Source organism: Cheilinus undulatus, linkage group 24 (genome assembly GCF_018320785.1).
Source record: "Cheilinus undulatus linkage group 24, ASM1832078v1, whole genome shotgun sequence".
Classification (NCBI taxonomy): domain Eukaryota; kingdom Metazoa; phylum Chordata; class Actinopteri; order Labriformes; family Labridae; genus Cheilinus; species Cheilinus undulatus.
Window position 1 is genome coordinate 1,975,824 of NC_054888.1, and position 70,526 is coordinate 2,046,349.

Genomic DNA, 70,526 nt, shown 5'->3' on the forward strand with positions numbered 1-70,526 from the left:
CAAAGCCAGAATTCTGAGATCAAAGTCATAATTTGAAAATCAAAGCCAGAATTCTGAGATTAAAGTCATAATTTGGAAATCAAAGCCAGAATTCTGAGATCAAAGTCAGAATTTTAAGATCAAAGTTAAAATTCTGACATCAAAGCCAGAATTCTAAGATCAAAGTCAGAATTCTGAGATCAAAGTCAGAATTCTGAGATCAAAGACAAAATTCTAAAATAACAGCCAGAATTCTGACATCAAAGTCATAATTTGGAAATCAAAGCCAGAATTCTTAGATCAAAGTCATAATTTGGAAATCAAAGCCAGAATTCTTAGATCAAAGTCCTAATTTGGAAATCAAAGCCAGAATTCTGAGATCAAAGTCATGATTTGGAAATCAAAGCCAGAATTCTGAGATTAAAGTCATAATTTGGAAATCAAAGCCAGAATTCTTAGATCAAAGTCATAATTTGGAAATCAAAGCCAGAATTCTGAGATCAAAGTCATAATTTGGAAATCAAAGCCAGAATTCTGAGATTAAAGTCATAATTTGGAAATCAAAGCCAGAATTCTGAGATCAAAGCCAGAATTTTTGAATCACAGCCAGAATTCAGAGATCACAGCCAGATTTCTGAGATCGGTGAGAATTCTGAGATCAAAGTCAGAATTCTAAGATCAAAGTCAGAATTATGAAATCAAAGTCAGAATTTTATGATCAAAGTCAGAATTTGGATATCAAAGTCAGAATTTGGAGATCAAACCAAGATTTCTGAGATCAAAGTCAGAATTCTTAGATCAAAGTCAGAATTTGAAGAGAAAAGTTATAATTAAATTAAGTCAGAATTATGAGATCAGTCTGTATTTTGTGGACCACATGTTCCCCTGGATAATTTCCCAATATATTATTTCAATGATTTTTTTTTTCAAACAGTAAAATAATGAGCTACTGTGATGAAGTTTGTCTGCTCTTTGAAAGCCATCTTCACCTACACCATGTTGAGGACATAAATCTGAGAATATTTTATAACGATAAAGCCTCTTCTGCTGAATATGATTGTAAAGTAAAGGTATATAAAGCAACAGTTACATCTACAATAGTGTCTTTGTAAAGTCAGGTATGTCAGATGTCGGGTACATCATAGGAATGTATATGTCGAAACCACTGCACCAATCTGCTGAGTCAACAGAAAAATAGAGATTAAAGCAGCAGTTTATTTTACTTTTCCTGCCTTTAACCCTGAACACAACACAAGCAGACATCCATAAAGTTGGTAATAAGAAATTTATTTTCAACAATAACAAAGAAGAAAATATTTCAAAAGCATATTCATATGTTACATCAACTGTACAGGGATCAGATGGCGTGTGCTTTACTCTAAATGAATCTGAAACAAGAGCTAACAAAAAGAAGAAAGAAAACTAGGAATATTTTAGTACTTTGATGAAAAAATATGAAATATTCCATGTCTAGGTACAAAATAGAAAAGAGATTAAGCAGATAATGGAGTGATATTATACCCTGATACAGTGTTTAGGCCTCTTTAACCTCACATTTACAACAACACAAACACGACGGCATCGCCATCGTTCAATAGCTAAACCTGGTGGCCTCTTTGGTTCCATGATTAGGTATAATACAGAGCTCAATTATGTTTCTATAAAAATAACTTTTATTTCAATGGCAGTTTCTATTCTTTTTTATGACTCGTCACGCAGCTCCTCAGTGCAAATATTCTAACAAGAGTTTCGCCTCCAAGAACAAGCGATAGGTTTCAGCGGCAGCAGGTTGGAGGTCAGGGGTTGGGCAGAAGGCGGACAGGTGCCAAACGTGTACCTGCTGCGGTTAAACCAGAACGTAGAGAAACAACGGGACACCGCCACATCTGACCTGAAAATATCAAAGTGATGTCAATGTGACGGAGACCTCAAACTGTCTCGAAGTGTGTTTCGGTGCCAAACAGGCCGGGAACTCCAGCGGGACCTGTTCATTAAGACAGCAACACTACTGTTAGAGCATCCCATCTGGGTCAAAGTTAGCCCCAGTTAGCCTTCTTTATACTCCAGAGGATCCGACTGATGATCGTACGGAGACGAACAACCAGCCTTTGTTCAAATCAAACAGGAACACCGACCAAATCTCAGTTATACAGTATGGAAATATCCCATCCTCTGCACAGGAAACACGATTTTTGCACAAACTTTTCCTCACCAATGTCAGATTTCCTCTTTTGTAGGATTTTGTAAACCCTGAACAGTAGATCCAGCACATTATTGGCTTGTAACCCCCTAAAACAAAGACCCTGTTTACACCTCATATTAACATCAGTGCTAAGTAATCAGATACCCCAATGCTAGGTGTGGACACACCTCAGTGCATACTGAGAACAGCCTGATACCCAGTGGTTCAGGCAGCATTCAAAGGGGGTCTGGAATGACAGAAGGGGATGGCAACTTTTGGAAAAGTTGGTGGAACTGTCAAGGAGATAGGCTTGCCAACTATGGTCTACTGTTTGGCAAAAAGGTAGGGGAAAGCCCAGGTTCACCAACATTCCATCTTGTGCCTTTGAAGAGGATGTCATCACAGCTTTAAAAATATCTTGCCTTTGAAGATGATGTCATCAAAGCTTTAAAAATATCTTGCCTTTGAAGATGATGTCAGCAGAGCTTTAAAAATATCTTGCCTTTGAAGATGATGTCATCAAAGCTTTAAAAATATCTTGCCTTTGAAGATGATGTCAGCAGAGCTTATTAAACATCTTGCCTTTGAAGATGATGTCATCACAGCTTTAAAAATATCTTGCCTTTGAAGATGATGTCATCAAAGCTTTAAAAATATCTTGCCTTTGAAGATGATGTCAGCAGAGCTTATTAAACATCTTGCCTTTGAAGATGATGTCATCAAAGCTTTAAAAATATCTTGCCTTTGAAGGTGATATCAGCAGAGCTTATTAAACATCTTGCCTTTGAAGATGATGTCATCAAAGCTTTAAAAATATCTTGCTTTGAAGATCATTTCAGCAGAGCTTATAAAATATTCCATCCTTGCCCAGTCTAGGCCCAGTCGAAGATCCCGCATGGCAAGGATCTCCTTGGTCCTCATTCAAAGTTGCCATCTCTGGCCTACAATTTGGCAAAAAGGAGGGAAAAAACTTCAAACATCCCCATCTTCACCAATATTCCGTACTCTGATGATGTCATCCTTTGAAGTCTTAATTGGCTTTAGAGAGATGATGTCACCCTCCAAAACATTCCATCCCAACTTTGATGAAAATGGCTTTAAAGAATGATGTCATTAAAGCTTTAAAAACATTCCATCCCAGCTTTGATGTCAAAGGCTTTTAAAGGATGATGTCATTAAAGATTTTAAAACATTCTGTATCAGCTATGAGGTCAAATGCTTCAAAGGATGACGTCATCAAAGATTTTAAAACATTCTGTATCAGCTATGAGGTCAAATGCTTCAAAGGATGACGTCATCAAAGATTTTAAAACATTCCGTACCAGCTTTGATGTCAAAGGCTTTAAAGGATGAGGTCATCAAAGATTTTAAAACAGTCCATCCCAGCTTTGTTGTCAAAGGCTTTTAAAGGATGATGTCATCAAAGATTTTAAAACATTCTGTATCAGCTATGAGGTCAAATGCTTCAAAGGATGACATCATCAAAGATTTTAAAACATTCCGTACCAGCTTTGATGTCAAAGGCTTTAAAGGATGAGGTCATCAAAGATTTTAAAACAGTCCGTCCCAGCTTTGTTGTCAAAGGCTTTAAAGGATGATGTTATTAAAGCTTTTTAAATATTCCGTATCAGCTTTGATGTCAAAGGCTTTTAAAGGATGATGTCATCAAAGATTTTAAAACATTCTATACAAGCTCTGATGTCAAAGGCTTTAAAGAATGACATCATCAAAGATTATAAAACATTTCATCCCAGCCTTGTTGTCAAAGGCTTCAAAGGATGACGTCATCAAAGATTTTAAAACATTCCATCCAGCTCTGATGTCAAAGGCTTCAAAGGATGACCTCATCAAAGATTTTAAAACATTTCATCCAGCTCTTATGTCAAAGGCTTCAAAGGATGAGGTCATCAAAGATTTTAAAACATTCCGTACCAGCTTTGATGTCAAAGGCTTTAAAGGATGAGGTCATCAAAGATTTTAAAACATTCCGTACCAGCTTTGATGTCAAAGGCTTTAAAAGATGATGTCATCAAAGATTTTAAAACATTCCGTACCAGCTTTGATGTCAAAGGCTTTAAAGGATGAGGTCATCAATGATTTTAAAACATTCCATCCAGCTCTGATGTCAAAGGCTTCAAAGGATGATGTCATCAAAGATTTTAAAACATTCCATCCTTGCTTTTTAGATACAGGCCAGTCTCTACTGCCAGTTTTTTTTGTCTGCCCAGTACACTCACAAGATTTAATGCTTTTAAATGCAAAGTGTAAACAGTGTCAAAGACATGCCTGCTAGCCACTTCTTTAGATTTTACAGCCATCATTAATTCAACTTTTACCCAGTTTATGTGTTTTTATAACAATACAATGTACAAAGACATGTGCCACTCTTCCTACCACCTTCATTTAGAAGAAAACTGTATAAAAATCAACATTTCTGTGCAGAGGACTCATCCATCCTTAACTGTTATGATTTCTAACAAATTCCCAGCTGCACATCTGCTCCAAAGGAACCACTCAGCCTCTGATCTTCATCATTTTTACGACAATTCTTGGAGAGATGTTCAAAGGCTGGAAAAGTGAGGGCGATCCAGGGAGCTGTAACTTTTCTTTCAGAATATATACAGAAAACTTTTAGGTCATAAATAATCCAAACTTTTAGGAGCTGGGTGAGTTTTCATAGGAAGAGAGGGAGCTGGTTTGGTAAATCACTCCAGATATGACTTCTATTTACGTTGAGTTGAGGTTAAATCAAGAGGGTTTATGACATTTCCAATCAGCCAGGACTCCTCCGCCCCCTGGACAAAGCCCGACCTGCCCCTGCACGCCGTTCTCGCGTTTCAAGTATTGGTGATCGTTTGTCAGAAGAGCTTCAGTTCTGCTTGTTTCTCCTAAATACTATACATTGCATAGCTCATGCGGCACTTATTTCTTTTTTTTTTCTTTTTTTTGAAGGACTGTGGGCGATGCTGTGCCACATTGGGCTAATTAAAGGCATTTCAATCTGCAAGTGCTGTCAAAGTGTGATCCAAAACTGCACCATCTCTAAACCGAGCAATATGGCAACCTTTAACCCCCACCAGCTGAGATGAGACACAAGTCTTTAACCAGAGGGCAGTTCATGTTTGAAGGAACAGCTGAAGTGATGTTTGCAGGTGAGATTTGACAAATGTGGGGCCATTCCTGAAATTCATCACACATCCATATAAGCTCCATAGATTATTTAACAACCGCTTTTATACATGAAAAATGGCCTGATTCTTTAAAAACAGGACTTTAGTAAACAACTTTATCAATAAAAGGATGAATGAGGATTGGTGAAGGCCAGAGTAGTTTCCTGGTAGGACTTTAGATGAACTTTGGGTGGATTTATGGTGCTCACTGACAATCCCAAAGATGGATCGAATTTGGTGCATTCTTCCAAACAAAGGCCAAATTTTGATGGCTGAAGATCATCCCTTCTTGTGTTTTGTGGTGGGAACGTGCCTTCACGTTCCAGTTGATGTGTCATAAATTTTGCTTATATCCTTGGGGACTGATTAATTATGTCAGACTTTGAAGGAACTGGTTTATTTTCAGGCTGTGAAAACTGAGGAAGTGAAAGAGTGATTTAGACGGCATGAGTACAAGATCGAAGGGTGGATTTTTGGTTGAGAATGGTCATAAATCATCCGCTGGTCTTCAACATTGTAACTTCAACTGTTTCGTAACGTGCACATTTGTGCTTGTACACAGTTTGATACAGAAGGTGGCATGTGCGAATGGTTTGCGAATCCACCAAGATTAAAGACTTGAAGGGGGGACAAACATGGCAACCATTCAGGTCAACATTTCATTTTTTTATCAGTCTTAGTTTTTGCCAGTCTATTAAACAGCAAAACAGCTCTTAAACAGGAGCCAGCTCCCATCATTCACAAAAGGAGCCAGCTCTTAGGACCACCTTTTCAACTTCCTAAAGTCTGTTAAACCACAACAAAACAGACGGATTGGAAACCATCTTAAACGGGAGCCAGCTCCCACCATTCACAAGAGGCGCCAGCTCTTAGAACCGGCTCATAAGTGATAGACACATCATAACTGGCATGTAAGTTGCTTACTTGAATTGACTTGTCAATTCAGTCTATTTTTAACGTTTGTTAAACATCTCGCAACCATCTCCCAAATGAGAGACGGTTCCGGTTAGAACCAGGAACATTACAATTGGCTTGCAACTTGTTGCCTTCAATTGAGTTGTCATTTTAATCAGACCACTTTTTTCAACTTCTGTTATGCCTGTTGACAACAAAAATAGACATAACAGAAATGATCTCTCAAATGGGAGTCTGTTCTATCATTCACAAAAGAAGCCAGCTCTCAGAACCAGCTCGGCCGTGAACGACACAGCCGGCTCTTAACTAGTTGTCTTTAATTGGGTTGCAATTTTAATCTAACCACTTCTTCATCTCTGTAATTATTCAAACACATGTACAACCAATAATCTTTCCCTTGTGTTCACTGTCCTTTTTTGGCAACTTTGGGAAAAGTGGGTGGAACTTGTGAGGGCTAACTATGGCCTACTATAGGCAAAAATGGAGGGAAAAAGCCCCAACTTCACAAACATTCCATCCTCTGCCTTTGGTGATATCATCCTTTTAAGTCTTTAATAGACCTTAGAAAAGTGATGTCATCAAAGTCTAGAAAACATTCCATCCTTGCTGGATTTTGACAAAAGAGACAATTAGATTTGACTTTACAATCCTGCTTGGGCACGGTTGCGTCTCCCCAGTCCATGTTCATGGTTAATGGTGCCTTGGATCCCCTTTAATGGTACGCTGTGTTCATGCTGACCAGTGGAAGTAGAATTTGGGGTCAAGTGAACTCAGATCCAGGCCTGGGTCCTCAGTGATAAACCACCCTTAGTCACACCCTTATTTATGAATGATTAAAGGTTAAATTACTTATACTTTTGGAGTTGTAATTCCTGACAACAACATAGATGATTGAATTTCAGGAGTGATACCTCATATTTGAAAACCTGCCCTCTAGTAGACTCTTAGCAGCCAGTTTGGAGGATCATTTAAAGGAAAAAGTGTCTACGGTTATGATTTTTGTGTTTGTGTCCACTTCTGGACGTTAGCCAATCTTTAAACAAGCCTGAAGCTGGTTCAACAGTGGAACAGTTTCTCTAAATGTGGTGTGAATGGCCTGAAGTGCTGTACGTTGGTGATGGGTGTATTAACATTTATAGTGCTCACCCCACGTGTTTGCACACACTGCTCTAAAAGAGGCATCATTGAATCAACCGTCTCTGTGACTCATGTAAGGCTCCTCTGGAGACGCTATTCTCCTCATCTACAACCTTTTTTTTTTCTACACATGAAGAGTTTAATTCCAAACGCTTTACTCATTTCTAAACAAGTGATTCATACTCTAACAGTGTGACTGAAAGTCACAATCCAATGATGCTGCTGTAGGGAGGCGAGTGGCTCACTTTATTGAGCTAAATAAGGCTGGCTACACAGGAGAAGGTCTTCAAATCGATTAGAATGGGAGAATGTGGACAAAAGGACAGTTTTACCTGTTTTCTAACATTATAAATGACCCCAAATTGTCCTGAAATAAGTAATGACTACAAAGTACCTATAAAGTTCGATCAGCATCAACCTCTGGCCTTCTTTGATTTGGTTTTGCAGCAAAAAAGAACAAGATAATGGTGGAAATGCTAGCTGAGAAGACGGTACAGTTTCTGTAGAAACGTAGTCCGATCTGGAATTGTAGATATCAAACATTACGATTCAAGATAAAGGTCAGCCATAACTATTATAACTGTCATAACTGTAGACATAATATAAGTAGATGTTGCATTGACTGTGTTTGCCCACTGCCAGGATACATCTGTGATGTTCAAAGTGGCAAGTTCATCCCATCAGCATATGCAAGAATGAACGGGTACAATGGATAACTTTGGGAAAAGTTGGTGAAAAAAGCCCCCAAAATCCCCAGATTCACCAACATTCCAGCCTCTGACTTTGAAGATGTCATCAAAGCTTATCAAACATTCTGTCCTCTGCCTTTGAAGATGACATCATCAAAGCTTATCAAACATTCCATCATCTGCCTTTAAAGATGAGGTCTTAAAAGCTTATCAAACATTCCATCATCTGCCTTTAGAAATGAGGTTCTTAAAGCTTATCAAACATTCCATCATCTGCCTTTAAAGATGAGGTCTTAAAAGCTTATCAAACATTCCATCATCTGCCTTTGAAGCTTATCAAACACTCATATATTCTTTGTCTGTACAGACCTACAAAGCAGACCTGCCACCACCAAAATTGCATTATTGGGACCATATGTAAAACAAAAACTCGGCCTACATGGTAGTTTTGAAGCCTGAGTTGTATTAGTTGTGAAGGCTAATCTTAAACAAAAAGCCATGATGCCTGAGAGAGAGAGATTCATCTTCCCAGTATTCCTTGCAGCACTTCACACTGAGGTGTGAAAAAGACAAACTACAAATCCCAACACCATCAACGTCAACATATGTCCCGGCTTGTCAATGCATATAATATTATGTCTATGGTTACAGCCCTTGAACTGGGCCACACCTTCCCAATCTTGTCCACTACATTGGTTCCCTACCTGAGGTCCTGGCCCCTCTAGGAGACCTCAGGGGGACCCTGGGCTCTGTGTGCTCTAAGGTTATAAAGATTATATTTTCATATTTTTTGAAAATCATCGTTATGGGTTCTTTAAATCTAGATCATTTGGAAAAAATGAGTGTAGGCCTTTACTGTTGGGATTTTATCTTGGGATGGGCGGGACTAGCCGGCTTAAAGGTTAAGTTTGGATCCCTTTGTTGTCACCAGAAAAATTATGAGTTGGTGATACTGATGTTTTAAGGTTTTTTCAAATCAGTTTAGGCCCATAATCCTGGCCAAAAGCTCATTCTAAACTTGTATTCACTGTAGTTTTTCTTAATGACTACTGCTTCGCCTCCACAGTCCTTTATAATCTGAAGTAAACTGCTAGGTGCTTTAGCACTGATAGCACGTCATGGAAACAGTGAAGTTTAGCGCTGTTGTTGCCGCAAAAATAGGGATTAAAGTAAAACTTGCATACAAGAGAAACATTCAGCGATGATATCTAGTTCAGAAATGTGGACATAAATCTGAAACTAGGATCGAATGCTAGCGGTGATAGCACTGTTAATGTAATCCAGGTTCTGTATACAAACCTTTTGGAAATAATACCCTTTAAACATTCCTAGTTTTATCCATGAAAACAAGTAGGTTTTATCTTTATTTGTCCTGTGTGAGTCCCTGGGGGTCTTAGCTGTTCTTAGGTACGAGTAGGGGGCGGTAGAATGGTCTAATGTGTAACCAGCCTTAGAGATATCTGATGAAGAACCTCAGAGATTTTTAAAGGTTTGGAAGAGAACTCTTCATGTCTGTCTGATGGAAGCAGAAACAGTCTTCCTCCAGAGAAAAAACAGCAAAAATATATCAACAAACATAAATATATATACAGGTTTTGTGCAGGCATACATGACGTTGTGTGTAGATATGTGTGGATGAGGTTGTGTGCACGCATGTTTCCTCCATGGTCCATAAATATTCTGTTTCTATATTCATTTTTCGCTGTAATATCGTGAATCTGTTCCTCTTCAGTTCCACATTAAATAAACTCAAGCACAGCCACACTCCTCCACGATCATGTTCGGAACGTCCCTCTTCACGATGTTGTACTCGTCGTCGAAGTAGAGCATGGACATGGTGCTGAGCTTGGTGGGGATACAGCAGGAGTTCATGGAGCCCGGGCTCATCCCACGTATGCGGTATTGGTTCACCACCGCCGTGTGGAACGACGAGGCGGAGCCGGGGACGCCGGCCATGTAGGCGGGACAGTTCCCCTCGCAATAGTTCCCAAAGTAACCGGACGGTGCGATGATCCAGTCGTTCCAGCCGATGAGCCTGAAGTCTATGTAGAACTGCTGCCGACAGCACAGGCTGCTGCTGCCATCGCACTCCAGCCCCCGCTTACGGATGCGGTGCTTGTTGTCGGCCTGTCGGGCCTGAACCACCAGGAAGGGCCGGTGGGACTCGTCGTTGTGGTTCAGCAGGACGGGCACGACGCCGTCCGTCTCGCAGCCCTCGCATCGCACGTCCAGGTTCTGCCGCCGGTCGCCCTTCTCGAACACCAGCCGCACGGCGTCGGTCAGTATGAAGGTGTGCCAGCCGCTGCGCTTCAGCTCCACCCGCTTCTCCACCAGGTTCCACTTACTGCTGAGACCCGGCTCCTGGTAGTACACCTTCACCGTCACCTTCCGCCTCGGGCGGACCTCCAGAGGAGACGGCAGCAGCTTGAAGTAGAGCCAGAGGGTAGCCTGGGTCACGTACAGGTTCTGGTTCCCCTCGTTGGAGATCTGGAAGAATAGGCTGGATTTGGACGTCACCAGATCATCTAAAGGAGGGAAAACATAGGAGAGGGATTGATTATTGATCAGAAGACAAAATTTCTGCCACTTTTAACCTATCTCCATTGGTTTTGCTGACCTCCATGACCCCTCATTTGGCAAGGCTGTAGAAAGCTCTGCCCTTTATCCCCCCTAACGGGCAGCCTTGACAGTACTACTTAATACCAACACACATAGGTTTAGTGCTGATAAAAGGGCCTTTGGTGCTCAGTTACACTTTTTGTCAACACCTTGTTTAAGAAGAGAACACTGACCAAACCCTGAACGCTTGAGGACTTTAAAACTAGGGTGCACAGCCAGGTCAGAGCTCCTAAAGTCTAGTTTCAAAGAAGGAGCAGGGAGTCCATGTGTTTGGTAAACTCTGGATCAGTTCAGAGTAAGACTCCAGCCTCCCTCCGCTCAGGGTGGCAGTACACATCCTGCAGACTGTGACAGGAAGGCGTTGGGCGCAGGGCCACTTGGCCTCCGGCTCAGCCCAAATATGAGGCAGGGAGGGGTCTTAAGAGTGCGGTACACAAAGGTTCAAAGGTTTTATGTTGAATGCTGCCTGAAAATGAGATCTTATGGAGCCTAACTGTCCCCACAATGAGGCCTGAGAGCCAAGCACATGGCCAGTAGCCGCAGCGGCAAACTGGAAGAGGAACAACACAGGAAAAAAACATTTACATGACATTAGCTGGAGCTGGAGGCTTTGGACGCTCCTGCAGCAGACTGCAAATGGTCTGAGCTCTTTTATTTAAGGCTATCAACTCAGTTAAAGGACAAGTAAGAGGTTTGGGAGGAAAACAGCAGGACTCAAGACCCCTGGAGCAAAAACCAGAGTCTGAAAATCATGCAACATTTTAACAAGTTTTTATACATTGTGTTGACTTAGGTCAGCTTTTGTTTTCATTTTCTATATTTATTGAGCTAAATAGCATTTGAAAAACTCTCGCCAGAATCTCTCCTCGTTTTCCTAAGTTATTTTTTTAAACAGCAATTGTTGGTGCTAATTCCGTTGTTGGTGCTAGTTCTGTTTTTACCAAAAACAGAGAAAGCACTGTCTGAATTGCACAAATACGTTGACAAAAGAATTTGCAAAAATGGGTGGAACTGATAAGGACCAAAGGAAAACCCTTGCCTATCACCAGTTCAACCCGTTCTTGCAAACATTGCAAACTATGGCCTACTATTTGTCAACAATGGAGGGAAAAAGCCCACAACATCCCCAGCTTCACCAACATTCCAACAGTCTTCTGTCTTTGAAGATGATGTCATCAAAGCTTATAAAACATTCCATCCTATGCCTTTAAGGATTATGTCATTAAAGCTTATAAACCATTCCATCCTCTGCCTTTGAAGATGATGTCATCAAAGCTGTTTAAACATTCCACCCTCTGCCTTTGAAAATGATGTCATCAAAGCTTATAAAACATTCCACCCTCTGCCTTTGAAGATGATGTTATCAAAGCTTATAAAACATTCCATCCTCTGCCTTTGAAGATGATGTCATCAAAGCTTATAAAACATTCCATCCTCTGCCTTTGAAAATGATGTCATCAAAGCTTATAAAACATTCCACCCTCTGCCTTTGAAGATGATGTTATCAAAGCTTATAAAACATTCCATCCTCTGCCTTTAAGGATGATGTCATCAAAGCTTATAAAACATTCCTTCCTCTGCCTTTGAAGATGATGTCATCAAAGCTTATAAAACATTCCATCCTCTGCCTTTGAAGATGATGTCATCAAAGCTTATAAACATTCCACCCTCTGCCTTTGAAGATGATGTCATCAAAGCTTATAAAACATTCCTTCCTCTGCCTTTTAAGATGATGTCATCAAAGATTAAAAACATTTCATCCTCTGCCTTTAAGGATGATGTCATCAAAGCTTATAAACATTCCACCCTCTGCCTTTGAAGATGATGTCATCAAAGCTTATAAAACATTCCTTCCTCTGCCTTTGAAGATGATGTCATCAAAGCTTAAAAACATTCCATCCTCTGCCTTTAAGGATGATGTCATCAAAGCTTATAAAACATTCCATCCTCTGCCTTTGAAGATGATGTCATCAAAGCTCATAAAATATTCTGCCATCTGCCTTTGAAGATGATGTCATCAAAGCTTATAAAATATTCTGCCCTCTGCCTTTGAAGATGATGTCATCAAAACTGATAAAACATTCCATCCTCTGCCTTTGAAGATGATGTCATCAAAGCTTATTTGGAACATTTGGAACATGTTGAACAATGTTGTCCTGAGGTCTGAAATAATAGGAACTTCCTGATATTGAGTGAAGTCTTGAACTAGTCATTAGTTGGGTCAAACAGGCCCCTCCTTCTTATAATTAACCCTCCAATGACTGCTCTCCATTTGTCCCCATAACAACGGCAGCGTTCAGAGAGGTGACAGGAGCACATGGAGGGGCTGATTGAAGGCTGTCAGCTGAAGAAGATTAGAGCCTTCATCAGGCGTAAACCTCCTGAACCCTGAGAGAAGCCGACATGAAGAAAACAAGATAGACAGTTTGTAGGACACAGAAGCACAGGAGGAAACGCTGAGCAGACTGACACGAGAATTTAAGACCAGAGAGAAAGGATCCGGTACTGGAGGGAATAAACAATAGTTCTATTAATCAGAAACATGACCAGCCCTAACCTCCAGACCTCCACCTGCTGATACAGAGTCAGAAAGTCTATCTAGAGCTCTGGAGGCAGCAGACGTCGTTGTCTACCTTCAAAGCGAGCCTCTCCATGAGTTTCCTCATCCATCAGGAGACGAGATAATCTCCCAGTCATTACTCAGATGTTAGCCAGGCTCTAATCTGGTCTTTATGATCCGACACCTAGCAGAGATAAAATCAAGAACGAGAACTTTAAGTGGCTCTAAATGAAAACAAAGCCTCAGCAGGGCTGCAGGTGTAGGTCTCACAGGTGGAACACGTTCATCTGTCACCACACATTCAATCAAACGCCTGAGACGTCGACACGGCGGCTCTCCTCGTCTGAACTGTACGCATCAAAGAGGCCAGGATGTAAACAGACGCCCTGGAGGACCATGAGGGAGTGTCGGCCCCTTAGTGAGCCCGATGGTTAGGGGTGGGTGATTGTCATTTGAGAGAGACTCCATTTGTCACAGACGACCAGCTGCATTGTGGGAAACGGTAATGAGGAGATGTTGATTCCTCTCATGAACTTCAGGAAACAATGGCAATGGAATACATTCCCTGGGAACAATAAAAGCAGTCGTCGATGGAAAAACATGTCACATTTTTATGAGTATTTACGATAAGAGCATGGAAGACAGAGCAGTCTGACGTTTTCTCACACAGATGTGGATCTGATTGAACTTTTAGGGACTAACTGCAACAAGACCAAAAGCCATTCTGACCACAGATGAGTCTCCGTCTCCCTCGTCTTCATGCCTTTTCACTGATAAATCCGTTCAGAAAATGCGTTGAGCCCATTGTGACTTTGTATCTATGGCCCGTCCTATTTACTGGAGTACTGATCTATGTTTACATTCCCTAAGAATGTTAGTGACTATTCCAGGTATTAGTCAGGTTCTCAGGCGTTGCTTGGGAAAAAGAAATGCTGCTTCAGTAAAACTTTATATTTTGATTGTAAAATGTATGAAATGAATGATGAGTGGTTTACTCCGTCTTTTCTTTGGCAGGTGACCATGGCATAAGCGGGTATAAATGCACTTTTTATGCTTCACAGCAAACTGATAATATTGCTCCATGTTCTAGAGAAACTCGATTTAAATCAGCAAAAGTGTTGAATGTCCTCGGGTTTTAGGGTTGGCTGTACCAAAATAAAGAGGAAGTTTTTCTAGCGATGAAATTCCTTTAAAACTGGCGTCAGATATGACTCATGTTTCTTCCCATTTCATTACTGAGGATTTGTTTCTGTGGTTCATCACAGCGTGAAAAAGACTACCGACAAAGACACTACAAAGCTTCCTCTTTATTCTTCCCTGTGTTTTATTAGTGATCGCACTTCATCATCTCAGACACGCGTGAGAAAAATGCTTTCAGGCTAGAAAAGATCCAGAGTTTCTAATCCAATTTTAATTCTCAAATGAAATGAAAACAATGAATTGTAGTGGGATGTTATTGTCAGTGATTTTTTTGATAAATGCCTCTAAAGTGTCCTGGAACGATCTGTTAAGTCTGCTATTAATTCTAGAAAAATAAAAACAATATGCTTTAAGCGCTGAGGTTGGGCTTAGGTAATCTGCAGAGGAATGTGCCTCAAAGAACGGTTTCATTTTACTAAACAATTGCAGAGAAAATAATGGCCTCTGCTCATTTTTAAACAACTGTCAGCAGTTTATTAACCTGGTTAGAAGCCTGAAAGATGCTGAAGTAAAAATACACAGCCAGTAGAGTTTGATCTAGAAAACTGTAGATTAGAGGATCATAGTTAACGCTTAATGAGTGATCTTAGTTTAATAAAGGGGCTCCTAATGACTAAAACCTGGAGAGGGCCTTAACTGGGCAGCATTACAAGGCAAGGACAGAATGTTTTATATGTTTCAGTGACACCAACTTTAAAGACAAAAACAGAATGTTTCATAAGTTTTGGCGACATCAACTTTGAAGAAAAGAATGAAATGTTTGATGAGCTTTTGTGACACTATCAATAAAGACAAAAGACATCCCCTGCTTCACAAACATTCTGTCCTCTCTCTTCATTGTTTATGTCAATATAGCTGATAAAACATTCCATCCTCTGCCTTTGAGAAGATTTCATCAAAGCTCATTAAACATTCCATCCTTCCTTTGAAGATGATTTCATCAAAGCTGATAAAACATTCCATCCTCTGCCTTTGAGAAGATTTCATAAAAGCTCATAAAAAATTCCATCCTCTGCCTTTGAGAAGATTTCATCAAACTCATAAAACATTCCATCCTTCCTTTGAAGATGATTTCATCAAAGCTGATAAAACATTCCATCCTCTGCCTTTGAAAATGATTTCAGCAAAGCTGATAAAACATTCCATCCTCTGTCTTTAATGATGATTACATCAAAGCTGATAAAAAATTCCATCCTCTGCCTTTGAAGATGATTTCATCAAAGCTGATAAAACATTCCATCCTCTGCCTATGAAGATGATTTCCTCAAAGCTGATAAAACATTCCATCCTCTGCCTTTGAAGTAATTCATCAAAGCTGATAAAACATTCCATCCTCTGCCTTTGAAAATGATTACATCAAAGCTGATTAAACATTCCATCCTCTGCCTTTATCAATAATTACATCAAAGCTGATGAAACATTCCATCCTCTGCCTTGGAAGATGATTTCCTCAAAGCTGATAAAACATTCCATCCTCTGCCTTTTAAGTAATTCATCAAAGCTGTTAAAACATTCCATCCTCTGCCTTTGAAAATGATTACATCAAAGCTGATTAAACATTCCATCCTCTGCCTTTAACAATAATTACATCAAAGCTGATGAAACATTCCATCCTCTGCCTTGGAAGATGATTTCATCAAATATTAATGCGAGTTTTTATAGTTCTGTCCTTGAAGTTGATAAAGTTGCTGATCTGGACAACAAACTGATGCAGTTGTGGAACAAATAAACAAACCCACACTCTGTGAATTGTAATGTGGTGCCAAGCAGCAGAGTTTCAGCCCGTCAATCTGCATTCAGGCCGCGGGACGGCCGACACAAAAGCTCTGACCTTATACTGAGGGGACTCACTTCACACATGCACACTAGGGCCGGGCAATATGTGGAGGTTTAGAGACATACCAGTGTATGTTATAAATGAGATCTAGTGGCAATCAGCATCACTGATGTTGGTACGGTTATATTCTTTTTAAAAAAAATACAGGCCAATATTTTTGTTCCATTTCATTTAGAAGCAGTTACATATATGATTCTAGAAAAATCAACACATAATTAAACCTGTTTAAGAAAAGTAGAAGTCCTTGGCATCCAATATTGGTAACTCTAATGTTGAAAAATTGGCAGACTCCTGCCCACAGCCTTGATTGCAGAAGAAGGTTGGCAACACTGAGAAGTGAGGGATTCCTTCCAGTATTTGACTATGTGGAAAATGTTCACTAATGCTCCTGGACACCAGTGCTATCTCTCTTTTCCTTAGAAATGTCCAAATGTTACCAGAAAACATTTGTGATGTTGAGACAACATTTTCAAAGGAGGGCAATTTTTACAGAACCGAAAGATTGTCCAGAAGTTGCCAATGTTTCTGGCAACACTTTAACAATATTTTAAACAAAAATAAAGAAAGAGAAGCCCAGTTATTATCATTAATCGTCAATTGTTCATTTCAAAGTCAAGGATGGAATGTAGAGCAACAAGGGTTTCTTTCAGATGAAAAAAAGTTGGCAACATTTGTTTGCAACTTTTCTGTTTGATAATGAAAGTTCTCTGTTGGTTAAAAATGTTGCCACCAACATTTGTAACATTTGGACAACATTCGAAAAAGCAGGTGGAGCTGGTTGCCACCATTTTTTTCAAGCTGTTGCCAACTTATTTGCGCAATTCGGAAAGTGGTGTCTCTGAGTGAAAATCATGAAGTCAGTGATGGTTCTTGACAACATTTGTTCAATATTTGGAAAAGTGCCGGTGCCAGTCCCACACTCTTTTTAAAATGTTGCCAACGTGTTTGTGCAATTCAGACAGTGCCTCTCACTCTCTGGTTATACGAACATCAGGATGTCACTTTTTAAAATTTTAGGAAAAGTTCTTATATTGGCCAAAAGTTTTTAATTTTTTTGGCAACATTTTGACAGCAATTTAAAGTAAAAGGTGCCCAGATTGGGCAATTTATTGTTGTTAATTGTCAAAATGTTGGCAACATTTGGAAAGATGGGTAGAACATCATCTTCAAAGTCAAGGATGGAATGTTTTAAATGCTTTGATGACATCATCTATAGAGGCAAGGATGGAATGTACATTTCGATGACATCATCTTCAAAGGCAGAAGATAAAATGTTGGTGAAGCTGGGGGTGTTGGGTACTTTTTCCTTCCTTTTTTGCCAAAAAGTTGGAAACGGTTGGAAAATTGGGTGGAACTGGCGAGGAGCTAGGAGCTAGTTTCACCCACCTTTCCAAAAGTCACCAATTTTTCCGTGAGAATCAGACGTTGCTTTCTTTGTTAGTTTGAAAGTCTGACAGGAGACCATGATGTTTCTGTACTTTTTGATGCCAGCAAACATTAAATTCTAGGTATTTGATAGTTTGATTCTTATTGACTCCTCTCAGGGTTTATAATTCTGCTTTTGTGACAATCATTTGTTATTTCTTTGCAGAGGAAAATACCCAGAATTCCATTCAGCTATAAATATGAAGACATGATTTTTGGTGGTATTGCCCAGCCCTACTGCAAACACCAGAGAAGCAGCTGCACAGAGACATAGGTTAGAAAAACATCAATAACTCACTCAAACGAGCAGATGAAGACACAAAAGAGAGCCCATTCAGACACGTGACATAACACAGACGGGTTCACGCTAACCGCGCCGACTCAGAGCGGCGTTTGTGTATGTGGAAAGCAGATGTTTCCACACCGCGGTCGGACACACGTGGGCGAAGCAGGTGGCGTCGTTGATCATTTTCAGTTTCTTTCTGACTGACCCGTTCCTCTGAGCCTTGTCGCCGTGCCACGTCCCTGCTGACAGCCGCTCGCTGCCGTTAATGCGGCCAACTGGCACGCTGACGGCGCCGAGGTGGAAGGTCTGCTACACAGAGAGAAACATCTGAAACTAAAAGGCTCTCAGCAGGAAGCGAACCTCGGCCGGCACCGAGCAGAGCTGCACAAATTTATCCAGCAGGATAGTGAACACAACTCCGAGGCAGGAGCCCAGATGTCCAACTTACTCTGCCGGACGTGAATGCAACACAGGCAGTGCTTGAAAATCAATCACATCAGCTCAGCGTGAAGCAAACCTCGCTCAAGATCTCTGCAACTTTTCAGTCGAGGTGATGACAGCTTTTCAAGCTAGGGCCGGGCAACACAGACCCAAAATCAAAGCAGACTTCTTCCTCTAAGATTGTTTAGGGGCTTTTATTCAACAGGACGGCTGAAGACAGCTCAGCGCCCTCGCTCCCTGCTAGATCAAAACTGTGCAAAAACATTGGCAACGTTTCCATAGAGTGATGCTGTCAAAATCTTCTTTACTCTTAAATGACTTTGGAAATGATTGAATCTCCATTTTTAAATGAAAAGTGGAACAAAAAAGTACAAAAACTTCTTCAGTTAGTTTTACCAAAAACAGATCAAGCAATGTCTTAATTGCACAAATGAATTGGCAACCCTCTCTTATGTCAGGTCCAACAACTTTCCATAATGTTGTCCAAGCATTGCCAATCTTTTTGGCAACATTTTTAACCAAAAAGAGATATAGCACTCTCTAAATTGCACAAAGCGTTGGCAACATTTCATTGTGCAATTTAAACAAGAGTTGTTGGAAATGCCAAGAACCAAAGGAAGCCCTGACTTCCTGTCAGTTCTCCCCACTTTTCCCTGTGTTGCCAACATTTTAATAATTAAACAACTAAGCTGCTTAATATTGGGCAACTTCTTTACTTCTATTGTTTTTAAAGTTGATGCCAAATTGTTGCCAAAAATGTTGACAACAACTAAACAACAGTTAAAATATTTCCAAAAGTTGCCCAGATGTTGTCGAAACAACATCTGGGCAGCTGAAAAAACAACTTCCTTGTGCTCTTTGACAACTTAAAAGAAGAGGGCACTGTCTATGTTGCACAAACACATTGGCAACATTTTGAAATAACAGGTGGAACTGGCAACCAGTTAGACTCATTTTTCTTAATGTTGTCTGGATGTTGTCAATGTTTTTGGCAACATTTGTGACTGAACAGAGATGTAGCATTCAAAATCACACACTAAAAACATTGCAACTAAATGTTGCCAACATTGCTGTGAAGAGCAGGTAGCATACCAGGGTTTGCCAGCAATTTTTGATTGTTGAAAATGACCTACTACTGGGTAAAGTCAAATTTAGGAAGAAAACCCTCCTCCTCAGTTCCATCCACTTCTCCAAATGTTGCCAACAAACTTCTGCAATTTATAAGTGGTGCAAGATTTTGCCAGCAATTTTTCATAATTGCAAATTATGCAGCAATGGAAGTCTAAAACCTCTTCTTTTATACAGAAAGAAACCCTCGCTCTCTGCCAGGTCCACCCACTTTTCTAAATATTGCCAACATATTTCTGCAATTTAGACAATATACAGGAGATTGCTTGCAATTTTTGATTGGCGAAAATGACCCACTGGGTGTCTTAGACTTCTTTATCCCCAAAAGTCAAGTTTAGGAAAAAAACCCTCCTCTTCAGTTCCATCCACTTCTCCAAATGTTGCCAACAAATTTCTGCAATTTAGCCCATGTGCATTGCAAACAACATTTTATGATTAAAAATTGTCAAGTATGTTGGGTGTTTAGAAGTTCTTATTTAATATGGAAGGAAACCATCGTTTCTTGCCAGTTGCACTCACTTTTCCAAATGTTGCCAACATATTTGTGCAATTTAGACGATGTGCAGTAGTCTGCTTTTCAACCTATTAATACCTCAAATGAATAAATTGCCCGTTATTGTGTGTCTTTGACTGGTGTGGAACAGTAGTGATTAAAATGCTTCTTAATCAGATCAACGATTCGAATTCAAGTCTTAATTTTGACTAAAAGAGTAAACGGACAATCTCCTGCTTTATCCTCGTCAACAACATCGTCTTACCCGGTATCTTGTGTGATATATCTTGTTTGAAATATCTTGTTTAAGCACTATTTCCCTCTCCTTTCCAGACATGTAACATTTCTATTTTCAGCATCTATTTCTAAATGTCATGGTTTTAAATCAGACTGAATGACATGGATAAATCTTCAAATCTAGATAAATTGCCCGGCCCTAGCTGCAGCATTTCACAGACAGAACAATAAACTGGATCCTGTTTCTCCTGCAGAGATTCACCTGGCTTTAACGCGGCGACCTCCATACGACGGTGGAGCGGGATTACTCTGATAAATGTCTAAAGGAAGACAGAGTTTATCTCCATCCGATCTCTGCGGACGCAGCTATGCACCCTCTCCACTCTTATTTTGGCGGGTTTTTCCGGCCCCTGTATCAACATCTGTTCAACATCAGCGTGCTGCCTGGGTTGTTTCTCATTCAGAGCCACACAAAGACAGACTCTGGGGTTCAGCGAGGCTCAGCGCTGCACGCAGAGGCCGTTTAACCTTCAGGTAAAGGTGGGAAATCACTGCGGCCTCCTGCTCCACAGGGCTCTAAAGGTAAAATAAGTCTGGTGTAAACATGACAGGATGAAGGGGACTATTTAGAGCTCATAAAGAATCACACATTAAACTCACTGGCTCTGATTGCTCTAACCTCAGAGGAGAAGAGCCTGGTCTGACTGTTGGCCCCGAGGCCGGCCTGGGCTGCATGCATCATATCACTTTAGAGGCTGGCTTTCATGCAAACAGCAGCAGTCAGAGCTCTTGTTAATGTGTCAAACCCTCGGCCAAGACTGAGACAGACATGTGGAAACACTCGCTACCTTCTCCTTTAGCTCCTTCACACCAGAGCAGAGTTCAAGAACAGTTTGTCATGATTAATCCGAGCGTGCTTTGTTTCATGGATGAGAGGCTGTTTTCTGTTTCAGGTTCAAATCTGAAGTTTCAATCAATGCTGCAGGATCTGGTCTGCATCAGACGGGTGTCTAATCCTGCAGGTTAAAGATCTGCTGCTCATTTCAGAGCCAGAGATGCTTCTGCAGACCCGATACCTCAGCTCCAGCTCAGTCCTGCATTTCTGTCACTAAAGAGGAACGTTGGTAAAGTTTGATTAGATAGTGCTAGGACTGAGCCAGACAGCCCCATGCAAACTTCTGCAGACTGCCTCAGTTGCATGAAAACATCAGCAACGTGCCTCTATTGTAGCTGCAGGCATCGAAAACTGGATATTTACCTGATTTATTGAGCTGATCTTGCAAACTCCTGCACAATCAGGAAATTTCTGCCAACTTTGCCAATGCTTTTGTGCAATTTTTACAGCATGCTGGAGTGTGCCTGCAATCTTTGCATCATTAAAAGCAGCAGTATTGACAGGAACAGGTCAAAGACAACCAGAGTTGGACAATTTCTTGTTTTTAATGATGCAAAAATTGCAAACACACTCCTGTGTGATTCTAAGTTGCACAAAACTGCAACAATATTAGATATGCTTCAAATTTCTGCTGAAATTTAGACATTGTACATGAGTATGCAAGCTGTGATTGCAATATTTTTGGCTGCAGCAACCATAAAGAAAGATTGCAAATGTTTTTGTGCAATTAAGATAGTTCGCATGCAACTTTTTAATGGGCCAATGCTGCAAACGTGCCAAACATTTATAGTTGGCAACTGATTTCTTTGTGTCTTTTTGGTTAGAAATATTCTCCAGATGTTGTCAATGTTTTTGTTCAATGTTTGCACATGAGTTTGCTTGTTTTAATGAATAAATACAGTGATATTTTTGATGCCTGCAGCTCCATAAAGATAAGTTGCCAATATTTTGTGCAATGTAGACAGTGTGCAGGTTGTTTCTTTATGGAAGCTGCATGTGCAACGACTGAGTTTTACAGATATTGTCAACATTTCCTGAACTTTTCCGATGCTTTAGCAGTTTAGACGGCATGCTGGAGTTTGTCTGCAGATTCTCTATCATCAGAAACGGGAAATTGCCCAACTTTAGTTGTTGGGGCTCCTACGTTTATTGCCGCGTTATCAGACAAAAACTTTTCATGCAAAATGTTGGCAACATCTGGAGAATATTTTTAAGCAAAAAGACACAAAGAAATCAGTTGGCAACTATAAATGTTTAGCACGTTTGCAGCATTGGTCCATTAAAAAGTTGCATGCAAAAAAATTTGCAATCTTTCTTCAAAAAATGGCAGCTTGCAGACTCATGCGTCTAAATTTCAGCAGAAATTTGAAGCATATCTAATATTGTTGCAATGTTTTGTGCAACTTAGAATCACACAGGAGTGTGTTTTCAATTTTTGCATCATTAAAAACAAGAAATTGTCCAACTCTGGTTGTCTTTGACCTGTTCCTGTCAATACTGCTGCTTTTAATGATGCAAAGATTGCAGGCACACTCCAGCATGCTGTAAAAATTGCACAATAGCTTTGGCAAAGTTGGCAGAAATCTCCTGATTGTGCAGGAGTTTGCAAGATCAGCTCATTAAATCAACTAAGTATCCAGTTTTCCTTGCCTGCAGCTACAATATAGAAAAGTTGGCAACGTTTTAAATGAAAAGTTTTTGTCTGATAACGGGGCAATAAAAGTAGGAGCACTAACAACTAAAGTTTGGCAATTTCCTGTTTCTGATGATAGAGAATCTGCAGACAAATTCCAGCATGCCGTCTAAACTGCTAAAGCATCGGAAAAATTCAGGAAATGTCGACAATATCTGTAAAACTCAGTCGTTGCACATGCAGCTCCCATAAAGAAACAACCTGCACACTGTCTACATTGCACAAAATATTTGCAACTTATCTTTATGGAGCTGCAGGCATCAAAAATATCACTGTATTTATTCATTAAACATGCAAAGTTTTCCAGATATCGTCGACATTTCCTGAACCTTTCCGATGCTTTAGCAGTAGACGGCATGCTGGAGTTTGTCTGCAGATTCTCTATCATCAGAAACAGGAAATTGCCCAACTTTAGTTGCTAGGGCTCCTACTTTTATTGCTGACAAAGACTTTTCATGCAAAAACATTGCCAACTTTCCTATGGTTGCTGTGTGCACCAAAACAGTTTGCATTTATTCCTCAGTTCTGCAGACTCCCTCACACTTGATGACTTGACCACATGTTGGTAATGTTTACGAAACTTTAGCAACGCTTTTGTGCAATTTAAACAGACAATTTTCAGTTGTTAAAACAAGAAATTGCCCAACATTTGCCCTCTTGCATGCAAATTCATGCACAGTATCTAAAATGCACAAAAACATTGGCAGCAGATGATTGGCTGCTGCAGGCATGAAGAAGGTGATTGCTAGTTTTTACTCATAAATTTCTAAATTCAACAAGAGAGTGGAAAGCAGAAGTGAAGCAAACTCTCACCGTTGCTTAGCAACATTTGAACAGTGTTTTAAAGAAAAGAGACGTCAAATGTCTCAGTGAGACCAGCTAAATTGCATGAAAACGTTGGCAACGTTTCAAGCAAAACTCCAATTCATGCAAACCTGCAGACTCCTGCGCGTGCCTACATTTACAGCGTCTCCAAAACCTCTCCAGTGTTTTTGCGCAGGGTTGGACGCACGCTGGACTTTGTCTGCAACTTTTGCATCATTAAAAAGAAGAAGTTGTCCAACTGTGGTTGCCTCTGAGCCGGTCCTGCCCAGCGCTGCCCCCTAGTCTGATCCAGAACCTGCAGGAAAACTCCAGCATGCTGCCCAAACTGCGCAAAAACTCTGGAGAAGTTTCAGAGACGCTGCCAGTATCTGGTGTCTGCAGCCAGCTCAGAGACGACGCCAGTGTGCTCGTGCAGGACTTTGCATCCTCTCTGCAGGTTTCTGTAAACATCAGAGCCTCGGCTGTCTCACACAGAAACTTTGGATTCATTTGAAACAGAGGACTCAGACGTGGTCCTGCTCGCCCTGACGCACCTTTCTCGGCGAAGCTGATGATCTCGGAGCTCTCCTCCAGCACATCGTTGCTCATCGGGTGCCCGTCCAGGTTGGGGATCTCCACCCTCCCGTCCTCCCGGAGCTTCCCGGCGTGCAGCTTCCTCAGCGCCGTCACCATGGCCGCCTTGGACACGGGGTGCGTGATGTTGGGCCTCTCTCTCATCTGCAGCCTGCTCAGGATGTGCCTCTTCACCGCCTCCAGAAAGTCCACGTTCAGCCCGGGCTCCTCGGGCTGAGCCACGCCGCAGGACGCGCACGTTTCCTGGGACGCCGTGTGCGCCTGCGCCTCGGTCCCGGGCGCAGCGGTGCAGCGGATGGAGAGGACGCAAGCCAGGAAGAGTGCTAGTCTGAGCAGACAGCTCCTCATTTTCTGTCTGAGGAGGAGAAGAATCACTTTTTCCTCTGGAGTCGGAGCTAAAATCATAAACGGAGTCAGAGAAATCCTCTCAGTGCCGAGCTGGATCCATGCGTAACGGCGCTGCGCTCGGCTGTGACGCACTGCGATGCCTCTCAGTGAAGTTTGTTTCCGTCCAGCGCTGTTCTCACATCGTCAGGATGTCTGACCCAAACAGAAGCAGCAGTCCGGTCTCACCCCGGAGTTCAGGGACGGATCAGTCTGACAGCACCAGAGGGAAACCGCTCATGCTGTCTCATATTCCAACATATTCCACCAACGAAGAAGAGTGCGGTCCGAACCCCAGCTGACCATGTTTGAACTTCAGATTCTCTCTCTCAGACGCTCGTGCTCGTGACTCCCGCCGTGCTGCTGCCGGAGTGCCGATGCGCAGTTGAGGAGCAGAAGCGGAGGAGAGGGAGGAGAGCCAGAGAGCGCGCCGAGGAGCGTTTCCATCCTGGCGTCTGAGACTCAGAGCGGAGACGGCACACACCGAAAAGTTTTTATATCCGGGAGGGGGGGGGGTCAAAGCGCGGGGCCGGGGCCAATCAGCGGAGAGAGGCAGGCGGGGGGGGCGGGGCTAGAGTGAGGAGGAATCTGTGGAGGATTGACGGTGAGCTGAGAGGAGTCCAACATGCACGAGAGTCTGAGAAACTCCATCGCCGCAGGTTTTATGATGGGGGGTGTTCAGTGTTTCTGTGCTCATGCTGCTGTTGATCGTTATGATGAGGACTGTGTTTGTTTCTGCTGTTTTCATTCACCTGTAGAGACAGGGGTGGTTCTCACATGGAGGACCACATTCTCCATCTTCTTCTGGGACGTCCTGGATGAGGAGTCATTTTGGTCGGTCCACCACTGTCTTCAGTTTTCTCCATTTGTGGGTAATGGCTCTGACCGTGGTTCCCTAAAGCAGTGTTTCTCAACCCTGGGGTCACGAGACACTGAGAGGGGGTCGCCGGGTGCCTTTAAAAAACGAAGAACGTCTTTTTTAACCATGCTGTTGCCTCTGTACACCAATTCTACCTCATGTCACTTTTTAACCCTTTAGACGCCACAGCTTTTCAGGAAAATGTTCAGTTGTGATATGAAGATTTCAAAAGGCTGTAGCTTCAAAGTGGTCAGAGATCAAAGCGTTCTGTAAATGAGAAAAATCTTCAGTACGACCCAAAGTTTGGGGTGGGAGTAAATTCACTCATCTAATTTGCATATTCTGACGTCACCAGGCGGCCTCCACCGCCATTGGCTGTGCGTTTTCTCCCATGGCTTCCACCACGCCTCTACCTCTGCTGTGTTTTCATTCCCGTGTTTTGACCACCCTGATGCCTCCGCCACGCCCCCCATCCTCCACGTACGCCGATTCCTCCCGCCCTGGCCACCGTGAGGCAAAGCCTTGGCCTCGGTACGTGCTGCTTGCGGACTGTCATGGCGCACGGACTCCCTGTCAGTGCCAACAGACGCACCGCCAGTCTCACCCATGGTCTCACCAGACGACTGAGCGTCATCGTCAGAGGGTGAATATTCCTCTGTTCCTCCCAGCACGGTGAGTATTCTCGCTACAGTTCGCTCTCGTTCTCTCCGTTACGCTCTGGCTACAACCGCTAGTACCGCTTCCTCAAAACTTTCCTTTCAAAACTCTCTGTCTCCCAAACTTTGAATAGAAACACGCCCACAAATGCTGCTGGGGTTGGAGTCACTCATGTCCGCCATCTCCTGGTGTAAAGTGGTAACAGCATTAGGCCCCATATGTGCAGCCAGAGCCTGTTTAAGTCAGCAATGTTGCTTGTCGCAATTTTACGACTTTGTTGCTTAAAGGGTTAACACCGATTTTGCCATTTTTAGCACATTTTTTCCACTTAAAACCCTTTTTTGGTCAAATTTAAACCCTTTCCATCATTTTTTCTGCCTGTTTTTGTTGCTTCTAAACCAATTGTTGGCTCTTCCTGCCTCTGTTCCCCCATTACTGCCTCTGTCAACTGTGGTTTTCTCGATCCTTTTGCCCATTTTCACCACAGTTAACCCATTTTTGCTCATTTATATCACTTTTTCATCCCATTCCACCTCATTTCCACCATTTTTTTGCACTTTAAAGCGATTTCAGCCACTTTTTAAAAGCCTTTCACCACTTTTCATTCCCGTTTTTGTCACTTTAACCAATTTTTTTGGTCATTTTTTTCCACTTTTATCAAACTTTGTCCACTTTTAACCATTTATGACTGGGGGGCTGAAAAGCTTGAGTCCCAAAGCCTTGGTATGTCGTTGTAACCTCGTCCAATCACCATCAGGCCTGTAATATTCACAGCGCCGTAGCAATGATGTCACTTCTAAAGAATTTCGCCACAGCTGATGGTTTCTGTGGGACCACCGGGTCACTTCACATCGTAGCTTTCATCCACCAGTCAGACTGTCAGAGAGCAGAACTGTCAAACACCAAAGATGGAGTTCACATAAAACCAACCCGAGGATCTGAGAATCCACCTCAAACACCTTCTCTGCTCTGGCTGAGGTTGATCCTCTACTTCCTGTCCTCCTCCTCTACCTCTGTAGTACGTTTGTTGTTTCATGTGTCATGATCATGCAACCCACACAGATTTAAAAACACCAAACACTCCTGCCAACAGTGACACATCCGTGACAAAACGCACACACTTCCCAAAACAAAGCTTACATCATATCATGTGGGTGCCGGAATGATCCGTCTAAATATAAAGGCTGGTTTTAAAGGACTAACCTGTGTAAAAATAAAGGCTGGTATTAAAGGACTAACCCGTGTAAAAATAAAGGCTGGTTTTAAAGGACTAACCCGTGTAAATATAAAGGCTGGTTTTAAAGGACTAACCCGTGTAAAAATAAAGGCTTGTTTTAAAGGACTAACCCGTGTAAATATAAAGGCTTGTTTTAAAGGACTAACCCGTGTAAATATAAAGGCTTGTTTTAAAGGACTAACCCGTGTAAATATAAAGGCTGGTATTAAAGGACTAACCCGTGTAAATATAAAGGCTGGTTTTAAAGGACTAACCCGTGTAAAAATAAAGGCTGGTTTTAAAGGACTAACCCGTGTAAAAATAAAGGCTGGTTTTAAAGGACTAACCCGTGTAAAAATAAAGGCTGGTTTTAAAGGACTAACCCGTGTAAAAATAAAGGCTGGTTTTAAAGGACTAACCCGTGTAAATATAAAGACTGGTTTTAAAGGACTTACTCATGTAAATATAAAGCCTGGTTTTGAAGGACTAACCCAGCTGCCCCTCTGGTTGTTCTCCACTAGGTTTTAAGAACATCTGGTGTGTGCATTTCGCTGTGGTGGTAAAGGAGCATCAGATTTTGCTGTTAAAGCTATTACAAGCTCAGTAGCTTCTGCAGCACCAACACAACCCTGTAATCAGCCATCGTTGTGTTGGCCGGACCCGGGCAGGGGTCCTAAGAGAGCTGTGCTATGTGTGACGTAATCATATCAAGAAAGATGTGGATGGCCGTCCACACAGAGATGAAGCGGTAGTCGTTTATAGATTTATACACTCTGGACCCGTTTTCAATAAGTATCATTTACAGTCACCCAAAACGCCGTTTCTGTGTGGATGAAACGCCAATACGACAAAAAAAACTTTTGCGTATACTCCTGAGTTCGTCTCTGTGGACGGGGCCTCACACTTGTTCTTTGAACACTGCTTCATAGTGTGCGTTCATTCGTCTAGAATCACATCTAACTGACTTTTAGGTGGTGGGTTTAGGAATGACAGGAACAGTTTCTTTTTGAGACTGCGTATCTGAAGGTACCTAAAAAGTGTGATCTGGGTATGTCATGATCCCTGATACAGAGCATTTAAATAGCTACTGGTGGCAAACGTGGGGTAAAAGCGGCACAAAAAGGCCAAAAAATGGTTTTAGAGGGGCAAAATAATATTGAAAATTGCAGAAAAAGTCTCAAAAAAAGATTCAAATTGGCACTGACGTAAAAATGAGATAAAAGTGGCAAAAAGTAAAAATTGAACAAAGGTGGTAAACATGGGTGAAAACAGGTTAAAAGTGGCACAAAACAGGGGAAATATAAGTTGAAAGTAGAAATTAGTGGCAGCAATGGAGTTAAGGTAGCTAGAATTGGTAAAAATTGGTCAAAAGTTGCACATAACAGTGGCAAAACCCGGTTTAGAGTAGCAAAATATTATCAAAGTGGCAGCAAAAGTGTCAAAAATTGGTTCAAACTGGCACTGATGTTTTCAAAAAAGGCTAAAATGGCAAAAAGTGACAAGATATGTGTTAAAACTATATGAAAGTGGATAAAAGGAGGTGAAAAGCTGTTGAAAAGTGGAACAATTTCAATATTTCAAGATCAGATCCAATAATAGCATCACACTGTCCTGCTCCAGAGAGAGGGCTCTGGGAAGGGCCATGACTGGGATCTAATGGGTCCATTCTCTGGGTACTAATGGGTCCATTCTCTGGGTTTTTAGGGGTCCATTGTCTGGGTTCTTTGGGGTCCATTCCCTGGGTTCTTAGGGGTCCATTCTCTGGGTTCTTAGGGGTCCATTCTCTGGTTTTTATGGGTCCATTCTCTGGGTTTTTTGGGGTCCATTCTCTGGGTTCTTAGGGGTCCATTCTCTGGGTTTTTATGGTTCCATTCTCTGGGTTTTGGGGGTCTCTTCTCTGGGTTCTTAGGGGTCCATTCCCTGGGTTCTTCGGGGTCCATTGTCTGGGTTCTTAGGGGTCCATTCTCTGGGTTTGTATGGGTCCATTCTCTGGGTTTTTATGGGTCCATTCTCTGGGTTCTTAGGGGTCCATTCTCTGGGTTTTTATGGGTCCATTCTCTGGGTTTTAGGGGTCCATTCTCTGGGTTTTTAGGGGTCCATTCTCAGGGTTTTTAGGGGTCCATTTTCTGGGTTCTTAGGGGTCCATTCTCAGGGTTTTTAGGGGTCCATTCTCTGGGTTCTTAGGGGTCCATTCTCCTGGGTTTTTAGGGGTCCATTCTCTGGGTACTAATGGGTCCATTCTCTGGGTACTAATGGGTCCATTCTCTGGGTTTTTATGGGTCCATTCTCAGGTTTCTTAGGGGTCCATTCTCTGGGTTTCTTGGGGTCCATTTTCTGGGTTCTTAGGGGTCCATTCTCTGGGTTTTTATGGGTCCATTCTCTGGGTTTTTAGGGGTCCATTCTCAGCGTTTTTATGGGTCCATTCTCTGGGTTCTTAGGGGTCCATTCTCCTGGGTTTCTTGGGGTCCATTTTCTGGGTTCTTAAGGGTCCATTCTCTGGGTTTTTATGGGTCCATTCTCTGGGTTTTTATGGGTCCATTCTCTGGGTTTTTATGGGTCCATTCTCTGGGTGTTTAGGGGTCCATTCTCTGGGTTTTTAGGGGTCCATTCTCAGGGTTTTTCGGGGTCCATTCTCTGGGTTTCTGGGGGTCCATAATCTGGGTTTGTAGGGGTCCATTTTCTGAGTTTTTTGGGGTACGTTCTCTGGGTTCTTATGGGTCCATTTTCTGGCTTCTTAGGGGTCAATTCTCTTGGTATTTCAGGGTCCATTCTCGGGGCTCTCATGGGTCCATTCTCTGGGTTTTTAGTGGTCCATTCTCCTGGTTCTTAGGGGTCCCTTCTCTGGGTTCTTGGGGGTCCGTTCCCTGGGTTTTTAGGGGTCCATTCTTTGGGTACTAATGGATCCATTCCCTGGGTTCTTAGGGGTCCATTCTCTGGTTTTGTAAGGGTCCATTCTCTGGGTTTTTTTGGGTCCGTTCTCTGGGTTTTTATGGGTCCATTCTCTGGGTTTTTATGGGTCCATTCTCTGGGTTTTTATGGGTCCATTCTCTGGGTTTTTATGGGTCCATTCTCTGGGTTCTTAAGGGTCCATTCCCTGGGTTCTTCGGGGTCCATTGTCTGGGTTCTTAGGGGTCCTTTCTTTGGTTTTGTATGGGTCCAATCTCTGGGTTTTTATGGGTCCATTCTCTGGGTTTTTATGGGTCCATTCTCTGGGTGTTTATGGGTCCATTCTCTGGGTTTAAATGGGTCCATTATCTGGGTTTTTTGGGGTCAATTCTCTAGGTTTTTTATGGGTCCATTGTCTGGGTTCTTTGGGGTCCATTCCCTGGGTTCTTAGGGGTCCATTCTCTGGGTTCTTAGGGGTCCATTCTCTGGTTTTTATGGGTCCATTCTCTGGGTTTTTTGGGGTCCATTCTCTGGGTTTTTATGGGTCCATTCTCTGGGTTCTTAGGGGTCCATTCCCTGGGTTCTTCGGGGTCCATTGTCTGGGTTTGTATGGGTCCATTCTCTGGGTTTTTAGGGGTCCATTCTCTGGGTTCTTAGGAGTCCCTTCTCTGGGTTTTTAGGGGTCCATTCTCTGGGTACTAATGGGTCCATTCTCTGGGTACTAATGGGTCCATTTTCTGGGTTCTTTGGGGTCCATTCTCTGGGTTTTTCGGGGTCCATTCTCTGGGTTTCTGGGGGTCCATTCTCTGGGTTTGTAGGGGTCCATTTGCTGAGTTTTTTGGGGTACGTTCTCTGGGTTCTTAGGGGTCCATTCTCTTGGTATTTCAGGGTCCATTCTCGGGGCTCTCATGGGTCCATTCTCTGGGTTTTTAGTGGTCCATTCTCCTGGTTCTTAGGGGTCCCTTCTCTGGGTTCTTGGGGGTCCGTTCCCTGGGTTTTTAGGGGTCCATTCTTTGGGTACTAATGGATCCATTCCCTGGGTTCTTAGGGGTCCATTCTCTGGTTTTGTAAGGGTCCATTCTCTGGGTTTTTATGGGTCCATTCTCTGGGTTTCTGGGGGTCCATTCTCTGGGTTTCTGGGGGTCCATTTTCTGGGTTCTTAGGGGTCCATTCTCTGGGTTTCTGGGGGTCCATTCTCCAGGTTTGTAGTGGTCCTTCTTCTGAGTTTTTTGGGGTACATTCTCTGGGTTCTTATGGGTCCATTCTCTGGGTTCTTAGGGGTCCATTCTCTGGATTTTGAGGGGTCCATTCTCTGGGTTTTAAGGGGTCCATTCTCTGGGTTTTTTGGGGTCCATTCTCTGGGTTTCTGGGGGTCCATTCTCTGGGTTTGTAGTGGTCCTTTTTCTGAGTTTTTTTGTGGTCCGTTCCCTGGGTTTTAAGGAGTCCATTCCCTGGGTTTTTAGTGGTCCATTCTCCTGGTTCTTAGGGGTCCCTTCTCTGGGTTCTTAGGGGTCCTCTCTCTGGGTTCTTAGGGGTCCATTCTCTGGGTTTTTAGGGGTCCATTCTCTGGGTTTTTATGGGTCCATTCTCTAGGTTTTGAGGGGTCCATTCTCTGGGTTTTTAGTGGTCCATTCTCTGGGTTTTCAGGGGTCCATTCCCTGGGTTTTTAGGGCTCTATTTTCCTGGTTCTTAGGGGTCCCTTCTCTGGGTTCTTAGGGGTCCATTCCCTGGGTTTTTAGGGGTTCATTCTCTGGTTTCTTTGGGGTCCATTCCCTGGGTTTTTAGGGGTCTTTTCTCTGGGTTTTGAGGGGTCCATTCTCTGGGATTTTAGGGGTCTATTCTCTGGGTTTTTAGGGGTCCATTCTCTGGGTTTTTATGGGTCCATTCTCTGGGTTTTAAGGGGTCCATTCTCTGGGTTCTTAGGGGTCCATTCTCTTGGTATTTTGGGGTCCATTCTCAGGGCTCTAATGGGTCCATTCTCTTGGGTTTTAGCGTACCATTCTCTGGGTTTCTCAGGGGTCCATTCTCTGGGTTTTTATGGGTCCATTCTCTTGGGTTTTAGCGGTCCATTGTCTGGGTTCATAGGGGTGCATTCTCTGGGTTTTTATGGGTCCATTCTCTGAGGTCATAGTGGTCCATTGTCTGGGTTCTTAAGGGTCCATTCTCTGGGTACTAATGGGTCCATTCTCTGGGTTTGTCAGGGTCCATTCTCTGGGTTTGTAGGGGTCCACATTCTGGGTTTTTTAAGTCCATTTATTCGGTTTTTAGGTGTCCATTTTTGGGATCCATTCTCTGGGTTTTTGGGGGTCCATTCTCTGGGCTCTAATGGGTCCATTCTCTATGTTTTTATGGGTCTATTTTCTGGGTTCTTTGGGGTCCATTCTCTGCGTTCTTAGGGGTCCATTCTCTGGGTCTTAGGGGTCCATTCTCTGGGTTTGTAAGGGTCCATTCTCTGGGTTTTTATGGGTCCATTCTCTGGGTTTTTTTGGGGTCCATTCTCTGGGTTTCTGGGGGTCCATTCTCTGGGTTTGTAGTGGTCCTTTTTGTGAGTTTTTTGGGGTACATTCTCTGGGTTCTTATGGGTCCATTCTCTGGGTTCTTAGGGTTCCATTTTCTGGGTTCTTAGGGGTCAATTCTCTTGGTATTTCAGGGGTCCATTCTCTGGGTTTTTTGGGGTCCATTCTCTGGGTTTCTGGGGGTCCATTCTCTGGGTTTGTAGTGGTCCTTTTTCTGAGTTTTTTTGGGGTCCGTTCCCTGGGTTTTTAGGGGTGCATTCTCTGGGTTCTTAGGGGTCCATTCTCCTGGTTCTTCGGGGTCCATTCTCTGGGTTTTTAGGGGTCCATTCTCTGGGTTTTTAGGGGTCCATTCCCTGGGTTTTTAGCGGTCCATTCTCCTGGTTCTTAGGGGTCCATTCTCTGGGTTCTTATGGGTCCATTCCCTGGGTTTTTAGTGGTCCATTCTCCTGGTTCTTAGGGGTCCCTTCTCTGGGTTTTTATGGGTCCATTCTCTTGGGTTTTAGCGGTCCATTGTCTGGGTTCTTAGGGGTGCATTCTCTGGGTTCTTAGGGGTCCATTCTCTGGGTTTTTATGGGTCCATTCTCTGGGTTTTTAGTGGTCCATTCTCCTGGTTCTTAGGGGTCCCTTCTCTGGGTTTTTATGGGTCCATTCTCTTGGGTTTTAGCGGTCCGTTGTCTGGGTTCTTAGGGGTGCATTCTCTGGGTTCTTAGGGGTCCATTCTCTGGGTTTTTATGGGTCCATTCTCTGGGTTTTAAGGGGTCCAAATTCTGCGTTCTTAAGGGCCGATTTTCTGGGTTTTTATGGGTTCCACTTTCTGGTTCTTATGGGTCCATTCTCTCGGATTTTCGGGGTCCTTTCTCTGGGTTCCCAGGGGTCCAGACTATTCTGTTGACAGGCCTTTCGATATTGACTCAATTATTTATGTAAAGATGTTGTTGGATGTACGTTGTCTCCTTCACTCAATTTTTAAAGACTGGATTTGAGAGTCTGAGTCCATGTTAATGCCAGCTGTTATTCAGTGTAGTTATTTAGTTCCTGCTGTTATTCAGTGTAGTTATTTAGTTCCTGCTGTTATTCAGTGTAGTTATTTAGTTCCTGCTGTTATTCAGTGTAGTTATTTAGTTCCTTCTGTTATTCAGTGTAGTTATTTAGTTCCAGCTGTTATTCAGTGTAGTTATTTAGTTCCTGCTGTTATTCAGTGTAGTTATTTAGTTCCAGCTGTTATTCAGTGTAGTTATTTAGTTCCTGCTGTTATTCAGTGTAGTTATTTAGTTCCTTCTGTTATTCAGTGTAGTTATTTAGTTCCTTCTGTTATTCAGTGTAGTTATTTAGTTCCTGCTGTTATTCAGTGTAGTTATTTAGTTCCTGCTGTTAGTCAGTGTAGTTATTTAGTTCCTGTTGTTATTCAGTGTAGTTATTTAGTTCCTGCTGTTATTCAGTGTAGTTATTTAGTTCCTGCTGTTATTCAGTGTAGTTATTTAGTTCCTGCTGTTATTCAGTGTAGTTATTTAGTGTCTGCTGTTATTCAGTGTAGTTATTTAGTTCCTGCTGTTATTCAGTGTAGTTATTTAGTTCCTGCTGTTATTCAGTGTAGTTATTTAGTGTCTGCTGTTATTCAGTGTAGTTATTTAGTTCCTGCTGTTATTCAGTGTAGTTATTTAGTTCCTGCTGTTATTCAGTGTAGTTATTTAGTTCCAGCTGTTATTCAGTGTAGTTATTTAGTTCCTGCTGTTATTCAGTGTAGTTATTTAGTTCCTGCTGTTATTCAGTGTAGTTATTTAGTTCCTGCTGTTATTCAGTGTAGTTATTTAGTTCCTGCTGTTATTCAGTGTAGTTATTTAGTGTCTGCTGTTATTCAGTGTAGTTATTTAGTTCCTGCTGTTATTCAGTGTAGTTATTTAGTTCCTGCTGTTATTCAGTGTAGTTATTTAGTTCCAGCTGTTATTCAGTGTAGTTATTTAGTTCCTGCTGTTATTCAGTGTAGTTATTTAGTTCCTGCTGTTATTCAGTGTAGTTATTTAGTTCCTGCTGTTATTCAGTGTAGTTATTTAGTGTCTGCTGTTATTCAGTGTAGTTATTTAGTTCCTGCTGTTATTCAGTGTAGTTATTTAGTTCCTGCTGTTATTCAGTGTAGTTATTTAGTGTCTGCTGTTATTCAGTGTAGTTATTTAGTGTCTGCTGTTATTCAGTGTAGTTATTTAGTTCCTGCTGTTATTCAGTGTAGTTATTTAGTTCCTGCTGTTATTCAGTGTAGTTATTTAGTTCCTGCTGTTATTCAGTGTAGTTATTTAGTTCCTGCTGTTATTCAGTTTAGGTATTTAGTTCCAGCTGTTATTCAGTGTAGTTATTTAGTTCCAGCTGTTATTCAGTGTAGTTATTTAGTTCCTGCTGTTATTCAGTGTAGTTATTTAGTTCCTGCTGTTATTCAGTGTAGTTATTTAGTGTCTGCTGTTATTCAGTGTAGTTATTTAGTTCCTGCTGTTATTCAGTGTAGTTATTTAGTTCCTGCTGTTATTCAGTGTAGTTATTTAGTTCCTGCTGTTATTCAGTGTAGTTATTTAGTTCCTGCTGTTATTCAGTGTAGTTATTTAGTTCCAGCTGTTATTCAGTGTAGTTATTTAGTTCCTGCTGTTATTCAGTGTAGTTATTTAGTTCCTTCTGTTATTCAGTGTAGTTATTTAGTTCCTTCTGTTATTCAGTGTAGTTATTTAGTTCCTGCTGTTATTCAGTGTAGTTATTTAGTTCCTGCTGTTAGTCAGTGTAGTTATTTAGTTCCTGTTGTTATTCAGTGTAGTTATTTAGTTCCTGCTGTTAGTCAGTGTAGTTATTTAGTTCCTGCTGTTATTCAGTGTAGTTATTTAGTTCCTGCTGTTATTCAGTGTAGTTATTTAGTTCCTGCTGTTATTCAGTGTAGTTATTTAGTTCCAGCTGTTATTCAGTGTAGTTATTTAGTTCCTGCTGTTATTCAGTGTAGTTATTTAGTTCCTGCTGTTATTCAGTGTAGTTATTTAGTTCCTGCTGTTATTCAGTGTAGTTATTTAGTGTCTGCTGTTATTCAGTGTAGTTATTTAGTTCCTGCTGTTATTCAGTGTAGTTATTTAGTTCCTGCTGTTATTCAGTGTAGTTATTTAGTTCCTGCTGTTATTCAGTGTAGTTATTTAGTTCCTGCTGTTATTCAGTGTAGTTATTTAGTTCCTGCTGTTATTCAGTGTAGTTATTTAGTTCCTTCTGTTATTCAGTGTAGTTATTTAGTTCCTTCTGTTATTCAGTGTAGTTATTTAGTTCCTGCTGTTATTCAGTGTAGATATTTAGTTCCTGCTGTTATTCAGTGTAGTTATTTAGTGTCTGCTGTTATTCAGTGTAGTTATTTAGTTCCTGCTGTTATTCAGTGTAGTTATTTAGTTCCTGCTGTTATTCAGTGTAGTTATTTAGTTCCTGCTGTTATTCAGTTTAGGTATTTAGTTCCAGCTGTTATTCAGTGTAGTTATTTAGTTCCAGCTGTTATTCAGTGTAGTTATTTAGTTCCTGCTGTTATTCAGTGTAGTTATTTAGTTCCTGCTGTTATTCAGTGTAGTTATTTAGTTCCTGCTGTTATTCAGTGTAGTTATTTAGTGTCTGCTGTTATTCAGTGTAGTTATTTAGTTCCTGCTGTTATTCAGTGTAGTTATTTAGTTCCTGCTGTTATTCAGTGTAGTTATTTAGTTCCTGCTGTTATTCAGTGTAGTTATTTAGTTCCTGCTGTTATTCAGTGTAGTTATTTAGTGTCTGCTGTTATTCAGTGTAGTTATTTAGTTCCTGCTGTTATTCAGTGTAGTTATTTAGTTCCTGCTGTTATTCAGTGTAGTTATTTAGTTCCTGCTGTTATTCAGTGTAGTTATTTAGTTCCAGCTGTTATTCAGTGTAGTTATTTAGTTCCTGCTGTTATTCAGTGTAGTTATTTAGTTCCTGCTGTTATTCAGTGTAGTTATTTAGTTCCTGCTGTTATTCAGTGTAGTTATTTAGTTCCTGCTGTTATTCAGTGTAGTTATTTAGTTCCTGCTGTTATTCAGTGTAGTTATTTAGTTCCTGCTGTTATTCAGTGTAGGTATTTAGTTCCTGCTGTTATTCAGTGTAGTTATTTAGTGTCTGCTGTTATTCAGTGTAGTTATTTAGTGTCTGCTGTTATTCAGTGTAGTTATTTAGTGTCTGCTGTTATTCAGTGTAGTTATTTAGTGTCTGCTGTTATTCAGTGTAGTTATTTAGTTCCTGCTGTTATTCAGTGTAGTTATTTAGTGTCTGCTGTTATTCAGTGTAGTTATTTAGTTCCTGCTGTTATTCAGTGTAGTTATTTAGTTCCTGCTGTTATTCAGTGTAGTTATTTAGTGTCTGCTGTTATTCAGTGTAGTTATTTAGTTCCTGCTGTTATTCAGTGTAGGTATTTAGTTCCTGCTGTTATTCAGTGTAGTTATTTAGTGTCTGCTGTTATTCAGTGTAGTTATTTAGTTCCTGCTGTTATTCAGTGTAGTTATTTAGTTCCTGCTGTTATTCAGTGTAGTTATTTAGTTCCTGCTGTTATTCAGTGTAGTTATTTAGTGTCTGCTGTTATTCAGTGTAGTTATTTAGTTCCTGCTGTTATTCAGTGTAGTTATTTAGTTCCTGCTGTTATTCAGTGTAGTTATTTAGTTCCTGCTGTTATTCAGTTTAGGTATTTAGTTCCAGCTGTTATTCAGTGTAGTTATTTAGTTCCAGCTGTTATTCAGTGTAGTTATTTAGTTCCTGCTGTTATTCAGTGTAGTTATTTAGTTCCTGCTGTTATTCAGTGTAGTTATTTAGTGTCTGCTGTTATTCAGTGTAGTTATTTAGTTCCTGCTGTTATTCAGTGTAGTTATTTAGTTCCTGCTGTTATTCAGTGTAGTTATTTAGTTCCTGCTGTTATTCAGTGTAGTTATTTAGTTCCAGCTGTTATTCAGTGTAGTTATTTAGTTCCTGCTGTTATTCAGTGTAGTTATTTAGTTCCTGCTGTTATTCAGTGTAGTTATTTAGTTCCTGCTGTTATTCAGTGTAGTTATTTAGTTCCTGCTGTTATTCAGTGTAGTTATTTAGTTCCTGCTGTTATTCAGTGTAGTTATTTAGTTCCTGCTGTTATTCAGTGTAGGTATTTAGTTCCTGCTGTTATTCAGTGTAGTTATTTAGTGTCTGCTGTTATTCAGTGTAGTTATTTAGTTCCTGCTGTTATTCAGTGTAGTTATTTAGTTCCTGCTGTTATTCAGTGTAGGTATTTAGTTCCTGCTGTTATTCAGTGTAGTTATTTAGTGTCTGCTGTTATTCAGTGTAGTTATTTAGTTCCTGCTGTTATTCAGTGTAGTTATTTAGTTCCTGCTGTTATTCAGTGTAGTTATTTAGTGTCTGCTGTTATTCAGTGTAGTTATTTAGTTCCTGCTGTTATTCAGTGTAGGTATTTAGTTCCTGCTGTTATTCAGTGTAGTTATTTAGTGTCTGCTGTTATTCAGTGTAGTTATTTAGTTCCTGCTGTTATTCAGTGTAGTTATTTAGTGTCTGCTGTTATTCAGTGTAGTTATTTAGTTCCTGCTGTTATTCAGTGTAGTTATTTAGTTCCAGCTGTTATTCAGTGTAGTTATTTAGTTCCTGCTGTTATTCAGTGTAGTTATTTAGTTCCTGCTGTTATTCAGTGTAGTTATTTAGTGTCTGCTGTTATTCAGTGTAGTTATTTAGTTCCTGCTGTTATCCAGTGTAGTTATTTAGTTCCTGCTGTTATTCAGTGTAGTTATTTAGTTCCTGCTGTTATTCAGTGTAGTTATTTAGTTCCTGCTGTTATTCAGTGTAGTTATTTAGTGTCTGCTGTTATTCAGTGTAGTTATTTAGTTCCTGCTGTTATTCAGTGTAGTTATTTAGTTCCTGCTGTTATTCAGTGTAGTTATTTAGTGTCTGCTGTTATTCAGTGTAGTTATTTAGTTCCTGCTGTTATTCAGTGTAGTTATTTAGTGTCTGCTGTTATTCAGTGTAGTTATTTAGTTCCTGCTGTTATTCAGTGTAGTTATTTAGTTCCAGCTGTTATTCAGTGTAGTTATTTAGTTCCTGCTGTTATTCAGTGTAGTTATTTAGTTCCTGCTGTTATTCAGTGTAGTTATTTAGTGTCTGCTGTTATTCAGTGTAGTTATTTAGTTCCTGCTGTTATTCAGTGTAGTTATTTAGTTCCTGCTGTTATTCAGTGTAGTTATTTAGTTCCTGCTGTTATTCAGTGTAGTTATTTAGTTCCTGCTGTTATTCAGTGTAGTTATTTAGTGTCTGCTGTTATTCAGTGTAGTTATTTAGTTCCTGCTGTTATTCAGTGTAGTTATTTAGTTCCTGCTGTTATTCAGTGTAGTTATTTAGTGTCTGCTGTTATTCAGTGTAGTTATTTAGTTCCTGCTGTTATTCAGTGTAGTTATTTAGTGTCTGCTGTTATTCAGTGTAGTTATTTAGTTCCTGCTGTTATTCAGTGTAGTTATTTAGTTCCAGCTGTTATTCAGTGTAGTTATTTAGTTCCTGCTGTTATTCAGTGTAGTTATTTAGTTCCTGCTGTTATTCAGTGTAGTTATTTAGTGTCTGCTGTTATTCAGTGTAGTTATTTAGTTCCTGCTGTTATTCAGTGTAGTTATTTAGTTCCTGCTGTTATTCAGTGTAGTTATTTAGTTCCTGCTGTTATTCAGTGTAGTTATTTAGTTCCTGCTGTTATTCAGTGTAGGTATTTAGTAACAAATAAACCTCAAACAGTCGTCCACTTATGCAAACGGCCCGAGCCTGCGTAGTCAAATTCGGCCTGATCCTCAACAGCTCCTCTCTGAGTCCACTTTGAGCCGACACGGCAGGAAGTCCACTCATTTGTTAGTAAAAACTCCCCAACCAAATCAGCTCAAGAGCGGAGCTGCTGAGGCGACCTTTGACCTTTCAGCTGCTGATATCATACAGACAACCAAGGTGAGGAGTAGAAACAGGTCAGGTGTGTTTTCTCCTGGTATGACCTGGTTTATCTCTGGTTTAAACTTTAGTCTGGCTTTTTCTCCCAGTTTAGTCAACAGTCCAGTAAATGTGGATCATTAGAATGAATGAGAACACCTCAGCAGAATAAGTGAGATTAGGAGTAAAGGTCTGATTATAAACACACTTAAAGGACCTGAAGATTGAGCAGAGAAGTTTTAAGTGTGTGCTCCTTCACCATTCCTGCCCCGTGTATGAGGTAAAGATCAGCAGTGCCCCCCTTTTACCAGCTCTGTAAAGTAATGACACAGCGCCACCTTTCCTCCAAATACTGGAACTACAGCATCTGATCAGGCAGGCCTTCCAGCCTCTGCCTCCTCAGCCTCAGCTGATGTGTGTGCAGTTTTTCTGTTAGTCTATTACAACTGCATTTCCAAAAAAGCTTGGACATATTAGTTCATCTTGAATTTGATGGCAGTAACACTTCTCAAAAAAGTTGGGACAGGGCAACAAAACACTGGAAAAGAAAGGCTGGAGGAACAGGTCAGGAGCATGCCTGGGTACAAAAGGAGAGAGGCAGATTCTTTCAGAAGTAAAGATGGGCAGATGTTCAGCAGTATGATTAAAGCTGCGCCCAAAAATTCTGAAACAATTACAGAAAAATGTTCCTCAACTTAGAATTGTGAGGACTTTGGACAGTTGGCCGTGCCATCCACCAATGACAGTTAAAGCTGGATCATGGAGAGAAGAAGCCATATGTGAACAGGATCCAGAAACACCGCCGTCTTCTCTGGACCAAAGCTCATTTAACATGGACTGAGGAAACATGGAAAACTGTTCTGTGGTCAGAGGAAACATGGAAAACTGTTCTGTGGTCAGAGGAAACATGGAAAACTGTTCTGTGGTCAGAGGAAACATGGAAAACTGTTCTGTGGTCAGAGGAAACCACAGACGCCGTGTCCTGTGGACTAAAGAGGAGAGGGAGCATCCAGCTTGTTCTCCTGGCTCAGGTCTAAAGCCTGCATCTCTGATGGGATGGGGTTGATTAGCACCTATGGCGTGGGCAGCTCTAACATCTGGAAAGGAACTATCAATGCTGGAAAGTAGAGAGAGCTTTTAGAGCAGTGATACTCAACTCTGTTCAAATAAAGAGCCAAAGTGTTGAAAAACACCTTTGCAAGAGCCACAATCTGAGTAGTGAAAAGTGGCAAGGATGGGTTAAAGTGGTAATAAAAATGATTTAAAGGTGGCAGAAATGGTCAAAAGTGGCAGAAATGAGTGACAGGGGGCACAGTAGGCATAAAACAGTGGAGAAAGCATGGCGAAAAATGTGTGAAAAGTGACTAAAATAGGCAAGGAGCAACAAGAAGGTGGAAAAAATGGGGGGAAAGTAGCCTTTAATGCAAAAGGCAGGTTAGAGAGGCAAAAACTGGTGAAAAATAGCCAAAAGTAAATAAAAGTGGCAAAAAATGACAAAAAGAAGTGGTAAAAGTGGGTTTAAAGCAGTAGAAATGAATTTAAAGTGGCAAAAAATAAAAGGAAAAAGGAGCAAAACAATCGCAAAAAAAGACAATAGGAAGATATAGACAAAAATAAAGGTTGACAATTAAAGCCAACTGTGAGTGGGAAACTAACTGAGTAATGGATCATTTCTGAGGTCAAAGTTTCTCTTTTTTATGGTTTTCTGGGGGAATATTTCACATTCAGACATTAAAGAGCCACACGTTGAGTATCACTGTTTTAGAGCAACATCTGCTCCCATCCAGACCATGCTACACCACATACCACATCCATCACAACGGCATGGCTTCACGGGAGAAGAGTCCAGGTCCTGAACTGGTCTGACTACAGTCCAGACCTTCCACCACTAGAAAACATCTGGAGCATCAGAAAAGGAAGAATCCAGCAGAGACGACCCAGCTAGAATCCTACATCAGACAAGAATGGGACAACATTCCTCTCCATCAGCTGGTCTCCTCACTTTCAGACGTTTACAGACTGTTGTTGAAGAGGAGGGGATGCTCCACAGCGGTAAACATGGCCCTGTCCCTACTTTTTTGAGACGTGTTGCTGCCATCAAATTAAAAATGCGCTCATATTTTTCATGAAATGGTTAAATGTTATCTGATATTTATGTTCTTTTGTGAATAAAATACGGGTTTATGAGGTTTGTTAGTCGTTGTTTTATATGCATTTTACACTGCATCCCGACTTTTTTGGAATTTGGGTATATTTTCTCCATTTTTCGGTCGGAAAAGTTTTGTTTTTTTTTACAAGCCTAAAAAATAAAATATTTCTTATGTATAAACTCACATCCTAAACAAATGTTCTTACATTTTTATTATTTATTTTAGTTTAAAACAGATAAATGGATAGATGACGAAGAAAACGAGGAATTCCGTGACATCACATCCTGTTAATGCTATCTGCCTCGTCCTAAGATCGAGGAAAACAAGAGGTACCACTCTGTGCCTATTTCCTGTGTTCGGCTGCGTCTAAACGAAACATAGCGATAAGACTCTTTACACGACTTAGCTTTTTAACATTTTACGTTACGTATGCTCTTCGGACAACAACTAGGCTGTATTCGGTTCTGACAAGTGCTGTTTAGGGTGGCCTTTTAGGTAACGGCTACGCCAGCAGTGTCTGCTATATTACTCCAGGCCACTTTTCAGAAATAGTGTGACGCTTCTTCGCTTCATAGGCGATCTTTGCTGAGTCCGGGTACAAGGTGGGGCAGAGAATCTCCTGGTCAAGTTGTAAAAGTTGAGTGTCTGTCCGTGTATGGCGAATTACCGGCAAACTTGAAGAAAACACGTTAGCGGGTGAGTGGTGAGGCTTTTTCCGCGCACTTTAACAAAGATTATGTCTTTTAATTTTAAGTTTCTAAAGCACTGAAGAAGAAAGAGAGCGTTATCTTTCACTCTCTCAGGAGCTAGCTATCACTTTGCTAACTGACGCGCTGAGCAGCCAATCGCGCGCAACGCATTGGAGTTCCAACCAATCAGAGGCGGTTTAGAGGTAGAAGGCGGGAACCGGGAAGAGCTGAAGTGGTCTGTAGTTTGAGGCGTTTGGAGCTGTCAGCTGGTTCCCAGAGAGAGGAAGCTGAAGTAGAGTGTTGACAGGGTGAACTATAGTTCCTCTTTATGCTCAAACAGACACTTTATTCATTTATTTTGTGTTCTAACAGCCAGAGTTCCCTTTAGTTACTACTGTGTCGTGGATCTGAGCTGCCCTGGTGTCCCTGCTGTTCTGCCCTCATGTTGGTGTCCTCTCAGGCTCCAGCCCGCATTAAATTCAGCCTGTAAAGGTCACTGGCAGGAGGGTTTTTCCACCTACTTCACAGTAGAGGATTTACAGTGTCTGTTTATCAGCAGGCCCTTTAGATGAACACTTAAACTGTGCTGATGGAGCAGAGAACCCTAGACAGTCTGAGTCAGACCAGAATCCCTGACCTAGGCTCACAGGTTCCTGCATTAATGATCTAACCAAGTCATAGCTGTTTCAATTAACTGGACAATAAAGCAGGTCTATTTTCAAGATGTTTTTCTCTGTGTTAAGGTAGAGGAATGTTGTCAGAATGTATAGAACCTGGGTACTCTTCAATTCCATATTAAATGATCCAACCGTGTTATTTAATGACAAAAAGTACCAAAAGATTGAAAAAAACTACATCTTAATCATAAGTCAGGTCTGCAGGCACATAAAAGGGCTAGGGCCTCTCAACATTACGGAGATTTTTTGGGGTGCAGCATTTTGCTCATTTTGAAAGTAAAGCCTGAATATTGAGGAAAAGTTATACTTTAAATTGGAATTATGAGATCAAAGTCAAAATTCTGTGTTCAAAGTCAGAATTATTTAATTCCAAGTTCATAGTCAGAACTCTAAAATTCAGAGATCAAAGACAGAATTCTTAAATTTTGAGATCAAAGTCAGAATTCTTAAATTCCAAGTTCATAGTCAGAACTCTAAAATTCAGAGATCAAAGACAGAATTCTTAAATTTTGAGATCAAAGTCAGAGTTATTAAATTCTGAGATCAAAGTCAGAATTATTAAATTCTGAGATCAAAGACAGAATTATTCTATTCTGGGATCAAAGTCAGAATTATTCAATTCTGGGATCAAAGTCAGAATTATTAAATTCTGGGATCAAAGTCAGAATTATTAAATTCTGAGATCAAAGACAGAATTATTCAATTCTGGGATCAAAGTCAGAATTATTCAATTCTGGGATCAAAGTCAGAATTATTAAATTCTGAGATCAAAGTCAGAATTATTAAATTCTGAGATCAAAGTCAGAATTATTAAATTCTGAGATCAAAGACAGAATTATTCAATTCTGGGATCAAAGTCAGAATTATTAAATTCTGAGATCAAAGACAGAATTATTCAATTCTGGGATCAAAGTCAGAATTATTCAATTCTGGGATCAAAGTCAGAATTATTAAATTCTGAGATCAAAGTCAGAATTATTAAATTCTGAGATCAAAGTCAGAATTATTAAATTCTGAGATCAAAGACAGAATTATTCAATTCTGGGATCAAAGTCAGAATTATTCAATTCCAAGTTCATAGTCAGAACTCTAAAATTCAGAGATCAAAGACAGAATTCTTAAATTTTGAGATCAAAGTCAGAGTTATTAAATTCTGAGATCAAAGTCAGAATTATTAAATTCTGAGGTCAAAGACAGAATTATTCAATTCTGGGATCAAAGTCAGAATTATTCAATTCTGGGATCAAAGTCAGAATTATTCAATTCTGGGATCAAAGTCAGAATTATTCAATTCCAAGTTCATAGTCAGAACTCTAAAATTCAGAGATCAAAGACAGAATTCTTAAATTTTGAGATCAAAGTCAGAATTCTTAAATTCCAAGTTCATAGTCAGAACTCTAAAATTCAGAGATCAAAGACAGAATTCTTAAATTTTGAGATCAAAGTCAGAATTCTTAAATTCCAAGTTCATAGTCAGAACTCTAAAATTCAGAGATCAAAGACAGAATTCTTAAATTTTGAGATCAAAGTCAGAATTCTTAAATTCCAAGTTCATAGTCAGAACTCTAAAATTCAGAGATCAAAGACAGAATTCTTAAATTTTGAGATCAAAGTCAGAGTTATTAAATTCTGGGATCAAAGTCAGAGTTATTAAATTCTGGGATCAAAGTCAGAGTTATTAAATTCTGGGATCAAAGTCAGAATTCTTAATTCTGGGATCAAAGTCAGAATTATTCAATTCTGAGACCAAAGTCAGAGTTATTAAATTCTGAGCTCAAATGATAATAATAATAATAATAATAATAATAATAATAAACAACTTTATTTTTATAGCACCTTTAAAAACAGAGGTTAACAAAGTGCTTTGACGATAAGCAGAATCACAAAGCATCGAACACAATGGCAAAACATCACAAGAAAGACAAAACCCCAACAACAAGCCAACAGTGCAACTCAAACATCACAAAAACTAGCTGAACATTCATGAACAAATGATGATGATGTCAATTTAGGAGGATATCATAAAAACCCAGATATGAAACATTTTGTAATAAAAGTGAGGACAAGAATAAAAATAACAATAAAAACAAAGTCAGAATTATTAAATTCTAAGATCTAAGTCAAAATTATTAAATTCTGAGATCACAGTCAGTGTTTTAGAATTGTTCCATCTTTACATGTTTTGAAATGACACAGTCTCCGTTATATTGCAGTGTTGGAGTTTTCCTAGAGTTTTTGATGACTAGAATAAGAAAAGACCAGATACTGGGTGTCTCTGACTTCTTTTCTCAAACCCATAGATCTTCTAAACATCACTTAGCCCTTCTGTCAGGTATTTTAAGAAGGCATACACTTTATTATCAGCGCTACATCAGTACTGGCAGATGCAAACACCCCTTAGAAATTTCCGTCTGATATATCATCCAAACGTAGATGTGGTTTTATTTGAAGGTGCGGTCCTTCATGACGCTATCTGTCATGTTCTTTACAATGTCAGGATTTTGGTGTACATCAGTTAGGCTAAGTGAAGATTTTGTTTCTTTCATTCTCTCCTGGTCTCTGTTGGACTCTCCTGGTCCCTGCTGGACTCTCCTGGTCTCTGTTGGACTCTCCTGGTCTCTGCTGGTCTCTGTTGGACTCTCCTGGTCTCTGCTGGTCTCTGTTGGACTCTCCTGGTCTCTGCTGGTCTCTCCTGGTCTCTGCTGGGCCCTCGTCGTCTCCACAGTAGTCGAGTGGATTAAGGCAGAGCTGAGAGCGTCTGACCAGGGTCATGGCTTCGGGTAAGAACAAGAACCAGACGTCCCTGGCTCTCCATAAGGTGATCATGGTGGGCAGTGGAGGAGTGGGGAAGTCCGCCCTCACCCTGCAGTTCATGTACGACGAGGTGAGCCCTCTACACTATATTTCCCATGAGCCCTCTCTCTGTCCTGGTCCTTAATCCTCCCTCTGCCGCAGTTCGTGGAGGACTACGAGCCCACCAAGGCTGACAGCTACAGGAAGAAGGTGGTGCTGGATGGCGAGGACGTGCAGATCGACATCCTGGACACGGCGGGTCAGGAGGACTACGCCGCCATCAGAGACAACTACTTCAGGAGCGGGGAGGGCTTCCTGCTCGTCTTCTCCATCACTGAGCACGAGTCCTTCACCGCCACCTCCGAGTTCAGGTGAGCAGACAGTCAGGTTTTTATATTTTTACACCCGTAGAGAGAAAGGATACTAAAGCAGCTCGTGACAGCAGATCGATCTCGTAAACATCCACCTCTGATCCAGATGGTCATAAAAAGAGAACCAGCTCCTGTAAAAAGCTGTTTAAAGTCCATGAAGGCGTAAAGATGCTGCACAGACATCCAGCTGTGACCTGCACTGTCCTGGTGTTATTGGGCCAAAGTGAGAGTTATTTTGGTTTAATTTTAGGGAGCAGATCCTGAGGGTGAAGGAGGAGGAGGGGATCCCTCTCCTCGTCGTGGGGAACAAGTCTGACCTGGAGGAACGGCGGCAGGTTTCTGCAGACGAGGCCACGGGGAAGGCCAGTGAGTGGGGGGTCCAGTATGTGGAGACCTCGGCGAAGACGAGAGCAAACGTGGACAAGGTAACAAAAACACCAAGGATTTACAAGTTCAACTCTCTGTAGCTGCTGTGCATCTTTTTACTCTGTTTTATTATTGTTGTTGTCATGTCTTTGCTGGATTACATTGTGAGGTTTTCTTTTTGGACTTTTATGCCCATATTTTGTAGGAAGGTAGATAAAGAAGGAAATCAGGAAGAGAGAGAGTAGGGAATGACGTGTGGGATCCATTCCTTGATGTTTGGCTGCCCAGGTCCTTGTAAAAGTATCTTACACAAATACCAGTCATTTTAGTAGTGAGCACATTTACATCATTTAGTATTCTACATATAAATCTCATTCAGAGCTAAGCCAATATTTACCCAGGATGTCTGCAAGACGAGGGAGCAGTTGGCGGTCATATTTCCTCCAGTGTGGGTAATGTGTGATCCTCCAGTCCTGAAAAATGAAGCCAATGCAGAAGTGCAAATAATCGTTGTGTGTCCACTTGAGGCTGGCTGCAAAAACACCATACATCCCGTACACAACACGTGTTAAAAAGCCGCTAGAATTAAACTGGTTTACAGCCTGGTTCAACAAACCAATCAAAGTCAGAACTATTAAATTCTGAGATCAAAGTCAGAACTATTAAATTCTGAGATCAAAGTCAGAACTATTAAATTCTGAGATCAAAGTCAGAATTATTAAATTCTGAGATCAAAGTCAGAACTATTAAATTCTGAGATCAAAGTCAGAATTATTAAATTCTGAGATCAAAGTCAGAATTATTAAATTCTGAGATCAAAGTCAGAACTATTAAATTCTGAGATCAAAGTCAGAATTATTAAATTCTGAGATCAAAGTCAGAACTATTAAATTCTGAGATCAAAGTCAGAATTATTAAATTCTGAGATCAAAGTCAGAACTATTAAATTCTGAGATCAAAGTCAGAATTATTAAATTCTGAGATCAAAGTCAGAACTATTAAATTCTAAGATCAAAGTCAGAATTATTAAATTCTGGGATCAAAGTCAGAATTATTCAATTCTGGGATCAAAGTCAGAATTATTCAATTCTAAGATCAAAGTCAGAATTATTAAATTCTGAGATCAAAGTCAGAATTATTATGCACCACAGTTGATTGATTATATTTAGGAAAAACCTCACTGCGCTCTGATTGGTGCGTCTCATTTGAGTGACAGATAGCTTGACAGACAGAAGCTACCTCCAGAAGCCTTAGTGCTAGCTTAGCTGACAGGAAGTTGAGCTTCAAAGTTTGGTTGAGACCGCGATTTCAATATGGAGGTCGCCACAGATTGGCTTCAAAGGCTGTCTGAGTCCGCCTGTGGGCTCTATGCATGAACTGCTTCTGCATTTGGCATTAGACCGCTCCACACTTCCAGTCAGGAGAAGAGAAAGGCGTATGATGGCAAATTCGTTGTGGTTTACTCGCTGTTTGCATGAGTTACCTGAGCTGACTGTCAATGACGAGTTAGATTTAGCTGAAGATGTACATTGCAGCATGCAGCAACGATGTCCAGAAGTGCTTTTAACCTTTTTTTGAAACGTCATTTTAGCATGTTTGGATGCCAAGCGATGATGATAGAGTAAACACAAACAACAATCGAAACAAAAAAACAATGAAACAGACAAATTAAGGCAGTATAGGAGGGTTTAGATTCCGTTTTGGCTTAGCACCTATCGTTGGGCAGAAGTTGTACGCCGTTGCGTTGATGCTATCCACACCTTCGTAACTCTTCAGGAAGTTGGGTGACTTTCCAGGAACTCTGGAGATCAAATCCATGTCGGTAGATCCGATACTGAACGTCTTTTAATCCATTTCTTTAGACGTTTTTGATCATTTATAGCCGCCTGAATGCTAACCTCCATGTTGTTTTCCCAGGATGCTTTGTGAGGGGCTGCGCCGAGTCAAATTGCACACGCTTATTGAAGATTATTAAGGAGAGAAAGAGAGCCTGGATGTGGCCCTCTGTGTCGCTGTTATTTTTATATTTAACAGTCAAACTCACCATAATCAAGAGGAAAAACAGCCAGTATGTCAGAGAGGCTCTACATTACCATTCTCTTAGCTCATCCATGTTCTGAAATAACAGGCTGGTTTTCCACGGTCAGTTCAGAAAGTTTTCATCGGATCGGTTCCCAGATGCCCAGCGCTCTGGATCAGACTATGGGACATCTCTGCTGTCAGATGTTGCATCATGCGTGCTCACTGTTTAACATTTGATTCTCTGTCCCGTAAATTTGACCACTCTGTTTCCTGTCCTCCTGTTTGCAGGTTTTCTTCGACCTCATGCGCGAGGTCCGCAAGAAGAAAATGGCGGAGAGCAAAGACAAAAACGGACCGAGCGGCAAGAAGAAGAAAAAGCGCTGCTGCATACTTTAACCCTCAGACGATCCAGCCGAGGCGACAAACGTGCCAAAACCAAAAAAAAGAATCTAAAGAAGCGGTCGGACAGACTGAACCAATCAGGTGGCGGCTTCTAGCCTCTCTGCCTGACTGACAGCTGCAGTGTTTCTACATCGACTCTCTCTGGAGCCAAACGCCCGGGCTTTTCCTTTAATCCCAAACTCGTGTATAAACCAACATTTAAAGAACCCAGTTAGTCTGAGAAATCTCACTTCTGTTCTCGTTTGATTCTGTAATCCTGCTTCCTCTTCACGCACAGATCCTGAAGCCTCCACGCCTCCTGGTCTGGTTTTAGTCTGCAGATTTAGCATCAGTGAGTCCACAAAGATGGAGGTTCAGGTCAGCCCTGAACCAGGACTGAGGCGTTTCTGAACTTTCTGACAATCTCGACTCTTTGCCTGTAAATCCCAGAAGCACCGTCGTCACTCCGATGTTCCAGTGTTGATATTTGTGCCTTAGACCGCCTTCATGCTCTCTGCCCTGTAAATCTGAGTCTGAGAACTTTAACTATTGTCTGTTTGGAGTATTTTCACACATTCCTGATTGATCATTTACACTTCCACACTCCTTTTGTATGAAAGCTTTACCCCCACCCTAAAAACAAACAGTATAATTTATAATCAAGCTGAATTAAAGGGACTCTGTGTACGTCACTGGGAATGTCATGTGGTCTTTGTGATGGAATGTGTTGAATTTATGCTTCAAAATGTCAAACTCAATCCAGAATTACTAAACCATAAAAAAGGACCCCAAAATATCTTCAAGCATCCCCAAATGTTTCCGAGAAACTTTGTCATAAAGCCAAAACATTCCAATGAAAATTAACCTAACATTCCTTCATACTTCTAAAGTTTCCAAGCAGATTCCACAAAAATTTCAATGCAATTTCCATGAAAATTCCAAAATGTCCTTCATAAATTTTCCCTAAAAATCTCAAAAAATGTACATGAAAATACTGGAAATTTTCCAGGCAAATTCCCCCAAGCACCCACATTTCCTCAAATTCCCATGAAAATGCAAAAAAAAAAAAAAAATTAAAGCAATAAGCCCATAAAATGTCTAAAAGATAACCCCCAAAATTCATGAAAACTCCAGAAAATTCCCATTCAAACAAATTCCATTAGATTTCTATGAAAAATACTGAACATTTCAGGACACTTTCCAAAATGAAATTCCCATATCCCCACAAATCTACAAGCAATTTCCCCAAATTTCCATTAAAATACTAAAAAAGTCCTTCATAAATTTTCCCCAAAAAATCTCAGTTTAAATTCTCAAAAAATACAAATGAATTTACCAAATTCCATGAAAATATCAGAAACTTTCAAAGCAAACTTCAAAGCAAAAATCTCCACAAATGAAAATACTGGAAAAATATCCCCAAACACCCCAACAGATTCCCTAAAATTTCCATGAAAGTTCATGAAGATTTCAAAGAACTTCACTTTTAAATTCCCAATGAAATCCACCAAAAATCTACAAGTTAGATTCCTAAATTTCCCTGAGAACACCCAAAAACTTCCTGGCAAAATTCCCTGAAAATCTCAAATTCCTAATAAAAATCCTCAAAACAAACAAATGAATTTCGACAAAAATACCTAAAAAAGTCAACCTCTTTACCACTTAAACATCTCAAATCAAACATCCAAAATTACAAATAATTTCCCAACTTTCCATGAAAATTTTATCCCAAATTCTCCCATGAAACTCTACAAAATACACAATTATATTCCCACATTTTACATGAACGTAGCTGAAAATTTCTGGGCTTATCCCCCAATCCTGTGAACAAATTTTCCAAATAAAATTCCCTAATGTGAAGTTTTGTTTTGACACGTTAGTGCAGAGTTCAGTGATTATAGAAATCAAAAGTAAATGCATGCTGCGTGAATCCTGGAGTTGAAAATGAGTTTTTCTGAAATATGGGCTCAAAAATAGTAAACATGAGAATATATATGTAGTTTATACTGTTTTTATTTTTATTTTTTTTTCTATCAAACCTTCTGTTCCTTCTCAAGCCAAGCGCCCCGTTTTCATTAAAAACATTTAGATGTGAGAGAATATGAAGAAATTCACATTTACCACAGAAGAGATGGTCTGAATAAAAACACACCGGTTTGTGCATCAGTAAGGTCAGAAACATAAATCCATGAAGCAGCAGACTTTTTTCCTCCCACTGAAATGAGAGTGAGCCCTGAGTGGTTGTTGTAGTTTGGCCACTAGATGGCGCTGTTGTCTGTCATTGAAGGGTACAGCGTCTGATTTTCACCACAGATGAAGGAAACATTAGCCATGGTGAGAACTTCTCTTTCACTCTGATAACTTTGTTTACTTCAGAGACTGAACAGGTCATGATTTCAGGAAATTCAAACAAAATCAGACTTTGTGACGTTTTATTTGAGAAAATGAAGAATCTTTGGACCATTTTCAGCTCTGAAGGTTAACTGTTATGACTGTTGGTGATATTTGGCTCTTTGGTGTTTAATATTTCTGTTTTTCTCTTGTATGAAATGTTAGATTCACAGCATGAATCTGTAGATTTCACTGATAGATTTGTCCTCAGTGTTTTTACCTGTCAGACCACAGATACCTGTGAAGTTTGTTTGTAATCCTCTGATTGTTTTGGTGTTTCAGGAATGAGTGCTGATCTCTATCAGACCCGGTCACCAGTGATTCAGACTCTGATTCAGGTCCGACTCGTCAGACCAGCAGCAGCTCTTCTTCCTCTATCTCTTCATTGTTTCCTGAACTTAAACTTCACTGACAGATTTAAGAGATTCTGTTCCAGGTGTTCATTAAGGTCAGAGGTGAACTGCTGTGTCAGCAGAATGCACACATGTACCAGGATCCTTCATCCTAGACCAACCATGTGGAGATTAAAGCAGACATCTCTTTCTGTCCAGGTAAAGGTCAGAGGTCACCTACTACCTCCACCCCCCAGACCTCCTGTTGGTCCTAGCTCTCCAGCGGACGTGTACATCTGTCCCATCCAAACCCAGATCTCCTCAGAGCTTGTCCTAATTGGCTAACATTGCAGAGTGAGCTCACGGCGGTAAGCCTCTTACAGTAATTCACCTGCTGCTGAGCCGACACGGCGTTCCTGGCCCCGGGGCCACGCAGCCACAAACGGCTCCATACGTGACCTCTCCAGCCGGCGGGGAGATGACTCTGTGATTCTCTCCGTCCTCTCTCGGCTCTTTGCGAGATGCTCAGCGGGGATCTGGTGGCCGTGTGGGAGGTGGCGCTCAGCGACGGCGTGTACAGGATCGAGTTTGCCCATGGGACCACCACGGGGAAGCGGATCGTCCACGTCAATGGGAAGGTGAGACCGGGACTCCTCTTATTTTCTCCTGTAACAGTCTGGTCTTTACTCCACATCCCATTCTGATTAAAGCTGGAGGCATGGAGACACGGGAATTTAACAAATGTAGAAAAAAATGAGCTGAAATGAAGAATAACAACCACTCTAACTTTAAAAGAAAGGCTTAAACATCTGTGAGATCAGGGGTTCTCAATGGGAGGGTCAGGGCCTGAAAATGGGTCACCAGGAACTAAAACAGACAAAAAGCCAATCATGTACGGAGGACCTTATTAGACGTGTCTTTTTTAGGGTAATTAGGACATTTTGGTTGTTTCTTGAGATCTGGCCTATTTTATTTTGAACATTTTGTTGCAATTTTTGTGTGTTTTGTTCCATTTATTGTCCAAACTCCAGCCTTTTATTTTGAAATTTGAATGTAGTTCCTTATATTTTTCTTCTGTTTAAATTCCAAACTGCAGCCTTTTATTTTGAAATTTGGATGTAGTTCCTTATATTTTTGTTCTGTTTAAATTCCAAACTGCAGCCTTTTATTTTGAAATTTGGATGTAGTTCCTTATATTTTTCTTCTGTTTAAATTCCTAACTGCAGCCTTTTATTTTGAAATTTGAATGTAGTTCCTCATATTTTTGTTCTGTTTAAATTCCAAACTGCAGCCTTTTATTTTGAAATTTCGATGTAGTTCCTTATATTTTTCTTCTGTTTAAATTCCAAACTGCAGCCTTTTATTTTGAAATTTGGATGTTGTTCCTTATATTTTTCTTCTGTTTAAATTCCAAACTGCAGCCTTTTATTTTGAAATTTGGATGCAGTATCTTATGTGTTTTGTTCCTTTTAAAGTGAAAACTGCAATGTTTTATTTTGAAAATTCTGCTGAAGGGAGTTGTGGATTAAGTCAGAGCAACTTTAGCTTCAAAAAGTTCCCAACATTTGACTTTAGAAAATAGAGTAAAGAAAGCAACATTTAACCTGAACCCTGACCTGTTCATGCCTAAACTTGACCCTTTCATCTGTAACCCTAACCTATGCCTGGACGTAAACTGATCGTGCCTAGACCTAACTCTAGCCTATTCACGCATAACCCTAACCCTGATTTATGCATGTCTAAATTCTTACTCTCTTACACCTTAACCTAACCCTGACCTTTTTCACACCTAACCCTGACCTTTTCGCGCCCCAACCTAACCCATGAGCCCTGACCTATGCCCAGCAGTTGAGCCGTTGATAGTGATCTTATTGTGACCGTAATCATCACATCCCCACCCTAACCTTTAGGATACACGACAGAAAGTTTGGGGGGGGGGTTTGCCTCCACTGATCGTGTGCCAAACATGCTCCGGCCCGTGGCCATCGTCCTTCAGTTCCTTCTCCAAACCGTCCATGGGTCACCATGGATGGGGGACTTGGTTGTCTCTGTTGTAACTCCCAACCCCTGTTCCTAACCATAGAAGACAAAATATTACAATGAGACAGCATGGGAACAAAGTTAGGACAGAGTCACAGCGAAGACAACAGCATTAAAACATGCCAAAAAACATCTTTAAGCTAGCCAAAGTTTAAATATCTCCCAACTCAACCTTGTTATTATTGTTATAATGTTGTAATTATTCAAAATGTTTATCTAGATTAATAGAACTACAAATGGATCAAACCTGGACACTTGGAAAATAATATAGCACCCTGGTAAAGTTTAATATAGAAGCAGACCATTCTACTCTAAATACTGAAATATTTCTATGTTTATGTTTGAGAAAAGAATCCAAACGTTTGAGGGTTAGGGTTACCCTAACCCCCCCAGATGAACAGAGCCAACAGAACATTGTTGCAGTGATGAATAAAGACAGGAGATGATTGTAAACACTGGAAACAAGTGAATCTGTACATAATGGTGTTAAGAGATGATGTTAAGAGGTCAGTGACCCTGATCCTCTCCAGTGGCTCGGTTTAAAGCCGAGCGACCTGGACAGACGCTAAGGTCAACTTTGGATCCCAAACGTCCATGCCAGGACTGATTTACTGCATGATCTCTGTCTTCAGATTGTAGAAATGCTTTTAAAATTCTGAGTTAAACATTAAAACATAATTCTAAACCAGGCAGGAACCCAGCAGAGACTTGACAACTGCCTATGAGAGTCAGAATCTCATCAGTGCCTCATTTTCACAAACTGATGTTTTATTTAGTCTGAAATCTCCTGATGGATGCACCCAAGTCTAGAAGAACGAATACTTGATCAATTAAATGTAGTATTGATTATTTAGAGTCTTAGACAGGTTCCTAAAACGCTCTGGTTGTAATTTGGTGAATGGTTGATATCAGTGGATCCTAGCCAGCTGCATGTTACCTCACTTTAGCATAGATTACATAATCCACGCTACGGATTTAACAAACAGGATGCAATGAGTTAATCCCAGATTCGTGGAGACGCTGGCGGTTGCATTTTTATCTCTTTAAGGAGAGCAGAGCTAGCAGTTTCCCTCTGACTCCAGTCTTTATGCTAAGCTAAGCTAAGCTAAGCTAAAAAAAAACATCAATCTCCTCACAATAGAGCGGAGATTATGTGGTGGATTTTATTTCCCAAAAAGTCAACCCGTTCCTGTGTTTTTAATCCCACCTCAGCTTTAACAGTTTTATTTTACTGTGTTACGTAAACTTGGTGGGATTTCTGTTTTTAATCTGACTTTAAAGGATCGTTTTTAGGTGGAACATTCTTTTCTCAGAGCAGCAAAGACGCTGTAGATAGCATACAGGATGGCGTGGGGCAACGCGTCATGAGGCAATCTAAAGAAAAGAAAGAGAAACAGTCATTGACATCTGTCACTCTTAAGGCTTTCATACTCCTGCAAACTGGGTGAGAGCCATTATCCACAAACGGGGAAAACTTGGAACAGTGGGGAACCTTTGCTGGAGTGGCTGGCTGATTTTAAGACTTTGGGACTTCAGCCAACCATGATGGGAGCCATTGTCCACAAACGGGGAAATCTTAGAGCACTGGGGACCTTCTCAGGTGCATCTGGCCTACCAAAATGACTCCAAGAGCACACTGAAGACTTGCAGTCATTGCAGCCAAGGCAACTCTGGTCAGTCCTCAGAATATTTTCCCAGAAGTCTTTGGGATCATCAGGATGTTTTTAGTCAAAAGGCCTTCAGGCCTTTAGATCTTGTTTTAGGTTCTTTTCAGACCTAGTTGACATGGTCTTGGAGTAATTTTCCGTCGGTCGCAGACTCCCAGGAAGGTTCGCTACTGTTCACGGTTTTCCCCATTTGTGGATAATGGCTGCCAGTTTGGTTGCCTGGAGTCCTAAAGCCTCAGAAATGTGTCTCTATCTTGATTTAAGTGTTTCCTTCGTGACTTTTTAAAGCGTCTTTTATTGTCACATTCATTTTGAGGTCCTGATGTTAACATTTTTTGTGCAGAGGAAAATTACTCACCATTTTATTGCAGATACTTCTGTCCTTTAACTGAAGTAAGAAAGCAGGACTATTCGTTGTTTTTCTGATGAATGAACTACAGCAGATGTTTGTCCCCCCGTGGTGACAGCGTACGTCTTGTTTCCTCTCCAGGAAGTCATCAGGAAGGACTGGATGTTTAAGCTGGTCGGACAGGAAACGTTCACCGTGGGAAGCTCCAACACCAAAGCCACCATCTTCATCGAGGCCATCAGCGGCTTCGCCTACGAGTACACGCTGGAGATCGATGGCAAGAGTCTACAGAAGTTCATCGACAACAGAGCCAAGGTCACAAAAACATGGCTGCTCAAGGTGGACGGGGAGGACTGCAGAGTGGTCCTGGGTGAGGAAGGGACGATGACCTGCAGCTGGTGGCTTTTAGGTTTATTGTGCATCTGCAGGCTGAATATGCAGCTGTGGGTTAATTGTATAGTTGTTTGTTGATTGTTTGCAGCTACACAAGCAACCACATATCAGCTGCAGGCTAATCATGTGGTTGCCTGTGTAGCTGCAGGCTTATTGTGTAACTGCAGCACAGTCACCGTGTGCAGGCATGAATGCAGGTGACCCAGTGAAGCTTAATCTGTTCAGGTCGAGAGTAGAGCAGTTATTTTAGGAAACATCCGCCTGCTGCTGCTCTAAACCTCTGTGTAGGATTTAAATACTGCAGGTGTAAATAAGCACGTTAGTAGAGACACACCAGCCAATTAACAGGCTCTGCTAGTGTCTATATAAATGTGTGAAATGCTAATCTAAACCACTAATGCGTTCTTTTTTTGTTCATCAGAAAAAGACACCATGGATGTTTGGTGCAACGGGCAGAAGATGGACACAAAGGTGAGAAACACTTCACAACTTTTTGACCCTCTGAGGCCACCTCTACATTTACATTGTTGGGTCTGGATCACCATCAGGTCCATTTAAACAGTTAACATGATGGGATGGGCTCAGAGAGAGCACGCACAGGTTCAGGTAGGGTTGGGCTACACTTTTTGGGCCTGATCTAAGCTCTACGTGTGAAAAACCATGATTTTTCTCTGTTGTTGGCTGCCGCTCATTTTGACTATGATGCAGTCAGAGTATGTTTTCATCTAAATGACTCCCATGATCCCCTGCTACCCTCAACATCATCTTCTGTTATTGTTTTAATCAAGAGCCCTCTGGTGGAGGAATTTACATACTGCACATTTACGTGAGAACAACCCCTTAATTATCCTTGATTCTATGGTTAATATGAGCTTTTCTTTGGAAAAAAAAACAAAGGATGAAGATTAGGGCCACTATTTTTCTTGGGGATCAAACTTTTATTAAGATTCTGAGAAAGAAGTCAGAACTCTGACATTGATCTTAGAAATATGACTTTGATCTCAGATTCTGACCTTAATCTTAGAATTATGACTTTCATCTGAAAATTCTGACTTTGATCTCACAATTATGTCTTTGATCTCAGATTCTGACCTTAATCTTAGAATTATGACTTTCATCTAAAAATTCTGACTTTGATCTCACAATTATGTCTTTGATCTAAAAATTCTGACTTTGATCTCAGATTCTGACCTTAATCTTAGAATTATGACTTTCATCTGAAAATTCTGACTTTGATCTCAGAATTATGTCTTTGATCTGAAAATTCTGACTTTGATCTCAGAATTATGTCTTTGATCTAAAAATTCTGACTTTGATCTCAGATTCTGACCTTAATCTTAGAATTCTGACTTTGATCTCAGAATTATGACTTTAATCTTCGAATTCTGGCTTTGATCTTAGAATTCTGACTTTGATCTTAAAATTATGACTTTGATCTCAGAATTATGACTTTAATCTTCGAATTCTGGCTTTGATTTTAGAATTCTGACTTTGATCTTAAAATTATGACTTTAATCTTCGAATTCTGGCTTTGATCTCAGAATTCTGACTCTGATCTTAGAATTATGACTTTGATCTCAGAATTTTGACTTTGATCTTAGAATTATGACTTTGATCTCAGAATTCTGACTTTGATCTTAGAATTATGACTTTGATCTCAGAATTCTGGCTTAGACCTTAAAGTTCTGACTTTGATCTCATAATTCTGGCTTTAAGATCAGAATTTTAACTTTAATCTCATTTTTTTTTACTTTGATCCCAGAATTCTGGCTTGGATCTCAGAATTCTGATTTTGATCTTAGAATTATGACTTTGATCTTAGAATTACAACTCTGATCTCATAATTCTGGCTTAGACCTGAATGTTCTGACTTTGATCTCAGAATTCTGGCTTTAAGCTCAGAGTTTTAACTTTAATCTCATATTTTTTACTTTGATCCCAGAATTCTGGCTTGGATCTCAGAATTCTGACTTTGATTTCATAATTCTGACCTTTTTCTCAGTTTTGATTAAATTCTGAATATATAAAAAACATCCAGCAGCCCATTCTCTCTTTCATACTTAAAAAATGACTTTTGAATAATATGTTTACTTTTGAAAATATCTTTAAAAAAGAACAAAGTGACTCATTTGTTGAATAGAACACACATTTTTTTGTGAAATAGCAGGCATGCGTAAGATAAACAAACACTTCAATACATGTTTCTTAAATTTAACAATACTGCACCAAAATAACCCTTTAATGTCTCCAAAGTTAAAGAGTAACCTATCTTTAGAACATGATGCCCACATCACGTCTATTAAAAAAGAATGTGGTATAAATAAGACAGGCATGTATGAATATAACAGTTGGTTTTAGTGTTTCTGTGTATTCATGACAAGCTTGAATGTTCTTGTTCATGATAGCAGGTGTATCAATCCTCTATAATTTCTAAGAATTTAACCCAATATTTAACAGAAATATATCCAATCTCTGTTTGCAATAAAAGTCTAAGATTATAACGCATCATATTTTTGCTTTCGACCCACAGGGCGAGTTCGTGGATGACGGCACAGAGACGCACTTCATGCTGGGAGAACACGAGTGCTGCATCAAGGCGGCGAGCAGTGGGAGGAAGAGGAGCGGCATTGTGCATTATTTACTGCTGGACGGAGAGAAAGTTCCAGCTACAACACAATGAACTGTCAAAGAGACTCAGTCAATGAGGTATTTTCATGTCCAGAGACCACGCAGTGCTCCAGCATCAGTATATATTTAGTAGAAATTCACCTCTGATCATGTAAATATGACAAATAAACTCTGTGCAGCATCAACGCGGGTCTATGTTTGGATCATCTGATGGCTATGCTCTCATTTTTACAAGAGGAGACAGAAAGGTGGGAAGTTTTTCAGCATATGGATTTTTGTGCGCAGCCTTTACGCAGTAATTGGCTTCTTGAATGCCGCTTTGTCAAGTGCGTGGTGTTTAATTCAAGAACAACCGGAACAGGAAGTACAAAATAAAAGCCCCAGTTAAAATACATAAAAATGCTCTGAGATGTTTGAAATCTCAAGAAGTGGTACCTGAAATTCATTCTGATTTAAACACTGAGAGACTAAAACATTTTTTACCACTTTATTGTAAAGATCACTAAACTGTTATTTCTTATGAGTGCATTGAGATTTTTTCTATATCAGAACAATATGCAAATGAAAAACACTGCAGTCACTAAATTCTTCAAACAACAAAAAACAAAATTTTTTAAAAAAGTCAAAGAAGAGGGCGTTTCATAAATGGTTATGTAATCTACAGAAACATTAAATTATTGTGCCTCTTGTGTTTATTCCTTTTAAAAGCTCCTAATTTTCTGAAGACGATGCGACTTGTTCTAAGAGATTTTGCTCATTTTTGATTTGGCAGACATTACAAAAAAACTCTGTGATTAAACAAGTCCTAATCATAAAAGATGCTTCAACACAAAGTACTAAAAGGACCAGATATTTTGGAGAACATTGGGTGTGGTGTTATGCTCTTTTTTACATTGTAAATACTGAGTTAAAATGTGGACTGTTGACTTTATTCTCCTCTTTGGGTGTAATTTTGTCTTAAGCTTAGCCGTGGTACTGTAGCTGCAGTATGTGTAAGTATTAAAGTTCCACAGCCCTAAAATAGATTGTTGTGTAAACATGAATAAATAAAATAACCCTGACTTTAATATCAATATACTTTTTTGTCTAAATTCTGACTTTGACTTTAATTGATTTATTTTTTGTCCAGTGGTCCTAATTGTGTTGATAATTTAAATTTATTTAAAAAAACTTAAATTTAAGTTTTTATATCAACCATATTAAAATTCTTATGCACTGAAATTCATTGAAATTCATTTACTTACATTTGAGGGTCCACTGGAGAGCAAACTTGGGAAATCTCTGCCCTGCATCAGAGATGGGGACCTGGCGGACCAGAGGCCACATGTGGCCTTTCTCCCTCAATGTCATTTTCAAATACCAACAGAGAAATAGATAAAGTTCTCTTTTAACCTTTAATTACCAATAAATGTTTGGGCTTTGAGAGGAATAAGTCAATAAAATTGGCTGTAGGCGCTTCTATAAAAACTTTTTGCATGCAACACTGAATGCTGCACTGATTTTTTTACTTATTTGTTTTTAGATTCAACAATTTGATAATAAGCCAGAATTCTGAGATCAAAATCAAACAATTCTAGAATTCTGAGATCAAAGTCAGAATTCTGAGATCAAAGTCAGAATTCTGAGATCAAGTCAGAATTCTGAGATCAAAGTCAGAATTCTGAGATCAAGTCAGAATTCTGAGATCAAAGTCAAACAATTTTAAAATTCTGAGATCAAAGTCAGAATTCTGAGATCAAAGTCAAAGAAATCTCAGAATTCTGAGATCAAAGTCAAACTATTCTAGAATTCTGAGATCAAAGTAAGAATTATGAGATCAAAGTCAAACTATTCTAAAATTCTAAGATCAAAGTAAGAATTCTGAGAAAAAGTCAGAATCAAAAACAAGAAACATTGGTCTTTTTTCTCCTTCTTTCAAATGTGTTCTTTTTCCTGTCCCAAAATTTTATTTTTATTGATTTAAACAGTCCAAAAGAAGTGGAGGATTTGAAAACAAAACTGCTTTGTTGATAGTTGTTCGGTTTTATTTGTATGTTTTTCTTGAATATTTATAAAAATGTTCTAATTGTGTAAACTTGCCAGGAACCAGAATATTGTCATAAAGTGTTTTTCCGCCAGGGGGGCCCCAGACATTACAAAGTCTGGAAATGACTGTTTTTAAGTAATAACTATTTAGTTATTATTTAAACTATGGAGAAATAATATTTGTCGCTATAGTCGTGTAACGCGTGAGTTGTAGGTGGTTTTATTTTGAAGGGTCAAACCGGAACTCCCCGTTCCCTGTGCTGTAATTTGACTCCTCCTGAGGAATCACATTGACGGTAATGACGTCCCCGGCCGGGATACTGTGGCTCACTGTACCCGGGATGGACCTCACAGCACGGGAAGGGGGATCTGCGAGTCTGAGCGCCGCGTGCGGGACCTTCCTGTGAAATCTCCGTCTCTTAGCAACAGCTGCTTTAATTTCGGAGGCGCACGAGCTCCGCTGGGCTCGCGCTGGTCGTGGACGGGGGACGTTAATTTACGCAGCTGGTCCCGAAAAAGGGGGACAGAACAACGGAGGGACGGACGGGAAGAAGCATCCTAAGTCCCGGAGAAAGAACAGTTAGTCCGGCTGTGTGTGTGCCTGCTGCTGCTTCAGACTTTAGACTGTTAAAATGGCTGCTTTAGCCCTCTCTCTGGAGCTTTAACGCCCCTCTAGGTCGCTTTGTTTCACCGACTTTAACGGCGGAAAATCGGTGACTTTTCCCCTTTTCTCCCGGCTAGTTAGCTTTAGCCGGCTAGCCTAGCCACCTAGCAACAAGGCCGTTTTTCTCCAGTTTTCTGACTGTGAGAGCTTTTCTAAATCAGAGGCAGCCAGAGGAAATGTCTTTTTAATCCCGGACGGTGTCTAAGGATATGGGGAGGCTCTACTCAGACTGCTCCACATCTGTCTCCACACCGGGACCTGGCTCTGGGACGCCCCGGGGAACAGCTGCTTTCAGCGGGCAGTAGCAGCAGACTGACCGCCTCCTGGAGGATCAACACCAGGGACGTTTTTAGGGATGTGAAGGAGGAAAACTGTCCTTTCTGACAGGAAAACACACCTGCTGATGGGGCTGGACGACAACCCGAGATTTTAACATAAATTAAAACATTTAAGGTAAGAAAATAGCGTTTTTATCCATAAAGTTTATGATTAACCAGAAAAATAAAGACCTACCAGGCCTAGAGCTGGGGAATATGGACCTAAAACCACATGTTGGCATTTTTACCTGAACGGCATGGCAGGATAATAATACTCAGACATTTCCCAGTAAATAAATAACCCTGATAGGATTGAGGGAAAGATGAAACTTTAAACAAGCATGGCCTGTCTGACATCTGTAGCGCCTTATTTTGGGAAACTTCTCCTTTTAAAGACCAAAATAAACCTTCAGGCTCCTGCAGACTAAGTTGGCCTCCACTCTGATGGACTCTTTCTCCCTCACAGATAACAGTTTTGTAGGTTTTGCTCCTAAAGCTGAGCTGCACAAACACACTGCAGTTCTGTTGAGAAAACCTGAGAAAGCTGGTCAGTATCTTGTGTGTAATTTAAACAGACTGCATGCTAAATCTTGCTTGTGGCTGAATGTTTTCCTTGCAATCAGCTGAACAGAGAAATGCTGCCCGTGTTTTTGCACCAGTCAGACAGTCTGCAGAGTTTGGATGTAAGGTTTGATCCTAAAAGCAAGGATTTCTACAGATATGGGAGCTTCCATTCATTTTAATAGAAAACAAGAGTTTACCTGCAATTCTTATTCATCAAAATGAAAATAATAAAAACACCCAATGTGTGCAGTCTTAGACGGACTCACCATCCTGAACTACTGTCTTCTATAGACCAGGGGTGTCAGACTCAGTCACAGCAGGGCTCAGGTCCTGAATCTAGGGCTACCCTGAGGGTCTAACAGGGTCAACAGCAATGGATTATGGGAAAACAAAACAGAAGAACTGATGAGAGGATGATTCTGAGATTTAAAAAGTCTAAATGATAAATTTAAAGGCTCAAAACCCGAGATAAAAAGTCAAACTTATAAGATCAAAAGGTCAGAACATGAAATTAAAGTCAAAAAAAGTTTTTAAAAGGCAATTACATGAGATAAGTTCAAAATCAATAGTTTTAAAGGGCAAATATGAGAAAGAATACGAAATGATACATCTAAATCTCAAAATATCAGATAAAAAAATAAAAATAAAAAGTTTTAAAGGTCAAAATATGAGGAAAAATTAAAAATCAAGAGTTTTAAAGGTTAAAATATGAGGAGAAATTAAAAATCAAGAGTTTTAAAGGTTAAAATATGAGGAAAAATTAAAAATCAAGAGTTTTAAACATTAAAATATGAGGAAAAATTAAAAATCAAGAGTTTTAAAGGTTAAAATATGAGGAAAAATTAAAAATCAAGAGTTTTAAAGGTTAAAATATGAGGAAAAATTAAAAATCAAGAGTTTTAAACATTAAAATATGAGGAAAAATTAAAAATCAAGAGTTTTAAAGGTTAAAATATGAGGAAAAATTAAAAATCAAGAGTTTTAAACATTAAAATATGAGGAAAAATCAAGAGTTTTAAAGGTTAAAATATGAGATAAAATTGTAAATCATGAGTTTTATCCGTCAAAATATGAGGAAATATTCAAAATAATACATTTTAAAATTCAAAATATATCTAAAAAATCAAAATCATGACTTTTTTAGGTCAAAACACAGGATAAAATTGAAAATCATGAATTTTAAAGGTAAAAATGTGAGAATACGTTTAAAATCAGGAGTTTAAAAGGTGAAAATATGACTTGAAATTTAAAACTGTGACTCTAAAAGGTCTAAATATTCATGAAAAAGTAATCTGTAATTTAATATGTAGTAATAATTCTCTCTACTCTTTACTTTCTCACATTTTTTTGACTTAAGGGTGTTTTAAATCTTAGAGGTTAAGTTTACATTTTTATACCGTAGAAATCTGCAGACCTCATACTGGTGGGCCAGTTATAACAGTAAAAATATTAATGGTCTAACTGGGTATAACTGTTCCACGGGCCGGATTTGGGCCCCGGGCCTTGAGTTTGACACCCCTGATAGACTTCCAAAGCTAAATTGCACAAAAACATTGCCAATGTTAACATCACGATGTTGTTAGCCCCCAAAACTGAAAATGTCTTCTTTTTTCATGAAACAACGATTGTAGGATTCTGAGTGTGAACGGCACAGATTTTTACTGCATTTCTACTCTTGAAGGAAGCGGCTCCCAGAATTAGGAGGATTCTCTGGGTGCACTTTAATCACCAAAAACATCAGGCCAAGTCCTGCAAGCTGCACCAGAAGTGGTAATTTATTTATTTGTTTCTCTGCAGAAGTTTGCAGTCATTTCAAACGTGCATGGTGATAAAACCTCCACGCAGAAGCAGAGCAGGAAATTTCCTCCACATTTAATTTATTAAAATATTAAACTCCTCAGTTTGGGGTGCCAACAGCTTCATGATGGGATCACTGTCAATGATAAGTTTTAGTAGGTTTTAAAGTGGACTGAGCGAGTCCACTAAAGACCCAGAAGTGGGTGGTTTGTCCTTTCTGATGAATATAAATTCCTGCCTGCTGTCAAACTTACACAGAAGCACCGGCTGTTTCACACAGAAGTCGTATGAATTTAAAACTGGATCATTTCTTTGTTTTATCACCAACATTGACACGCAGACTCCTGCAGACTCTGAATGCTGTAGAAAACATGGGCAACATTTCTGTCTGGAAGATGTTTGCACCCAAAATCAGGGGATTTCTTTTCACTGCTAAGCAAAGGTGCAGGCTTTCTCCTGCAGACGTTCTCAGCGGCGCAGTAATGGTGATAAAGATCCATTTAATGCTGCACAGAGGTGGGAGATGAAGTCCAGTCTAAGATTCATCCTGATGTAGAGGTGGAGGGTTCTGAATGGATTTATGAATGTCCAATAATCAATAATAATTCAGATTTTAATCCTGTGGAACAGCAGGAACACAAAGATTTAGATGTCCATCTGTGGAAAAAGACAATTTAATGTCTGCAACTTCAGAAATGTTACAAGGAAGGATGCTCTACCTGCCTGTGGTTTAGTGCGATTTCTAGTTTACACACATCTGCCATTAGAGCAGGGGTTCTCAACGTGGGGGTCAGGACCCCGTTGGGGGTCACAAGACACTGAGAGGGGGTCTCCAGATGCCTAAAAAACTACAAATATTTGTAAAGTTTACACATTTGCCACTTTACACCAATTTAGCCAAATTTTACCCCGCTTTATCACTTTTCCCACCAGTCTTTTCAATATTGCTCCATTTTTGCCTCTTAAAAGCCATTTTTGTCCATTTTAAATCCTTTTCACTGTATTTTTTGCCACTTGTAAACCAATTCTTGCCACTTTAACCCATTTCACCAACATTTTGTTTGTTTTTTGCCACTTTAACTAGGGGTGTAAAGGTACGTGTATTCGTACTGAACTGATTCGGTACGGGTCTCTCGGTACGGTACAGACATGTACCAAACGAATACATGTTGGACGAAGCTCACATACAGAGAGAAAACCAGAGCGCAACTCACACTGTCCTGGCAACCACACAACCACCGCAAACGACAGCAACAGCCTGAGTATTCCCAGATAAACGTGTCCTTTTGTTCTCAAGTAAAATACAACAGTGGACAAAGACAACCACAGTAGCACCGACATTATTCAGCAGCTGTGTCGCTAAAAGCACGTCGTCCAGCAGACCAATCAAAGCATTTGAAAACACTCCACTCAAACAAGAACGTCACTGTAAGGAGGAGGAACAACAAAGTCTCACCAGCCAGTTATGAATTTCCTTTTCTTTGAGATTGTTTTTAATATAACACTGGTGCTCTGGCTCTGTGAATCAAATTAACTTTACCTTCAACTGTCAGCCTCGGAGCAGGGGGAAGGCAGACTCCTTCATGTCTGCAGCTGCGTCAAAGGTAAAGTTACCCTCAGATTTCACACGACTCTAACATCTTTATCTGCCAAGATGGGCTTTGAAAAGGTCTCCCAAACATTGTAGTAGTAGGTCCCATTGGCTAAAAAAGTAATCTAGTGCTGAAGTCGGTGTTGAAATCGGCAGGAAAGACGCTAATTTGCATGTTTAGAAAGCTAACGCATGGTTGTATAATGATGTGTTCAAGTTGGCTGGGAACTTTTAGTGTTAAAAGAATGGGTCAAAATATGTCGATATATATTTTAAAAGCTAGTAATTCAAAAATATGTTTGTTAATATTTGTAATCATTGAAGACCTTTTGGAAGGAGATCGCAGCATTATTAATAATCTAAATGTAATTTATTCAGCCTATTAATTTAAATACAATTTAATCTAAAAATAAAAATTACATTTTATTAATTTGCTTCGATTACCTTACCGTAAACATACCGAACTGTGACTTCAAAACCAAAAACGTACCAAACCGAAATTTTTCTTTACCATTACACCCCTAACTTTAACCCATTTCACCGTTTTTTGTTTATTTTCTGCCACTTTAACCCATTTCACCAACGTTTTTTGTTTACTTTCTGCCACTTTAACCCATTTCACCAATGTGTTTTTGTTTATTTTCTGCCACTTTAACCCATTTCGCCAACGTTTTTTGTTTATTTTCTGCCACTTTAACCCATTTTGCCAACGTTTTTTGTTTATTTTCTCCCACTTTAACCCATTTCGCCAACGTTTTTTGTTTATTTTCTGCCACTTTAACCCATTTCGCCAACGTTTTTTATTTTCTGCCACTTTAACCCATTTTGCCAACGTTTTTTGTTTATTTTCTCCCACTTTAACCCATTTCGCCAACGTTTTTTGTTTATTTTCTGCCACTTTAACCCATTTCGCCAACGTTTTTTATTTTCTCCCACTTTAACCCATTTCACCAACGTTTTTTTTTGTTTATTTTCTGCCACTTTAACCCATTTCACCAATGTGTTTTTGTTTATTTTCTGCCACTTTAACCCATTTCGCCAACATTTTTTGTTTATTTTCTGCCACTTTAACCCATTTTGCCAACGTTTTTGGTTTATTTTCTCCCACTTTAACCCATTTCGCCAACGTTTTTTGTTTATTTTCTGCCACTTTAACCAATTTCGCCAACGTTTTTTGTTTATTTTCTCCCACTTTAACCCATTTCGCCAACGTTTTTTGTTTATTTTCTGCCACTTTAACCCATTTCACCAATGTGTTTTTGTTTATTTTCTGCCACTTTAACCCATTTCACCAATGTGTTTTTGTTTATTTTCTGCCACTTTAACCCATTTCGCCAACGTTTTTTGTTTATTTTCTGCCACTTTAACCCATTTCGCCAACGTTTTTTGTTTATTTTCTGCCACTTTAACCCATTTCACCAACGTTTTTTGTTTACTTTCTGCCACTTTAACCCATTTCACCAATGTGTTTTTGTTTATTTTCTGCCACTTTAACCCATTTCGCCAACGTTTTTTGTTTATTTTCTGCCACTTTAACCCATTTTGCCAACGTTTTTTGTTTATTTTCTCCCACTTTAACCCATTTCGCCAACGTTTTTTGTTTATTTTCTGCCACTTTAACCCATTTCACCAACGTTTTTTATTTTCTGCCACTTTAACCCATTTTGCCAACGTTTTTTGTTTATTTTCTCCCACTTTAACCCATTTCGCCAACGTTTTTTGTTTATTTTCTGCCACTTTAACCCATTTCGCCAACGTTTTTTATTTTCTCCCACTTTAACCCATTTCACCGTTTTTTTTTTATTTTCTGCCACTTTAACCCATTTCACCAATGTGTTTTTGTTTATTTTCTCCCACTTTAACCCATTTCGCCAACATTTTTTGTTTATTTTCTGCCACTTTAACCCATTTTGCCAACGTTTTTGGTTTATTTTCTCCCACTTTAACCCATTTCGCCAACGTTTTTTGTTTATTTTCTGCCACTTTAACCCATTTCGCCAACGTTTTTTATTTATTTTCTGCCACTTTAACCCATTTCGCCAACGTTTTTTATTTCCTCCCACTTTAACCCATTTCACCAACGTTTTTTTTTGTTTATTTTCCGCCACTCTAACCCATTTCACCAATGTGTTTTTGTTTATTTTCTCCCACTTTAACACATTTCGCCAACATTTTTTGTTTATTTTCTGCCACTTTAACCCATTTCGCCAACGTTTTTTGTTTATTTTCTGCCACTTTAACCCATTTCGCCAACGTTTTTTTTTTGTTTATTTTCTGCCACTTTAACCCATATCGCCAACATTTTTTGTTTATTTTCTGCCACTTTAACCCATTTCACCAATGTGTTTTTGTTTATTTTCTCCCACTTTAACCCATTTCGCCAACGTTTTTTGTTTATTTTCTGCCACTTTAACCCATTTCGCCAACATTTTTTGTTTATTTTCTCCCACTGTAACCCATTTCGCCAACGTTTTTTGTTTATTTTCTGCCACTTTAACCCATTTCGCCAACATGTTTTTGTTTATTTTCTCCCACTTTAACACATTTCGCCAACGTTTTTTTTGTTTATTTTTTGCCACTTTAACCCATTTCGCCAACGTTTTTTGTTTATTTTCTGCCACTTTAACCCATTTCGCCAACGTGTTTTTCTTTTTGTTTATTTTCTGCCACTTTAACCCATTTCGCCAACATTTTTGTTTTTCTGCCACTTTAACACATTTCGCCAACGTTTTTTTTGTTTATTTTTTGCCACTTTAACCCATTTCGCCAACATTTTTTATTTTCTGCCACTTCAACCCATTTCACCAATGTGTTTTTGTTTATTTTCTGCCACTTTAACCCATTTCGACAACATTTTTTGTTTATTTTCTGCCACTTTAACCCATTTCGCCAACGTTTTTGTTTATTTTCTCCCACTTTAACACATTTCGCCAACGTTTTTTTTGTTTATTTTTTGCCACTTTAACCCATTTCGCCAACATTTTTTGTTTATTTTCTGCCACTTTAACCCATTTCGCCAGCGTGTTTTTCTTTTTGTTTATTTTCTGCCACTTTAACCCATTTCGCCAACATTTTTTTTTTTGTTTATTTTCTGCCACTTTAACCCATTTCGCCAACATTTTTTGTTTATTTTCTGCCACTTTAACCCATTTCACCAATGTGTTTTTGTTTATTTTCTCCCACTGTAACCCATTTCGCCAACGTTTTTTGTTTATTTTCTCGTTTATAGTTTCTAAAGATTGCATGCAGACTCGTGTACACTGACCAACATGCAGTAAAGCATTGATGAGTTTTCCCTGTAGATGTTGAAAACACTCAAACTGGACAGTTTTTCCTCTTTAGTTAATGAAAATTACAGTCAAACTCTTGCTTGATATAAAAATTGCATAAAAGCATTGGCAATGTCTCCCTATAGAATTCACAGGCAACCATAACTGGGTGGTTTTTTTCATATTGCCAATATTGGCATGCAAACTCCTGCAGACTGTATAATTGCTGCAAAAACATTGGCAACATTTGGTGCTTCCAACTCAAAATGTTGCCAATATTATAATGCAGTTTAGCTTTGAGAGTCAACCTAAAAATAGCCCATTAGTTGTGTCAGGGTCCATCAAAGACTGCAGCCAGCTTGGTCTGCAGGAGTTTTCACTGATTGGAAACGAGGAGATCAGCAGGTTTTTGTTAACTTCAGCACAGAAACGTCACCTTTAGGAGCTGGACTGCAGTTTCGGTGGCTAGAAAATGAAGTAGTATAATTTTGGTTAGCATTTTTCCTTATTAGAACAGAAAGTTGCCCGTGTTGGTTAAACAGAAATGTTTGGGGAGTTTCTGAAATTTAAACTGAGAGCAGAAATTTTCCTACAGTGTTGTGTTATTTTACAAAAACAGAAATTGTAACACATGCTGTGTTCACTAGTTAATTATGGAATATTGTCAATGTTTTTGTCCAGCTTAGCGTTGAAAATCTAAATCTGTAAACACGTTTGTTGTTAAGGAGAGAGTCTATTAAGGACTGCAGGTCTTCCCTGATGATGGACACTCAAAATAGGGCCATTTTTCCTTTTTGATGATTAAAAATCGAGGCAAACTCTTGCTTGCAATCAGAATTGCATGAAAGCATTGCCAACTTTCCATATGGAACATGCAGGCACCCATAGCTGGGTAATTTCTTCTATTTATCAACAAAATGTGCACGCAAACTCCTGCAGACTCGCTGACTGGTGCAAAAACACGGACAACATTTCTCTTTGTTTGAAACCCAAATCAAGTGATTTGTTTTTATCAATCACAGAAATGGACTGTATCTGCTGCAGACTTTCAACGCTCTGAATCACACAGTAAGGAGCTGCTTCTGTACTGAAGTTGTAGATGACCCAAACTGGTTATTTCCTTTTTTAATGAGTGAAAATTGTGATCTCCTGCAGGCCATGTTACCTGCAGCCTTTGATGAACTCCTACATCACTAACTGCTGATGTAGAGGTTGATTTAAAAAGCTAAATTGCACAAAAACATTGACATCATTTTCATAATCAAGTTGCAAGCCCCCTAACTTGGTTAATAGATTATTATTAGTAAATCCT

At 40.0% G+C, this 70,526-nt stretch overlaps 4 protein-coding genes across 9 annotated transcripts in view; 3 read left to right on the forward strand and 1 right to left on the reverse strand.

Moving 5' to 3' along the window:
* Window positions 1-8,384: 8,384 nt before the first annotated feature.
* On the reverse strand, window positions 8,385-25,115 carry LOC121506015 (inhibin beta B chain-like). Its single transcript, XM_041781491.1, has 2 exons — window positions 24,245-25,115; window positions 8,385-10,597 (listed from the first exon to the last, which is right to left on the reverse strand). Exons 1-2 carry the CDS (start codon window positions 24,687-24,689, stop codon window positions 9,822-9,824), a joined length of 1,221 nt encoding a protein of 406 aa, XP_041637425.1. The 5' UTR covers window positions 24,690-25,115; the 3' UTR covers window positions 8,385-9,821.
* Window positions 25,116-42,474: 17,359 nt separating this feature from the next.
* Window positions 42,475-49,879, forward strand: LOC121506473 (ras-related protein ralB-B-like). Of its 2 annotated transcripts, none has more exons than XM_041782301.1 (5): window positions 42,475-42,584; window positions 45,980-46,138; window positions 46,210-46,418; window positions 46,669-46,843; window positions 49,095-49,879. In XM_041782301.1, the coding sequence occupies exons 2-5, from the start codon at window positions 46,025-46,027 to the stop codon at window positions 49,200-49,202; spliced, it is 606 nt and encodes a 201-aa protein (XP_041638235.1). In that variant the 5' UTR covers window positions 42,475-42,584; window positions 45,980-46,024; the 3' UTR covers window positions 49,203-49,879. The 2 variants fall into 2 exon arrangements, with proteins under 2 accessions (XP_041638235.1, XP_041638236.1); XM_041782302.1 differs by having other exon boundaries at window positions 45,983-46,138.
* Window positions 49,880-51,484: 1,605 nt separating this feature from the next.
* On the forward strand, window positions 51,485-59,172 carry LOC121506365 (fas apoptotic inhibitory molecule 1-like). Of its 3 annotated transcripts, XM_041782146.1 has the most exons (7): window positions 51,587-51,665; window positions 51,861-52,026; window positions 52,130-52,278; window positions 52,432-52,548; window positions 56,108-56,336; window positions 56,781-56,830; window positions 58,890-59,172. In XM_041782146.1, the coding sequence occupies exons 4-7, from the start codon at window positions 52,432-52,434 to the stop codon at window positions 59,037-59,039; spliced, it is 546 nt and encodes a 181-aa protein (XP_041638080.1). In that variant the 5' UTR covers window positions 51,587-51,665; window positions 51,861-52,026; window positions 52,130-52,278; the 3' UTR covers window positions 59,040-59,172. The 3 variants fall into 3 exon arrangements, with proteins under 3 accessions (XP_041638078.1, XP_041638080.1, XP_041638077.1); XM_041782144.1 differs by lacking the exon at window positions 51,587-51,665 and adding an exon at window positions 51,485-51,521 and having other exon boundaries at window positions 52,130-52,548; XM_041782143.1 differs by having other exon boundaries at window positions 52,130-52,548.
* Window positions 59,173-61,353: 2,181 nt separating this feature from the next.
* Window positions 61,354-70,526, forward strand: part of agap1 (ArfGAP with GTPase domain, ankyrin repeat and PH domain 1) — a 245,778-nt gene continuing 236,605 nt past the window's right edge. For all 3 annotated transcript variants that reach the window (XM_041782109.1, XM_041782110.1, XM_041782111.1), the window contains exon 1: window positions 61,354-62,129. The gene's annotated coding sequence lies outside the window, so the exon portion shown is untranslated. The remainder of the gene's footprint in view (window positions 62,130-70,526) is intronic.

Bases quoted from the DNA above. Each gene is read 5' to 3' on its own strand.
- LOC121506015 (XM_041781491.1), bottom strand. From the start codon at position 24,689: ATGATTTTAGCTCCGACTCCAGAGGAAAAAGTGATTCTTCTCCTCCTC. The intron at 10,598-24,244 runs GTGCGTCAGGGC...TCCCTCCTTTAG, and splicing joins CATCAGCTTCGCCGAGAAAG to ATGATCTGGTGACGTCCAAA.
- LOC121506473 (XM_041782301.1), top strand. From the start codon at position 46,025: ATGGCTTCGGGTAAGAACAAGAACCAGACGTCCCTGGCTCTCCATAAG. The intron at 46,139-46,209 runs GTGAGCCCTCTA...CCTCTGCCGCAG, and splicing joins TGCAGTTCATGTACGACGAG to TTCGTGGAGGACTACGAGCC. The intron at 46,419-46,668 runs GTGAGCAGACAG...GTTTAATTTTAG, and splicing joins ACCGCCACCTCCGAGTTCAG to GGAGCAGATCCTGAGGGTGA.
- LOC121506365 (XM_041782144.1), top strand. From the start codon at position 52,432: ATGCTCAGCGGGGATCTGGTGGCCGTGTGGGAGGTGGCGCTCAGCGAC. The intron at 52,549-56,107 runs GTGAGACCGGGA...TTTCCTCTCCAG, and splicing joins TCGTCCACGTCAATGGGAAG to GAAGTCATCAGGAAGGACTG. The intron at 56,337-56,780 runs GTGAGGAAGGGA...TTTGTTCATCAG, and splicing joins GGACTGCAGAGTGGTCCTGG to AAAAAGACACCATGGATGTT.